Source organism: Carassius gibelio, chromosome A11 (genome assembly GCF_023724105.1).
Source record: "Carassius gibelio isolate Cgi1373 ecotype wild population from Czech Republic chromosome A11, carGib1.2-hapl.c, whole genome shotgun sequence".
In the NCBI taxonomy this organism is placed as follows: domain Eukaryota; kingdom Metazoa; phylum Chordata; class Actinopteri; order Cypriniformes; family Cyprinidae; genus Carassius; species Carassius gibelio.
The window spans coordinates 17,163,831-17,235,919 of NC_068381.1; the positions used below are offsets into that span (position 1 = coordinate 17,163,831).

General features: G+C 36.4%; 5 protein-coding genes across 13 annotated transcripts in view; 1 reads left to right on the forward strand and 4 right to left on the reverse strand.

The window, feature by feature from the left end:
* atp5f1b (ATP synthase F1 subunit beta) overlaps positions 1–298 on the reverse strand; it is a 3,773-nt gene extending 3,475 nt beyond the window's left edge. Inside the window, exon 1 of the mRNA XM_052610168.1 lies at positions 78–298. Coding sequence (XP_052466128.1) covers positions 78–183 — 106 coding nt within the window. The 5' untranslated portion in view covers positions 184–298. The remainder of the gene's footprint in view (positions 1–77) is intronic.
* Positions 299–11,149: 10,851 nt separating this feature from the next.
* Positions 11,150–18,890, reverse strand: mknk1 (MAPK interacting serine/threonine kinase 1). The gene is made up of 13 exons (XM_052610169.1): positions 18,727–18,890; positions 17,297–17,372; positions 17,098–17,205; positions 16,789–16,886; positions 15,914–15,993; positions 15,733–15,806; positions 15,546–15,650; positions 15,396–15,451; positions 13,822–13,917; positions 13,537–13,731; positions 13,290–13,454; positions 12,671–12,714; positions 11,150–12,589 (listed from the first exon to the last, which is right to left on the reverse strand). Exons 1-13 carry the CDS (start codon positions 18,778–18,780, stop codon positions 12,400–12,402), a joined length of 1,341 nt encoding a protein of 446 aa, XP_052466129.1. The 5' UTR covers positions 18,781–18,890; the 3' UTR covers positions 11,150–12,399.
* Positions 18,891–20,250: 1,360 nt separating this feature from the next.
* Positions 20,251–27,625, reverse strand: mob3c (MOB kinase activator 3C). 2 transcript variants are annotated; one of them, XM_052610170.1, is made up of 4 exons: positions 27,225–27,538; positions 25,944–26,429; positions 22,753–22,955; positions 20,251–20,962 (listed from the first exon to the last, which is right to left on the reverse strand). In XM_052610170.1, the coding sequence occupies exons 2-4, from the start codon at positions 26,359–26,361 to the stop codon at positions 20,933–20,935; spliced, it is 651 nt and encodes a 216-aa protein (XP_052466130.1). In that variant the 5' UTR covers positions 26,362–26,429; positions 27,225–27,538; the 3' UTR covers positions 20,251–20,932. The 2 variants fall into 2 exon arrangements, with proteins under 2 accessions (XP_052466130.1, XP_052466131.1); XM_052610171.1 differs by lacking the exon at positions 20,251–20,962 and having other exon boundaries at positions 25,948–26,429; positions 27,225–27,625.
* A 2,087-nt stretch (positions 27,626–29,712) lies between these two features.
* elovl1b (ELOVL fatty acid elongase 1b) lies at positions 29,713–55,513 on the forward strand. 8 transcript variants are annotated; one of them, XM_052610173.1, is made up of 10 exons: positions 29,763–29,846; positions 30,191–30,268; positions 46,280–46,367; positions 51,968–52,069; positions 52,997–53,187; positions 53,391–53,471; positions 53,563–53,619; positions 53,697–53,802; positions 54,013–54,149; positions 54,704–55,513. In XM_052610173.1, exons 4-10 carry the CDS (start codon positions 52,009–52,011, stop codon positions 55,028–55,030), a joined length of 960 nt encoding a protein of 319 aa, XP_052466133.1. In that variant the 5' UTR covers positions 29,763–29,846; positions 30,191–30,268; positions 46,280–46,367; positions 51,968–52,008; the 3' UTR covers positions 55,031–55,513. The 8 variants fall into 8 exon arrangements, with proteins under 8 accessions (XP_052466137.1, XP_052466135.1, XP_052466133.1 ...); XM_052610180.1 differs by having other exon boundaries at positions 29,769–29,846; positions 46,283–46,367; XM_052610175.1 differs by lacking the exon at positions 46,280–46,367 and having other exon boundaries at positions 29,722–29,846.
* A 4,026-nt stretch (positions 55,514–59,539) lies between these two features.
* Positions 59,540–65,838, reverse strand: zfyve9b (zinc finger, FYVE domain containing 9b). The gene is made up of 7 exons (XM_052610615.1): positions 65,709–65,838; positions 65,398–65,613; positions 64,987–65,063; positions 64,615–64,883; positions 61,723–61,883; positions 61,379–61,482; positions 59,540–59,728 (listed from the first exon to the last, which is right to left on the reverse strand). Exons 1-7 carry the CDS (start codon positions 65,836–65,838, stop codon positions 59,540–59,542), a joined length of 1,146 nt encoding a protein of 381 aa, XP_052466575.1.
* Between the last annotated feature and the right edge of the window lie 6,251 nt (positions 65,839–72,089).

Consider the following 72,089-nt stretch of genomic DNA (forward strand, 5'->3'; position numbering starts at 1 on the left):
TGTCTGCATGCTGCCATTAGGCACGCCGCTGCGTTGAACCAAACCGTTTTAAAAACCAACCGATGAATTGCACTTACGAGAAAACAGCGCTGCTGGAGCTCCATTGAGCGCCTTCAGGGGGGTCACCCCGGGCTTGAGAGCTTGTAAAGCCCCGGTGCAGCAGCGTCCCACAGCTCCCAACATCGTTAAAATGGCTGAAGGAGGAATGAGGCAGAGGCTCGGCCGCTGATGGATAGAGCCGCTTGAGTCCGATACTGCGCATGCGTAGCAGACATGGCGACACAGGAACTGAGCGTCTGCGCATGCGTCAGTGTTGAAGGACAATGAACTGAAATAGCAGTAACTGGATTTACAAAAATCAGGTTTAAGTGTTTCAACATTGCACCAAGCTACTGATTAACATATTATTTTTTGATTTGAATTATCACACTAAATTATTTGATCATGCATTAATAAAGCTTAGGAAGACTCAAACGGTAGACTTTCAAACGCATTAAAAATGCACGTTATTTCTTATTTACCTATGTAATGCAGACATTATAAAAAAAAAAATTTGTCATCTGAACCACTTTCACCTGATATGTTTACTTAAATGACCCCTGAGAATTTGAAAATAAATATTTAAATAGGCCTAATTAAGTTGGTTTATGGTCACATGACATAGGTATACATAAATTTTATATATATATATATATATATATATATATATATATATATATATATATATATATATATATATATATATATATATATATAAAATGTAAATAAGTATTTTATTTTGACTGTTATTTTAAAATTATTTAATTTGACATTTTTGTGATTTAATTATTTTTAGCTTTTTATTAAACTCATGAACATCCTGCAGTTTACAAAACCCAGTTTAAGAAACCTTGATGTGGGCAAATATAATATTTAATGCACTTTATGTTGATAATTACAACGAATGGAATATATTTTCTTACTCTTTGTATATTTATATCAATATTTAAATCAATGTGATAAAAGAGTTAGGTCAAAAGTAATCTAAAAGTAATCCAAAAGTAGTCTGATTATATTACCAAAATTTGAAATAATGGATTACATTGTCATGGAATTTGGAATCAAAAACAGCTTACAATTTGTAATCTACCCATCTCTGATTATACTCTGCAGAGGAAAAACTGAATAGTGATCTGGAAGATTTGGGCCAAATGAACTACTTTAGGATACATAGGCTTATAAGATTGCATTTACATAAATACGCCTTATTATCCAGAATGTGTTTGTTTTATATGTAACATATAAAACAAGGGTGGTACAGGTGGCAAGTCTGTAGTTTGTCATCTTTTAGAGAATAATAGCCTAAATATGAAATGCTTTTTAGCAGATTAGAAATAGCCTAACCATTATTTAGTCGAAATCTCACACTTCCCTGTCAGTGCCGAATACTACAGTAGCTTGTGTTTGCCAGCCTTTGACCTCTAGGTGTTGTTAAAAACATTATTCAGTAATCAAGACTGAAATTTTTGGAAATTCATTGGTCAAAGACATGTATGGGTGAATGTTGTTTATGTCTCTGTTAAAAACCACCTAAATAGTTTGTCTTAGTATGCAAATTAGTAGTAAAATGGTGTGATTACTGTAGTGAATGCCAGAAGATCCATTTTGATTTGTTCTAACAAAGAAATTAAAAAACACAGTCCTGTGATTCTAATCTTTTGTTCAGTGTAATACATATTTTTATCTAAACACACTGAAAGTGTGGTTATCTTCTTTTCATATTTAGAGAAAAACAGGGTTACAGAAGTCATGCAAAAATGTCAACAAAAGGCTTTATTAATATCAAAAAGAGAAAATACTTCAAAAGCATAAAAAACACTCCATGAAGTCAAGTCACCTTTATTTATATAGCGCTTTAAACTAAATACATTGTGTCAAAGCAACTGAACAACATTCATTAGGAAAACAGTGTGTCAATAATGCAAAATGACAGTTAAAGGCAGTTCATCGTTGGATTCAGTGAAGCAACAAATTATTCACATTACAATTAATTTTTATGAAATACATTTAGTCGTTAAAATGAATGTTAGTGGAAGCTGAATTAAAGTTTACAGTCTAAACTCATGCAATTATATCCATCTGAGTAATTGGCTGAGTAACATGCTTTATGATACATTTTATGCAATATGAGATTTTGCAGTATAAAACATCTGATTTTCAGAAATCAATGAACTGTGTTGGCAGTTAACATTTCTCTAACAGACAGACAAATGCTGCAGTGAGGAGATAATCTTTCTAGTCTCAACATCATAACTTCCCATCCAATACTTTTTTTCAGTTTTATGAAACTTTTATGTGTATATCTATAATAATTAATTAAACTTAATGTCACAGACCAATATCTAAAGGTGACAACAAAACACCTCCAGCTTCACCATCATCATCAGGAAAGTAATGCAATCACCAATTTCACTGTGTGAACAGGTGTACATTTAGATATGGATACAAAACATCTACTGATATACATTAACAGACAAACATTGAAAGTTATTCACTTATTTTAAAAAAGTTAAACAAAATTAATCTTGAAATTTCAAAGAAAACCTGCTAAAGGCAAAAAAATCCCATCTCTCATCTAAACGGCAGCTGTTCTTTTTAAGTTGGGCTGATCCCCTACCAGGTTAATTCAATAATAACTACCAAACCAAACCATTTTAAAAATCTATGCTACTGATTCTGTAAAAAAAATTGTCTAACCAAATACTGTGTTTAGCTGTGTTTAGTGTTAAAACTGTTCCCATCAAAATAATCAAATTCCTTCCGGTACTACTGACTACCAGTAGTATGCTAATTGTAACTTTCTTTCGCCTTTTTTAATGATCGACAGAAGACTGATCATAACAATGTTACATGTCAAGTATTTGCTTTGGAAGTCTCTTAGTGGAGAATAAATAACTGGATTCAAATATGAATCTGTGACAAAAATGTTTATTTTAGATCCTACAAAATCTAAAATCTCTTATTTTAGCTCCTTTAGCAACTCCTTTGACAGCACCACCAACAGCTCCACCAACAACTCCACCAACAAATCCAAACATTAATGCAGCTTTGAATACATCAACATGTCCCATAGTAATTAAAACCAAAGGCAAAAAAACAATTGCAACAACAATTCCACCAACAACTCCACCTGCAATCCCACCAACAGCTCCACCAACAACTCCACCAGCAATCCCACCAACAGCTTTAGCAGCAGTCCCACCAGCAGCTCCACCAATAACTCCACCAACAATCCCACCAACAGGTCCACCAACAACTCTACCAGCATTCCCATTAACAACTCCACCAGCAATCCCACCAACAGCTTTAGCAGCAGTCCCACCAGCAGCTCCACCAATAACTCCACCAACAATCCCACCAACAGCTCCACCAACAACTCTAACAGCATTCCCATTAACAACTCCACCAACAATCCCACCAACAGCTCCACCAACAACTCTACCAGCATTCCCATTAACAACTTCACCAGCAATCCAACCAATAGCTCCACCAAAAGCTCCACCAGCAATCCCACCAAAAGTTCCACCAAAAATGCCAGCAGCAACCCCAACAACAGCTCCACCAACAATTCCACCAACAACTCCACCACCAGCATGCCCATCATCAACTCCACCAGCAATCCCACTAACACTACCACCAACAACTGCCTCAGCATTCCCACCAACACCACCACCAACAGCTGCTCCAATAATTCCATCAACAGAGTCACTTATACTTTCATTAAAGGCTGCACCAATAGCAGGAGCTCCGCAAACATCTCCAAGACCAACTCCAGTAGCTACACTAACTACAACGACTGACAAGTCGATATTAGGGCTATCCCCTGTTAAAGAAGAATATCCAGAGTTACTTTCTATGCAAATTTTTCTCTTCCACCTTTGTGTCAGCTGTTCTTCCCCTTGTTGAGAATCTTCAAACATCTCATTAGTGTAGTATCTGCCATTCTGCTCTATCATTCTGTCAATCATCAGCAGGAGATGATTGACCTGCTTTCTATCTTCACTGTTTTTATTGTTGAGGACATGATACCTGTCTCCACACTGCTGTACGAGATGTCTTAATGCACAATTCCCCTCAATAAGTTCCTCAATGGATCCTCCTTCTAACTGATCCCCATGAGTGAAGACAATGATGGAGTACTTTAACACATCCTCTCCAAACAGTATTTGCACCATCTGAGGAATCTGCTCCTCACGCTCAGTAAACCTCATGTTAGCAGGAAATGCAATGAGAAAAGCATGAGGCCCAGGTCTGGATAAATAAATGCTTTGTGCTGTCTCTCTAACTAACTGCTCAGGGTTCTTCTTTGTGTCAAAGAAATCAGGTGTATCAACTACAGACACTATCCTGCCTGAAACCGTGGTGCATTTCTTTAAACATTTATTGGTTACTGCAGATTTGAACACCTTCTGTCCCAGAATGGTGTTACCTGCTGCACTCTTTCCTGCACCAGTTGCACCCAGGAGCACCATCCTTGTGGATTCGTTAGCATTTTTGGACATTAATTTGCATCTCTGCTGCGGAGGCTGCTCCAGTTTCCCTGCTCCTTTTTCTATTAAAAAAAATATGTGAAGTGTTAGTAAGAGTTTGTAACCAAAGTGACAATCTTCAGAACATTACCAAAAAGACTCACCTGTTTTCTTAAGACATGTCTTGAGAATTTTTGCAAGCAGCAGCGTAACTTGTCCACTGTGTCCTTTTTTCTTGTTGTTGAACACATGGTATCTCTGGTCATATTTCTGAAGGAGTTTCTTCAGATGGTTGTTTTCATTTATAACTCTTTTATTGTCAAGTTTTCATCCTCCAGTTTATCTCCTCCGGTGAAGAGAATCCAGGTTTTCTGGAGACGCCCTCTTCCCAAGAGCTTCTCAATCTTCTCCACAGTTTTTCTGTCTTCTTCGGTGAACCTGTCAGCTTTGATGACCAGGAGAAACACACAGGGACCTGATTCACATTTCTGAAAGACGCTCTGGTATTTCTGCTGAATCTCATTCTCCTTTAGCTTCATGTCAGAGAATCCTGGTGTGTCATGAATGGTGATCTGTAGACCGGAGACGGTTCCAGATTCTTCCACCACATCTTCTGTGAAGGATTCAGATGTATTCTTTGACTTGAAAGCTTTTCGTCCTAGTATTGTGTTTCCTGTTTCACTTTTCCCATTTCCTAATTTTCCCAGTAGGACCAAGTCCAAACCATTCATCAATTCTTCCATTTTCAAGATGTGGTCGAAGCTAAAAGTGTTGTACAAGAAGAATAAGCACACATTAAAAAACTCACTGATTTGCAAAAAGTTTTAGACCTTAATACTCCTTTAAGTGCTACAAAGGCTCTAGACATGGGAGGAAACATTACATTTCAACGCATTTCATTCCTCTGTGTTTTAGCTAATTTTGTGTCTTTTTAGTTTTTGACCAGTAATCTAATTGCATTAAAAGCACTTTAACTTTGCCAGGTAGGCCTATTTTAATTACCATTCGCACAGCTTACACAGCTGGCCATTAAAATGCACAATCAATGTTTTTGTAAGAACATTAAAAAATCTGATGTGTACCACTTGCATAAACACTGCGTCCGTAGGCAGTATTATTCGTAGGGGCTGCCAACGTTGTTTCACGTCCTGTGTGACCTCGGAACTCGGAGTACATCGATCTAGTTCGAGTTCACGGGTGGGAAGTCACGGGTTTGATTGCCGTTCCAGTGCACTTTCACGGGTTTAAGGTTGGAAAAACACGGGTTTGGGGTTGCCTGGAACGCGGCATCATACTAGGCTGAGGCTACCTTTCCTCCATTTTTCTCCCCAACGTGACGTCATCACCGAGTTGCGTGAAAAAAAAAAACGTTAATACCAAAAACTTAAAAAACTGGTCTTTGTGAACACAAGAAGGTTCAGATGTGTTCTGCAAAGTCCTGTTAAGATGAGGTAAGGAAATCTTTATTATCTTTTGAAAATAAAAAGTAAAGTATAAATAATATTAAAATAAAAAAAGTAAAGTATATCCTTACCAGAGTTTACAAATTGTTAGCTTAAAGGACATGTAACGTGCAGAAGATAAATACCTGTGTGTGTATTTTGTATTGCTTTATCACAGATGCTCAAGTTAGATGCTCATCTGATGTTGTGTTGCTGGTAAGTTATGTGTTAATGTCTGATTTTTAGAGATTTTTCCACATTTTCTTGATATGAATCCCATGCATTATGTGTGTTATATTTATATTTTTAATATTATAATATTCTCAAAGATAACACATAATACATTTTAATTTAATCTTAGAGTTTTTCATTTACCTGTGTAAGCACAGTGCAGTGTTAATGTTCAAACTGTATTTACAGTGTTAAAGTGGCTCACAACAACAAATATCCTTATTTGGAATAAAACTGCCTCATTGTTGAACTGCAGAACTGTAGTTGAATAGTTTGCCCTACTACAACGCTGAAATTTAATGTTGGTCATTATGGTGGTACTTAGAGAGCCAAATATTTTCTGAAGTGGTATACGGTATTAAACGTTTGAGAACCACATTTGACTCCCAAACTCTGGAATAGCCTTCCTGATAATGTTCAGGGTTCAGACACACTCTCTCCGTTTAAATCTAGATTAAAAACGCATCTCTTTCGCCAAGCATTTGAATAATGTATCTCATAACATTATTAAATTATAAAGTATTACAGTTTTTCTCAGTCACTTTGGTGCATTTCTCATATCAGACATGAATTCTCAAAACTACTTGTACAACCTCCACACCATCTAGTCATTTACACACATCATAAAACCAGTTTCTCATTCTTTTGAACAAGTTGTAATAGCTTTTGTACATTAATGCAATTGATTATGCACATTTATCTGCAGTTTCCTGCATTATCAGTTGCTAACGTCTTGTCGCTCAAAATGTATTATATAGTTTTCTGTGCAATAGTCTTACCACTCAAAACATCTAGTCTTTATTTCATCGTATAAGTCATTAAATGCAAATGGTTAATCTAGTTGTCATAAACTGCCAAGCACACTTTATATTTTTATTTTTACAAGTTATTATTAGACTTTTTTAATTTGGCATGAATTGTGCAAGTGAATCTTTACTAATGAAGAGAATGTAGATGATAAACCAATGATAAACCATTTCTCTGAAATAGCTCAAAGGTTCATCTCATGAATCTTCAGTTGGAAAGCTTAAACTCCAAAAGAGGACAACACAAGAAAAAAAATTGACTTATTTTCATCTTTGTGCCGATATTTATTTTTCCTTTTCTATATCACAATGGTATTGTAAAGGTTTTTTATTTTACAGTTTTTCTCACTTGCTTTGGCACATTTTTCGAAACCGTCTCAACATTCTCTAAACTGTGAGAGCAAATGTCACAACTGTTTGCAGGGACTTCAAAACTTTATAGCATGTCTGCAAAATGTAGTTACTCACCCAAAACATTTAATTCATGCTTCAAAACCTAGTTATTGTGTCAATAATTTGGCCAAGGCCACTAAAATCTAAAGTATTTTTGTCATTGTGTGACCCACACTGGTCAAAATGTTTAGTTGTTTTTCCACCACCACAGTCAACCATGAAAATTAAGGAGTTAAAAAAAAATCTCATATTTGTTGAGAAAATTCAATAGCATGTAGAAAAGAAAAAAAAAGAAGTCTATGAACATTTGTATTTTTACAGTGTTTATTTTTGTACTTCATGTGTATATACACAATACAAGTGTATTTACTGTACATGTAAAGTAACTGACAAGAGTAACAAGATTTCACTTTACATTTCATATTTGTGTATTACCACAAATACACAAACAACAAATAACATTCATGGAAAAAAAAAAACTCTTTTGACTCTCCTATTTCCACCTCTTCCTCGATTATTTCTTCCTCTACCACCACCGCGTATTCTTACACTCCTTCCAATCGCTCTTCCACGAGCATGTTGCTGCAGTGCAGGGTTGTGAACGTCCTCCATTCTCATAGCATACATTAGAGAGCATTATAAACAGACTGAAAATAGTGCATCCAGAAAATATTCACAGCACTTTACTTTTTCCACATTTTGTTATGTCACAGTCTTATTCCAAAATTGATTAAATTCATTATTTTCGTTAACATTCTACAAAAAAATACCCCAAGATGACAATGTAAAAGAAAGTAAGTTTATTTGAAATCTTTGGAAATGTATAAATATACCCCTATATAAAAAATAGTTTGGACACAACTTCTCATTCAAAGAGTTTTCTTTATTTTCATGACTATGAAAATTGTAGAGTCACACTGAAGGCATCAAAACTATGAATGAACACATGTGGAATTATATACATAACAAAAAAAGTGTGAAACAACTGAAAATATGTCATATTGTAGGTTCTTCAAAGTAGCCACCTTTTGCTTTGATTACTGCTTTGCACACTCTTGGCATTCTCTTGATGAGCTTCAGGAGGTAGTCACCTGAAATGGTCTTCAACAGTCTTGAAGGAGTTCCCCGAGAGATGCTTAGCACTTGTTGACCCTTTTGCCTTCTGTCTGCGGTCCAGCTCACCCCTAAACCATCTCGAATGGGTTCAGGTCCGGTGACTGTGGAGGCCAGGTCATCTGGAGCAGCACCCCATCACTCTCCTTCTTGGTCAAATAGCCCTTGATGCCTTTAGTGTGACTCTACAATTTTCATAGTCATGAAAATAAAGAAAACTCTTTCAATGAGAAGGTGTGTCCAAACTTTTGGTCTGTACTGTATGTATTCACAGCCTTTGCTCAATACTTTGTTGGAGCACCTTTGGCACTAATAACAGCCTCAAGTCTTTTTGAATATGATGCTACAGTTTCACCCATTTTTCTTTGCAGTTCCATCAAGTCGGCTGGGGATCGTCAGTGCAGTTATTTTCAGATCTCTCCATAGTGTTCAAGTCTGAGCTCTTGGCTGGGCCACTCAAGCACATTCACAGTGTTGTCTCATAGCCACACCTATGTTATCTTGGCTATGTGCTTAGGATCGTTGTCCTATTGGAAGGTAAACCTTCTGCCCAACATTTTGTGTATTTGGTGTAATGATATGCGTTTATGCGGTTTAAGGTTTTTCCACATACTGTACATTGTTTCTCCTCTATGGCCTGCCTTTCTGAAACGCGTTGTTTTTTTTACAAAGCTCATCGGTCTGAAAAGCGAGGTGTGCTGTGATTGGCCAGCTATCTAGCACATTGCGATAGGGCGAACGCCTGAAGCTTTTGATGGAAATGTTACGGCCCTTAACAAACTGTGATGCCTTGTCTGGCCGGAGCGATGAGACAAAAACATAAAACCCATTATAGATGTGATATTAACATGATTTAGTCGTGTTTCCTTTTGGAAGGCAAAAACAAAGTTTGACTTTCTCAACGTAACAGCGTCACACACCATGGCCTTGAGTGAACCACAGCCGGCTTGAGAATATTGTGGCCGGTGGATTCTACGATGGAGCGTACCTTGGTCTTGCAGCATTCACATGTGACGACCCCGGACTAGAACGAGCAGTTTCAGGGGGGCGTGGATGGGTGTTAACTTTTATAAAGAATCTCTCTTTGGATTTGAGACTTTAGTCTTTTCAACTCAATCACATCATATCACCCCTTTAAGGCTATCTCTATGTTTTGCTGTGATCAGCTTTCCTTCTACTCTGAAGAGTCCCTCAGTCCCTGCTGCTGAAGATGAAGTTTGGCCACACCACCCTAAAGGCCAGATAAGTGGAGTGTCGCAGTGATGTTTGTCCTTCTGTAGGTTTCTCACATCTCCACATATGATCGCCGTTCAACTAGTGACCATCAGCTTCTTGGTCACCAGTCTAACCAAAGCCCTTCTCCATCGATTACTCAGTTATGCCAGGAGACCATCAGCCCAATGAAGAGACCTGGTGCCTGTACCATGATCGTAGCTGAACAAATTCAGCATTAAAGGATTAGTTTTGAGTCACAAAGCAAGTCATTAAAGACAGACTTCTTTTCATTTTTTTTTTTTTTAGCATTAGTGAACTTTAACTTGAAGCAAGATAATCTCAAGTGACTTTGAGTCAGACATCTGACCAATCACCTCACATTTGATTGGTCCAACTTCAGTTTGAGATCTCCAAACCAGAACATAACCTGCCCCGGAGCAGGTTAGCCATAGAGTGTAAGTTACAATGGCAATGAATGCCGCTAAAAGCCAAGCCACTTAAATGGTACCTAAACCCAGGATTGGTGCAAACTAACCTGAAACTTACCTGGCCAGCCAAATCTAGCTTCATGGTACAGACCCCTGGGCTGTGTTTCCCAAAACCAACAGAGCAATGATCAACTTAGGCTTACGATGCAAATTTATTCCACTAAGAGTAACCAAAACTAAATGCTTCTGCAAACCTTTGATGCAACAAAAATCTTTCTGTATCCTTCCCCAGATCTGTGCCTTGATACAATCTTGTCTTGGCAGTCTACAGACAATTCCTTGGATGTTATGGCTTGTTTGTTTCAACCTACACAACTAACAGAACTTTTTATTTTCTTACACTCTTAACCGCTCATCGCTCTACCTTGGAGATCCTGGACATGGATATCATTAAATCAAACATTCTTTCATTCAACCCCATCACAATCTCACAACCCTGTTATGATCAAATTAGTAACGGGGTTGAGTGTGATGGGGTTGTGATTTTTTGCTCAAAATGGCCTCTGCTCTAAATGTAGTGAATGACAGGAGAGCACATGGCATGCATGATATTAAGAAATCATGTATATTGTTGAAATAACACAAGTAATATAATTCTGTCTTTATTTGATGTGACGGGGTTGAGTCATTAAGCTTGACAACAACATTAATAAGTTATAGTTATATAACTTAAGCTATAAAAGAAGGTGGGAACTTGCCTATGTGTGCTCACAATGTCGATCAGAAGACTTATATGATGTCACTTCCTGTTAATGATGTCACAAGGATCAGTTAATAATTTTTATGGGGAGATATTGATTTGTGTAACACGGTTAAGGGGTTACTGAAGTACTGAAATAATATGATTTTAATGAATAATCATGAAATTACTTAGTATAATAGTGATATATTCATAAAACTTCTATTGTTATCCACAATATTGTTGTATTAAGGGCAATAAATAAAGACTCTAGTATCAGTGCAAATGACTTTATTTCTCAAAATTGGAAAACCAGTTGACCTCCTCTGACTCGTACCAGTTTTTAGGAGTTAAATGGCCTTTCCATTGACACCATTCCTAAAATTAGCCTTTGTTACTCCTTGAGAGTATCACAGAAGCACTGAATACTGAGAACATAGCATTTATTTGAGGTAGCGCCCTCTAGTGTCATCCCTGGTCCATGAAATGTTTCCCAATACATCCTCATAAAGGGACATACATAATACATGGACAACCACTAAATTCTTACCATTTCACCTCAAATAACATTGAGCAACAAATATCAGGAAAAAAATAATCATGCATGATTTTGAATTTGATAATACAAAAGGCAATCGAGAGTAAACTGGTTATTTTGCACATAAGGAGCTCTGCCCCCTCCCAAAATGGCACATTTTGCACAGAATACATAACCAAAAAATTAAAACATACTCCATCTCGTAACTGAATCGGCTGCAGAACTGGCTCATTTTCCTGACGCTTATAAAAAAATAGTTCACTTTTACAACAAAATAATGTTCAACACTCTAACAAAGATAAAGCAAGACCATAAAAAAATATACATAAAATGAAAAAATAGAATCATCTGAAACCTGAAAAGACAAAAATACGTACTGTGCAACATTTACTAATTATCGGAGCAGAAAATATCTGGTCAAATATATGTAACACCTTTTAAGCACCCTCAGTAAAGCAGCAATACCTCTGGATTGCATTTGCACTCAAGACATACATAACGATACACTTCGTAATGTGTACTGTATGTTACTGTCAGGCAGCATGGCTTTACATTGCTCAAATAAACCAAAACAATAACTAGACTACGGCTAGACGTTATATAAATAAACAATAGAAAAATAAAGCAAGAAGTCCTGTGCTTTACAGGAACTCGAGTGGTTTTTAAAAATGTTAAAAGAATCAATGTTTTGTTAAGAATAAGCATAAATATAAAAACAAGCACAATTTCTGATGCTTAAAACACAAAATACTCACATTACATAGAGTGAAAGACCTGTAAATAAATTAGAAATGTTTGGATGTTTTTGGTTTGTATATATAAGGTTAGTCTGTGCTACAAAGTTGGTATCACTGAGTCTGCGGTGCATATACATGTGTGTTTGCTCAAGAACCCATCCGTTCGCCAGAGAAGTTGTGTGTATGAAGGGTTATGATGCACTATGTTGTGCATGTGTATAACTGAAGCACCTGTGCGGTGGGTAGGCATCAGTTATTGGTGCGTAGTGCTTGAGATTGTGCTCGGCGACGGGCTAATCTAGAGTTAGATGGAGGGGAGAGCCTCATAGAGCAGACCACTGCAACGAAGTCCTCCTGCTCTTCCTCCTTCTGAGACAGCTGCCGATTGAACGCGATGGCATCAGCTGCGAACTGCGTCAGGTCTTTAGTGCTGCAGTTTCTGTACGTTCAACCAGAGATGGTTACAAACATTACAGAAACTGGAAACTATACTTAATCTACTGCATCAAAAATCAAATACCTTTGTAGAACACGAGGAGTAGAAAGAACTCTTTCAGGAGCATTCTGAAAATTTAAATGAGTAAATAAAATGTTAATACAAGTATATTCATTTATATAATGATGTATATGATATACATTTAGTTTATTATTCCATTTGATTTGTACAATGTATACTACCAACCAAACCTTTGGGGTTGGTAAGATTCGAAGGAAGTTTCTCATGCATTTTTTTTTTTTACAAAAAAGACTAAATACAATAAAATGCAATTAATTTAATAATATACTAATTAGCTGCTTAAGAAACAATTATTATCATTAATAAAACAGTTGTGCTACTTTGTATTTTTAGAATTCTTTAACAAATAAAGAATTAATGGCAAACAATTTAATGCATTTTTGTTGAATAAAAGTATTACTTTCTTAATAAATAATAATATTAATAATTACTACCCCAAACTTTTAAACTAATTTCCTTTTCTAAAGTAGAGAGCTTTTACACAACCTCTATTCTGTGTCAAATTGCTGCTTTTTTTGTTATCTAACTGCTCTTATTCAAAGAATTAAAATGCAAGTAAACAAGTAACAACTAAACAGATGGATTCATCAAGTCTTCAAGAAAAACAGAGCTAGCGTCTCACCCCTTGCACCCAGGGATGCTTCAGGACCTGGGCTGCACTCAGCCGTAGTGTGGCATCTCGCACCAGCAGCCGCGAGATCAGATCTTTGGCATCGGCTGAGATCTGAGCCCACACTCCATCCCCAAACTCATATTTCCCCTCTTGAATCCTCTCAAACAGGTTGTTCTGAACAAGAGTGGACAACACTTTTAAGTTGTCTACCTGGATGACGTGATCTCCTACATTTTTTAATTAGCGTGTGCCTTACCTGGCAGGCACGACATGTCTCTCCTCGTTCCCAGCCACAGTTGGTGCCGCAGTGGCCAGTGAAGGGAGGACTCCCGCTGAGCAGGATGTAGAGAATCACTCCAAGGCTCCAGAGGTCACAGCGCTTATCATAGAACGAAGCCTCATCTGTAAAGACCTCCACCACCTCGGGAGCCATGTACTCTGCTGAGCCACACTAGAGGACAAAACACATCCCTCAAAACATGTCGCTCTACACGTTTACAGTTCAAGGTTGCTGAAAACACAAATATGAGGAAGTTGTTACTGGTGTGGTGAGCTCAGGGGTAGTTATTGGGGTACAGGCACTGTTCAGCTTCACTCCACTCCCAAGATCAAAATCACAGATCTTAACAGGAGAAACCTGAATAAAAGCAAAATACTCATTACAATTAAGACTGGCATGATCTTAAACATATAAACTCTACTGGTCAAAAGGTTGGGTTCACTTAAAAATGTATACTTTTATTCAGCAAGGATGCATTAAAAATCAATTATATTAAATTAAATTCTATGAAATCAAATAAATATTTCCTTTGAAAAAACTAAGTTTTTTGACATACTCAAGTTCACAGAGGTCTAGATGGCAGAAAATGAACCGTTTGCTTTCATTATTTTACAAAAGCATGTTTTGTTGTTATTGTTAGTGCACACAAAATTCAAAAGATGTATTACTCTATATGAGGATGTAATGACAGAGTATTTTAAGTTGAATGCAAATGATCGCACCAGTGCCTCCAAGTTAACTGTCATGGAATGAGTGCATTGCTTTAATACGTTTCATTTTTTAGGTTAACGTTAGAGCAAGCGGCCATGTAATGTTGCTTCTACTACTATAGTAGCTTTTATTAGTAATGGTCATATAATTAGAATATAATTAGAATAACACCAAAAAGTTGATTTATTTCCCTAATTCCATTCAAAAAGTGAAACTTGAATATTCATTCATTACACACAGACTGATATATTTCAAATGTTATTTCCACTCAGCAGCAGTCCAGTCCTTTTTGTATTCAGATGCTGCTGACGCTGTCTGTTGTTCAACAGTGGATTGACACAAGGGTTTGACCGCTGAAACCCATGTCTTGAATCCGTCTGTGCGTAGAGGTTCTTGAAGCACTGACTCCAGTTGCAGTCCACTCTTTATTAATCTCCCCCACATTTTTGAATGGCTTTTGTTTCACAATCCTCTCCTGGGTGCGGTTATCCCTATTGCTTGTACACTTTTTTTCTACCACATCTTTTCCTTCCCTTCGCCTCTCTATTAATGTGCTTGGACACAGAGCTCTGTGAACAGCCAGCCTCTTTTGCAATGAGCTTTTGAGTCTTGCCCTCCTTGTCAAGGGTGTCAGTGTTCGTCTTTTGGACAACTGTCAAGTCAGCAGTCTTCCTCATGATTGTGTAGCCTACAGAACTAGACTGAGAGACCGTTTAAAGGCTTTGCAGGTGTTTTGAGTTAATTAGCTGATTAAAGTGTGGCACCAGGTGTCTTCAATATTGAACCTTTTCACAATATTCTAATTTTCTGAGATACTGAATTTGGGATTTTCCTTAGTTGTCAGTTATAAACATCAAAATTAAAAGAAATATGAAATATCAGTCTGTGTGTAATGAATGAATCTAATATACAAGTTCCACTTTTTGAATGGAATTAGTGAAATAAATCAACTTTTTGATTATATCTAATATGATATATGACCAGCACCTGTATACTAATGTTTGATGTAAAATAATGCATATTTTGTCTTTACTGACTAGTCTTTCTGGATTCTCCCAACCCTAATCCTTCTGTAACCAGACAAACTACACAGAATGTTACACAAGTCAAAATGCATGTGTTACCTTATCAGTATATTCACACAGGATATTTTCAGGCTTTAGGTCCCGGTGAGCGATTCCTGTTGGAAATAGTGAGAGAAGTCTATGTAAACAGTAAACACGCTCGCACTGAGTCATGGTCAGTGAGCCACAGAGTAAATGTACAGTACTCACCTTTGTTGTGCAGAAAGTCCAGTGCATGTGCTATATCCCTGACCACATGACTAGCCTCTCTCTCGTCAAAGTATTTTCGACTCTGTATGTGTGTTAAAATGGAACCTGAGAGGAAAAGAGAAAACTATTCAGAAAATAAATACCTGAGAATGCATCTATATTTCATCTCTTTAAAACTGTACAGTACCTCCACGCAACTTTTCAAAAACCAGATAAAAACAGCAGTCCTCTTCAAAAAACTGAATGAGCTCCAGAATGTTCCTGTATAGAAACACACAATGTATGTTATTTATATAAGCAGTTATTTATCAATTAGGTAAATCAGGTAAATATCAAAGTATGATGACCATTGTGGAATAGAATCATACTTATTTCCTTGACACTGGTAAAGCGTCTCCACCTCTCTGAAAACTCTACTGCGACTGTGACCAGCTTTCTTCTCGATTATCTGAGAAATGTAACCACACGGTACACTCAAAGTCATTTATTATGTTTGTTTGACAAAGCAAAACAATGTGCTGTATTAGAAACACTTCAAAATTTTATAACCGATCTCCATTATTTTGGCTTATGGTTTGAATATAATGAAAACAATGAGGGCTGACTAACTCATAAAAGACTACCTGCTGGCAGTTTTATTTTTTTATTTGGAGCATCATTTTATAAAAATATATATATATATATTATATATATATATATATATATATATATATATATATATATATATAATATAAACATTTTCACAAAAAATACTGAGCTGTTTCTCAAATCATCTTCTTTTATGCTCTATAGTTTATGTTAGGCCATTGTAGCATAAACATTTGTGTGTAATACACTTTATGTTGAATCAAATAAAAGACTTGTTTCTAAAGTTATTTTTTGTAATGTCTACTGGATTATGTAATTAATTAGAAACATTTTAATCGACTGACAACACTAGAATATAGCTTGTGATCATACTGCTATTATTTTTTTAAATAAAAAATAAATCCATCTTCCAGTAAAATGTCTAATAAAATTCTTAAATCAAATAACATTTACTTGACAAGCAAAATAGTCATGTTTTCTGTGACATTTATCAAAATTAAGATTTTTTTTGCCATGCATGCAACATTTAATGCCAAGACTTTAATGAAATTGAGACTTTTCGACCTTTTTATGGCTTTAATTTTGTGGAAGGATGAATTAAGGCTTTTAACAACCTCTTTAATTCCCTGCAGAAACCCTGTTACTCACTTCTCACCTTCACAGCATACTCATTGCCGTTCTGTAAACTCACACAGCCCTGGACTTTAGCATAAGCTCCCTGACCCAGCAGCTCGTCCGTCAGCTTGTACAGATCTACAACACACACACACACACACTTGTGAATTGACTCACACCTTACCCAATCAGGAAACGTTGGGAGGATATGCAATCAAACATTTTGTAAGATCTGATGATGCACGATACAGATTATACAGACTGAAAATGCTGGGTAAAGCATTGAACAAGGAGGTGCACATTATGAGGATTAATAAGAGTTTTAGTAGTCTTCTAGATGGTTCAGTACCACTAAATTTCCCAGTGAAACTGTCCGTGGCACGAGTTCTGCGTTTCTTCTTCCGTCGTGTACCCAGGTCTGTGATGGCGATTGGTTGACTGCTCTCCATTCCTAATCCTAAAGCCAAAAATTTTTCAGTACTCTGTGACAATTTAGTCTTTGAAAGGATTGCATGATTTGAAGGATGTGTTTTTAAAGGTTTCGTCACCTGCGGGGCTGTTGGAGGCGTGCGAGATCAGACCAAGGCTCTCCACTGGTCCAGATGCCAGAGCACCACTGGTTATCTGAGAGAAAGAGAGAAACATTTACCATCAAAACAAGAGAATCAGAACTGCTATTTGCTTTGGTTCATGCCATAAAGACTTTTTAAACATCGGTTTACGAATGGGAAAAATACTTCCGGAACCCAAGCTGCTGAAAATAAAAATAAAATCTTACTTGCATTATGTCAAGCATCAAGCATAAAACCAAAAAAGCAATTGCAAAGTATGTTTATTTGAGCATTTCTAGTGAAGTGAGCAAGAGCCAGAAGGTCACTGCCATTCACAAACACTAAGGTGAACCTTTATGTGCCCCCATAAAGGTTTAAAGTTTAAATGATCGTTATATTTCCATCACAAAAAGTTGTGGAAGACTAAATGATCCTGATATTTTGAGTTAGCACTTCACTGTCAATGTCTTGTAAACGTGAACTTTTATTGGAGGAAGAGGAAGTGTACACTTGCAGCGTGCACTTATCAGATGTCTCACTCTGAACAAGCCTTTCATGACTAACGTGTTTCAAAACTTCTCCCCATATCTACCACGAAACGCCTGTGCTAGATCTCGTCACCTGAGCGCGAGTTTCCGCATTGAGAAGCGATATTAATGTCATGACGTGTCTCGTCAAGCTCTTATCATCTGTCTGCTGAGGGGAAAATCCAGCACACTGACCAGGATATATTACTGTTTTACATGGAAGTGGATTAAATGACGTGTCGTAACGGAAAATGGTACCAATATCAATAGTAGTACAAGAGATAACGCCATTAGTTAATAAATAATAACGGTTGTTGGGTAATAGGCGGGAATATTGGGTCAGCATATCAGCTGAAAATATTAACATATTTAAAGCAACAGTAGCTGCAATTTAACACTGACCGAAAGAAACAGATCATCCACGTTGTTATTCTAACATATATATTCCAAACCTAAACATTTTTTTCTCTCTCTGTGATGACAAGATGCACAAGTTAATTGAGTCTGAGGGTGTCCATGTCAGACCCTCTTTAATGCTCCACGATGACCCTGTTTGGCTCAATCAATGACAGAATTATTTTTTTGAGTGAACTGTTCCTTTAAAAAAGAAGAACCTTGATTGAACGTTAAATAAGTTACTAGGAAAAGCAACAAATGTCAGATAACTGTGAAGTGTAGCAATGTCAGCAGAACTGTGATAGTGTTAACCGAAAAGATTGTTTTTGGATAACTTTCGACCCATGTGCATAAACCCAACAATTCACTGGCGCGAATCGAGCGACCAACACAGCCACACGCGTAAACACCAGCAAGCTTAATTTAGTAGAAGCTACTTGAGCTCACGTAAAATAACAATAACGTACATATAATTTATGCATGAAAAAAAAAAAAGACTCAAACCTGGAAATTGCGGCCGAATGAGTCTAGCTGTGCCGCGACAGCCTCCGCCATCATCCCGCGCTGAACAGCAGCAGTGACGAGAAAGAGGAGGACAACACACAAACACAACAGCACCACCCCAAACGCGCAGACTGCCCTCGCTACATTTGCGAATCATACTACGGTTACGAATGGGCTCATGAATATTAAGTAGGCTACGTGACTGGACGAACGAGGGAAATTGTCAGATGACGTAAGCATGACCTAATTAATATTCATATTCTAAGACGTTGCTGCTGCCTTGAATCATTCATGTATTTGTGTTTCGTACTGGAGAAATACCGGTCTCACGGACAGACTGGGGCTACTATAAGGAGGAATACGCTCAAATTAAACTAAGACTCCAACCAAGTTGAACGGAGTGAAACTCGATCTTTTAGTGTGAATGCTGACTACAGTGTCCTTAAAAATAAAAAGGAGTCAACGTTACGCAACCGATAGTATGACGTGTAGTGAGTTTGGTTTCGGTGTTATTATGGTATAGATATCATAATGAATATTTTATTAATATTTAATTTTGGGTCATTATTCTTTTTCGAATTTTGAATTCATGCTTATTTTTGTATTATTTATATATTTAAAAGTAATAGTAATTTTTATTGGGTTGCCATTTTAGTAGCTTTTTTAATTATTATTTTTATTTCCGTTTTAGTTATTTTGAGAAGTGTTGCTTTGGTAACTAGCTAAAATAAAACTTGATAATTTACACTAAATTAAAATGAGAAGTTTTGCTTTGGTAACTAGCTAAAATAAAACTTTTTTCTATATTTAATTTTAGTTCAGTTAAAGTATATATATTTTTTCAATTAAGGATTTTTTTATGGTTTTCATTTTAGTTTCAGTTTTAGTAATCCTGGAGTTTAATCTGAAATTTTCTGCCATTAAAGTTTTCCATGTGGAATTTGTTTCCTATTTACTGTGTTAATTTAGTAATTAGGTTAGTAAATGGGTTATTTTCTAAGTATGGTATTATTTTAATGTTGCCATCATCCTGAGAAACCTGGAAGTGTAGAGTGAGTGGAAACCTAAGAACCATGTGATTTTTATTTTTCATTGAAACAAAAGTTAAATGTGTCCAGAAAAGTCATCATAGTTTTAGTGACAATTATTTAAATTAAAATTTGTAACAAAAATGAAAAATCCCCCCAGGCTGACAGAGCAATTTGCTTTATACATTTACATCAAAATGAGTCCAGGGAGTATAGCTTAAAATTTAAAAAGATTATAATAAGTAGTCATGATTTACAAAATTATAATAGCCTATTTGAAAAAATATTGTTAGCTGATGTTAACTGGCAAGCTTACTGGCTACAAAAAAAAAAAAAAATTGTCATTCTGAAAATATACTTATATTCTTCTTAAATAACATGTACTCCCTATCTACAGGCCTTACTATTCTCATATCATACATATCTGTGATGTTCCACAAAATAACAAGCTTTTAAAAACTTTTTTTCTTGCTAAAAATTAATTGCTCATTCTGAATTCTGTTTTCTTTCAGGTTTATTACCAGTGTAAGTTTCTACATCACTGTTGTCAACGTAGTCCATAGCAACAACAAAAATGTATCTCGACTTAAAAAAAAAGAGTCTTTCTATACATTTACATTGTTTGTATTTCAAACTTGCATGCAAAAAATACATAGGCAGAAACAGCACATTGTCAGAACAAAATGTCTGAAGTACTATTCATCATCATTCACTAGTTAATAGCTATGGAAAAAAATCTTACTGTACATGCCGTTTAAATAAAATAAAGTAAAAATAAAGCTTCTCTGCACTGGCACAGACACAGCAAAGCTAGAACGTGACCTCTGTAACTTAGCAGAAGTTTTGGACATATAATTTCAAGACATTTCCCTCAGGATCACCTTTTTTTAGTATCTTTGAAGTCACATGGTCAAATGCCCAAAATTAATGCAATACTAAGCAATCAATGCATCATTTCATATCAGTGCTGCAGAATATGAGCTACTGTGCATAATTTAAACATATACTGTCTCAAGAACGTGTTGAACTACTGGACCAACAGTTTTTCATTCATACTGAAGCAAGGATGGGTTGCATTTTAGCTCATTTGTGAGTCTCTGATCTCGCCCGATCTTAGATCAGACCTCAAATACATTGTCTTTTTGGTCATTTGGATTCCCATCTGTTCCCCACATCTTTCAGTGGCAGATCCTCTCTGTCATTTCTTTCTGCGAAGACAGAAAAGTCCAAGTTATTATGACAAAAACACCACATTTGCACTGTGCTGTCAGCATAGTTTTTCATAAAGCCTACAAGTTAGCTAAAGAGCAGAAAATTCTGCTAATTGCCACTATCATGATTTATTATTTTGTGTCTAATACCAGTTATTATTATAGCACATTGGCAACATACACACTGCAGTTAAATTTGGTTGTCTATTCACCTTTTAGTGCATAATCATGTTCTGTGCACACACAGTTCAGACCAAACTGAACATCTAGTTGTTAATGAGTTTCTAAAAACATATCACAGTAATCTTTTTTGTATGTGTGGTGCAAGAAATTACAGGGTATATTTTGACTCATTGGTCTTGACAGATCTTGTTTAAAAAAATAAAAAAATAAAAGCCATAAAGAAAATTCCATAATAAACTCAAACCCAAACACAATACCTTGGAAATAAGCCACATGGTTAAACAGAGTGACCTGAACCTACCTACTTTATTAACTCCATATATTGGATCGCTTTATGAGCCGAACCCAAACGCTTGATAAACACAAATTGTACCTTTAAGGGTTGCCATGTCCACTTATTATAAGATATTTGCAGTAAAATGTCCAGAAACCACTAGGCTAGTGTTATAAATTTTGTCCAGCTGATTACTAACAATATCTCTAATGTTTTCAACTACTTGTAAATCATGAAAAAATTTCCATTCTAAACAGTGACACGGGGCAGTGCAGTCGCCTGTCAATGACGCTAGTTTGTGACCACTTTTACTGATGTAGAAACCACATGACAACAGTGTTGTGGACAAATGCAGAAGTAGCTTCGCGACAAACTTCAACTAGAAAGAGATGCCAATCTCGCTTGTTTTACTCGACAGGTGAGTTGTTGTGATTCAGAAAAACGTATGCTATTATAACGATCAACAAGATTAGTATTATGGGGCATACACGCTAAACACGGGGCATCACGTCACTTGCGTTAAACCCATGATTTATCTTTCCGTCTGATTGATGGCCGTAAGCACTTGGGTAGAAGACAACAAATCCCATCATTCCATGCTCCTTCTTAGCGTCATCAAACCACGCGATTGTTATTGTTTTTATGGTGTGCCCTCTCGTGGCAGGTTCTACAACCTGTACCTTTAAAGAGCACATAAACATAAACAAAACACAATGGATCTGTTGTGGTTTAGTTACAATCACAGAAAATGATGATTCTTTGGTTGCAATAATATTACTTGAATGTTGTTATGTATACAATCGTCATGTTTGGTTTATGTGTGGAAGGTTTGCAGAGCTCGCTCTTGAAGGGTTGCCATATCCACTTAATATAAGCAACGTTTATAAATGTCTTAGTGCCTGTTTCTTGGGCTTGGCTCATAAAGCGATCCATTGTTTGGAGTTAATAAAGTAGGCAGGTGCAGATATTTTGGTGTGTTGCTTTTTTTCAAGATAATGCCTCTTGCCTTTATATAGCAATATCTGGCAACACTGAGTCAAGATATATACTACCTCCTCCTAGAATTTCTGTAAATGTAGACATCACTACCTGAATTTTTTGGGAGTTAATTCAGTTGTAGAACGCTGTTGTCACTGCTGTAAATTACTGATGTGTTTGTATTGAACAAAATTAAGCACTAAACGATGTCACTGAGAAACTATTTATTTTTTATTATTATATATATATTTTTTATTTTAATTTTAGTTAGTGCCTTAAGTTAAACTGACAACCGAGTTTAGCTGCTGACAGTGTGTATGTGGCTTCAGTAATGAAAGCACAGTGTTCTCACCAGCGGCTTCAGCTCCGAATGGTCGATGAGACTGAACTCAGAGATGAAGTAGAAGTAGTGTTTGTAGCAGGTGTTGATGTGAGCCTCAGCTCCCATACTACAGATCATGTCGAAGTGATGGATGTACACGTGCACAAACACCCGAAACAAGCGGCTCAGTATCTTTTTGCACACCTGCTGAAAGTTCTTAGGAAAAGGGACTCCTAAAAACAGAAGAATACAACACTTATATCACATTGCATTCAAGATGTTATAACATTTTCTTGAGAAAAATCTGAAAAATCTAATGATATTTATGATATTAAGGAGAAAAAGCCTACTGAGTTTTTGAGGGTTTTCGGCCAGTAGTTCAGCCTGTGGAATTATGAATTGTTGGCAGTGCTTATAAGTATAGCTTCTGTAACTCTATCCAGAATTTTTTTTTTCAGACAGAAGTACGTCTGGTGGTCCTGGCCCCACAAATTTACAGCAATTTCTGAGAAACTTAATGGGACGCTCCACCGCAAAATAAAACATTTTATCACTTACCCCCATGTCGTTCCAAACCTGTAAAAGCTAGGTTTGTCTTCGGAACACAATTCAAGATATTTTGGATGAAAATCGGGAGGCTTGTGACTGTCCCATAGACTGCCAAGTAAGTTACACTGTCAAAGTCCAGAAAAGTATGAAAGATGTTGTCAGAATAGTCCATCTGCCATCAGTGGTTCAATCTTAACATTATGAAGCAACGAGAATACTGTTTGATAGCAAAGAAAACAAAAATAATGCCTTTAGTGAACAAATTCCTTTGTCAGCAGTCAATGGGACAGTCTCAAGCATCCCGGTTTTCATCCAAAATATCTTAAATTGTGTTTCGAAGATGACCAAAGCTTTTGTGGGTTTGGAACAACATGGGGGTAAGTGATTAATGACAAAATGTTCATTTTGGGATGGAGTAACCCTTTAACTGGATCATTTCTCAAGCCAGTTATCCTTTAATATTTTTACAACTAACCATTTTTGTCTTATTTCTATTCATAACTCTGCCCATTTATTAATATGCCAATTTACTGAAACAGCTTAAAGGTCAATAACAAATAGGTGTGTCCACAACAAAGAAAAGAAAAAAAGAAAGAAAAAAAAAACCTGTAAAAACTTAAACACAAATATACTGTCTGAATTAGGGGTGCAACGGGTTGTATATGATCTGGATGTGATTCGTGGATTAGCTGTACATTTTAGAGTGGACTTTTATTGTGGCCAGCCTAAGACATACCTGTGTAATAATCATGCTGTCTAATCAGCATCTTGATATGCCACACCTGTAAAGTGGATGGATTATCTCAGCAAAGGAGAAGTGCTCACTAACACAGATTTAGACAGATTTGTGAACAATATTTGAAAATAAATAGGAAAAAGTCTTAGATCTTTGAGTTCAGCTCATGAAAATTGGGCCAAAAACAAAAGTGTTGCGTTTATAATTTAATTGTTTAGTTTATATATATATATATATATATATATATATATATATATATATATATATATATATATATATATATATATATATATATATATATATATATATATATATATATAAAGGTGCATCTAAAAAATGAAAATATCATGGAAAAGGTATTTATTTTTTTGTAATTTAATAAAAAAAAGTGAACTTTCTCATATTCTAAATTCATTGCACACAAACTGAAATATTTCAAGAGTTTTTTTATTTTAATTCTGATGGTTACGACTTACAGCTTAGGGGAAAAAAAATCAGTATCTCAAAAAATTTACATTTTCAATTTTGATCTTGATTAGTTTGATAAATTTTGAGTATAAATACTGGATACCTCTTGGGCAAGTTTAGAACATGCAACCACAGTTATGGGTTAGACTACTGACTTAACAGTTGACCAGAAGACGATCATTGACACCCTCCACAAGGAGGATAAACCACAAAAGGTAATTGTTGAAAGAGCTGGCTGTTCACAGAGTGCTGTATCAAAATATGTTAATAGAAAGTTGACTGGAAGGAAAAAGTGTGGTAGGAAAAGGTGCACAAGCAACAGGGATGACCACTGCCTTGGGAAGATTGTCAGGAAAAGATGATTCAAGAACTTGGGAGAGCTTCACAAGAAGTGGACTGAAGCCGGAGTCAGTGCATCAAGAATCACCACACTCAAGACGTCTTCAGGAGAAGGGCTATATCTGTCAGATTCCTAGAACCAAGCCACTCCTGAACCAGAAAAAACATTAGAAGCATTTCACCTGGGGTAAGGAGAACAAGACCTGGACTGTTACACAGTGGTCCACAGTCTTCTTTTCAGATGAGATTTAGTATTTCATTTGGAAATCAAGGTCTGGAGTCTGGAGGAAGACGGCAAAGGCACAGCATCCAAGCTGCTTGAAGTCCAGTCTGAAGTTTCTGAAGTCTGAGATGATTTAGGAGCCGTGACATCTGCTGGTGTTGGTCCATTATGTTTTATCAAGTCCAAAGTCAATGAAGCCATCTACCAGGAGATTATGGAGCACTTTATGCTTCCATCTGCTGACAAGCTTTATAGAGATGCTGATTTCATTTTGCAGCAGGACTTTAGCACCTGCCCACAGTGCCAAAACCACTTCCAAGTGGTTTGCTGACCATTATATTACTGTGATGATTGGCCAGCCAACTCACCTGACCTGAACCTCACAGAGGATCTATGCGGTATTGTGAAGAGGAAGATAAGTAACATCTGACAAACAATACAGAGGAGCTGAAGGCACTATCAAAGCAATGGGCTTCAATAACACCTCAGCAGTGCCACAGGATGATCGCCTCCATGCCACGCCACACTGAAGCCCCAACCAAGTATTGAGTGCATAAACTTGATTTGGAGATCTTGAACATTTCTGTTTTGTAAATCTTTCTTTGACTGATCTTTTTTTTTGAGATACTGATTTTTTATTTTATTTTCTTAAGTTGCAAGTTGTAACAAATCCTAATTAAAACAAAAAATCTTGAAATATTTCAGTTTGTGTGCAATGAATCTAAAACATACGTTTTTTTTTTTTTAAATTAAATTACTAAAATAAAGAAAATTTCCATGATACACTGTATACATACACATATTCAATTTTAAATTAATAAAATATAAAATTTTATTCAGTGAAAAGGACATAGTATCTGGTATTTAACTATGTAAAAAATGTAACACAGATTTGACGTTGCGCACCTACTCGTGTAGGAAAGATGTGCTCATTGTTGATGAGGGACTCGATCCAGTTCATCAGGAGGTTCATGTACATAAGAGCAGGCAGTTTGGTGGGCCTCTTATACTGATCCCCATCCTGCCACCTGTATTCATAACGTGGCCCTCCAGACATGATGGGACAGCTCTTCTCAGTGCAGAACTCGCTCATGGTCCCGTAGATGAGGTTGATTCGATTGAAGAAATCCACCACGTGCACAGCTATCCAGTCATTAATGTTCTCCCCGTCTGGCAGCTGCACCACCTTCCTCAGGTCCAGGCCTGATTTCAGAGACGCCTGGGCTCTTTTGTACAGCTCAAAGCGCTGGGTTCCAGGTTCAAATCGCTTCCGAGGCCGGAATGTTTTGTCTTTGCTGAAGACCTGACCCAAGCACTGAGCCATTGCTGAACGGAGCAGGGTGACCGAGTCGTCAGAGCCAGTCAGGATGTGGATGGTAGATTTTTTTCACTCTTATGAAGAAAAAAAACAACCTTATTGGCCCCAAACTTTTGAATAGTAGTTTAAACAGACCACCACAAACATTTCATTCCTTCCTCTCTATGCATTTCATTTCCCTTTGTGTTGTTTTATTCACAGGGTTATGAGTGTCATATTCATAACTTCTCGTGTTTGTTGGAAGTGGCTGAAATAATATACTAATTTCTTGATTTCAAAGCGTCTGTTCAGCCGTACAATCAAACCTCGCCTCTCTGTTTTCATTTAACGTTCTGCCAGTGTATCTGTGTTTTAGCCAATCCTTTCTTTTGTCTCTTTCACAAGTCTTGTTTTTCTTTCCCTTTCTGTTTCTCTTTCCTTCCCTAAATGTAAAAAAGTAAAAGAGAGATATTTTCCATGTCTGTTTCTGACACTTGTTGCTGTAACTGATAATGTATTTTCCCACCATGAAATGCACTATAAAAGCCTATTTTTCCATAATTGTTTTTATATGAAAAACAGAAGATCTTTTACAGATTTTCGGTTTCTATAAAATGACATATCATAGCAAACTGTTAGTATCCAGTAACTTTGTAGACTTTATAATAAATGTAAAAGTCTCAGTTTCGCGGCTGGTTTTAACTCGATTCATTCGGTATGTGTGGAAGAAAAGGGCAGAAGAGTTACCTATTTGTCCACCTCTACGACAGACGTGACTGAACACGCTTTTTCACATTACTGCTTTAACACAGAGCATGAAAACAAAAGTGGCATCTTATCAATGAAAGCATATGTAAGAAAAGTAAAACTGTGGACTTTAAGCTCCTTACCTTAAGCACCAGTCTTTAGTCCTGCTGTAGACACTTGGAATGTTGTGGGAAACCTGGAAAGATTTCCTCGTTCTCCTGTTCTCTCCAAGAGGGAACAGAGCAAATCCAAACTGTCTCGAGAGGATCCTTCCCGGCACTCATCAGCCTCTCTCTACCCTCCAAAACGCAGATAGGAATATGACATAACAGACCAAAAAAACTAGCTGAAAAGTTATTTGGCTTCCCTTCCTGTGTATGATGTCATATCCTGATTTGGTCTGCTAGGCCCCCTGGCTGTGTGTGTGTGTGTGTGTGTGTGTGTGTGCTCAGGGGCTGTGTGTGTAGTTTTCATTGGTGGTGGGAGGAGCAGCAGTGAGTCTGTGAAGTCCAGTCCCACATCGAGCCACATCCTTTGCTTCAAAACAAGAGGACCGTATCCCAGCCTGTCCATTACTACAAACTCATTAAAATCATCATCATCAAATGTATTATAAAATAGCATGTGATATGTTCTTAAATATTTACAAATTATTTAAATAAGAATAGGGGCAAGCTGAAGAAGCTAGGGGCAGCTGTAGCCTAATGGTTAGAGACTTGGACTAGTTGCCCGAAGGATGCCGGTGCACCGATGCCGGGTTAAATGCAGATCACCAATTCTGAGTATGGGCTACCATACATAGCAAATGTCACGACTTTCACTTTTGTTTTTTCATAAGTGTGAAGTCATGAAATTACAATTTGTAACCACTAGATGGAAATATATAGTTCCCTAAATATGAAAGTGGCACAATAAATGGCATTAGGTTTAAAATCTTTAAAAGTATAAAGTGAAAGGCAATAGCAAATACATTGTGAAACATTATAAAGGCTTTTAAGACCCTTGTAGTACCTTTATTTCTTCATGAAGATACTGCACTGTACTTTTTTTTTTAAGTTAAATGAATAAATTGTATATTAATTAATAAAGATTATGTGTTGTACAAGAAGATTCTATTTAAGTTATTCTACTTCAGAATTTCATGTTAAGTTACTATTAAGTACTATTATTACTATTAAGTTACTAGGCAATTCTTTGTAATTGTAATTTTTGTTTTGTAAATAATTTGTGAAGTATACTGCTTCTACACCAATGTATTTATTTATTTTTCAGTGTGGAGATATACTTGATGGGATGTGGTTAATATAAATGTACATAAATATTTGTGTGTGTTTGTGTTAAGAGTTTTCTTTTTATTTCTTTTTTTTTTTTTTAGGATTGTTTTGGGGGGAAAACATTATGTTAAGTACAATTGACTAAGCCATATAAATTACTTGTCTAATAAGTTGCTGTTCTAAATCCATTAGAAATCAGGTCGTAATATACAAATTATATTTCTAGAATGTTCTGAATTCCATTAGCAATGGAATTCTTTATGATCTTAATGTTACAGATGAAAAACTTGATCTTGTTCAAGAATTCTGTTCCAGTGTTTTTCTGTAATATTTGCTGTTTTTGCAACACAGATTGAAAGTGTTTTGAACAATTACAAACATTATTTAATTTTATTATAATTATTATTATTGTAAATGCAAATGAAAAAGAAGGAAATAAGAGAGTTGAATTAAACAGGGTGCTGATTGATGTCTGTTTACTGAAGTGAGGTGTTAACAACATTCATCAAGAACAAGAATTCTCCAGAATGTGCCTCAATGCCTCAAGGAATGAATAAATGGACAGAACAGACACATACACAGACAAATATGCAAGCAGACTGAAAGACTATACAGACAGATAGATGGATGGATAGATGGACAGACGGACAGACAGACTGACATACAGACGGATGGACATATATATAGAATGATAGATATTAGAATGAAAGAAAAATAGAACTATAGATAGATAGATAGATAGATAGATAGATAGAAAGAGCATATATTACATAAATGTTAACATAAAATTATATAAAATATACATTATAAAAGATAGATTGATAGATATTAAGGCAAAAAATAACTGTATACACAAAAATAAATAAAATATAGCTACATAAATATATATAAAAACTAAAATAAATAAGAAAAATTATAATAATAAAATATAGGCTATATAAAATATATAAATACAAATACAAAATCGAAATATATATATATATATATATATATATATATATATATATATATATAACAAGTAAAAATTATTATTAGTAAAATGATTAATAATATAATATATTAACGTTAAAAATAAATGTATACACAAATACAAATATATAAAACAGGCTACAATAGGCCTAGCCTATAAAAATAAACAAAACTGTCAGATAAAAATGTAGATTCAGAAAATGTCATGAAAAAATTATAAACGACAGAATTAAAGAGAATAAAACGTGGTTTACCTGGCGGACTCGTCACTACATGGTTGTGTCTCAAAACCTAGTGCTGCCTTCCTAGACTGAAAGAGCGCCCCTCACACACACCATGCCCAGAAATGCAGTCTAAGTAGGCATGTAAGTAGGCTTGGAGACACAGCCAGTGCCTACGCTCTGGGTTGAGCCTTCAAAACACCTGAGGGGCAAACGCGAAAGTGCAGTTGTTTTTCGGGAGCAGGGCAGGACGAGTGAACATCATTCCCACCTGAACGAGCCCTGCTTCAGCCTTCCACAGGTGAGTCGGGCATAGAGGAGGAGGAAAATGTTAGCGGATAGTTCAAACATTTTTTTATTTTTCACATATTTGTATGTGTTTTGGGGAATATATATATATTTGTATTCTTTTTTTTGTGTTGCCGTGTTAGATAAACAGTGCAGTAGTTAATTCGCTTTGTTTCGTGTGATGACTTTCAATTCGCGCGACATCTTTAAAGAAGGACCTTTCTGTTCACACGTGGTTTTGCGCAGAAAAGTGACATTTTGAAGAAGTGCAGAAGCTTCTGTTTCCTCCGCCTCTGAGAAGCTGCTATTTGTTCAGTCTCAGCTCCCTGTCGCATTGTTTTCCTGTCTTTTGTTCAGGTGTGTCGTAAGAAGTCGCGATCTGAAGCAGCTAGAGGCGTTTTAACGATCTCCTGATAGCACTCGAACCCTTTACAGGTGAGTCCTAAAGGATTTTGACCTCTTTCACGGTTCACTTCTGCAAAAGGACATCCGTGTTGCCAAATCACTTGCTGCGTAACTGCGTAGAGTCAGACATTATGCAATGTAAAATACCAGTAGTGCAAAAAACTAATATTAACATATAAAACGGAATGCAAAGTTTAAAATAAAAATGAAGTAAAATAAAATAAAACTACAGTAACAATTACATGTAACCAAGATGAATAAGTTACAGAAGTAAAAAAAGATAAACATAAATGAAGAATACAACTAAAAGTAATTTTGGAGACAGGAAAACTCATACGTTTATTAAATACAAATTGTTTTAGTTTAGTTTCATTTTGATGTGAATTCCTACTAGATGTCTGTTAGATTATAATTTTTTTCTGAGCAAAAAAATGATACATTTTTACTATGATTTACAGAAGAAACCCTTTAAAATGGCATTCAGTGAAAAAGTAGTTTATATACAAAACAATCTTTATATATAACAAGAATCATAAGATGACATTAAAATACTTTCACCCATTTCCACCCATATTTTGGCCTTTTAAGTTATTCGAAACATTAAAGCAGACACTTTAATTGCATTTTAATATGCTTTCTGTGTATATAAAATAACTTTTGTAAATATAGTTTGATGTGGACGTCAAGATGGGACGTCTCATCTTTGACCCATAGACACGGGTGATCTCCCTTTCAGAAATGTTTGACCTCAGCCAAAGGTAAATGCAGGTGACCGGTCCCTCATGGTAATGTTAAAATAAAAGCTTGGGAAGCTTGTTTATAGTAAAAACTGAAGTGTTTACTTTACGGAAAAGTGCTGCTGTGTCTAGTAACACACAGTATATTTAATTTAGCTTAAGTTCACCATTGAATTGCTTGATGAGTGACCTGTTACTCTCTGTGAGGACTGGCGTGTTCTCCAGTCGAGTCACAGATAATGTTTGTCCCGAACATGAGAGAAGAGCTTCATCTCAGCTGTTAGGGTGTTGAGCGACTGTTTCACTTGCTAAGTGTTTTGCAAGTTTCCTCTTTACAGTTCTGTTAGTTTCCGCCGAAGGGATGAATGACACCTTGCCAAGTTTTCGAGTTTAGGAAACGCCCATTAACCTTTTGCATTCTCTTTGTGGGCTGGTATGCACTTTGTTATTATAAGAAGAAAAGTTTTCCCATAAACGCTTACATTAGTCAAGTTTCACTTTATGTATGTATTGTTACATGCATTATTCGTTCTATTTTAATGTGTATGTGTAAGTTAATGAACTTAAGTCCTCTTTACCAGCAAAGCTGTTTTGATAAGAGTCACTGGAAGATACATTTTCAAAGTCTGCTATCTGTTTTGTAAATGCATGTTTATAGATCTTATTGTGAGCAGAAAACATGTGCATGTGTTTAATAAAAAAAATAATTTAGGCTGCTTTTCGATAATATATTACACTCGGAGGTACGTCACTATGCAGAAGTAGCTACTTCCGTTTGAGTGCAACTTTAACGTAAGAGTCCCATTTCTTTCTTTTTTTTGTGGTTTTCCACAGAAGTGAGAAATGGGGAAGCTCTGGTATGCAGTGACTGTGCAAAAAAATAATTTACATTATATATATATATATATATATATATATATATATATATATTGAAAAATGTGTAACCTAATAGCTGCTGATCTGCATTGACTATATAATATAGTTTATATAAATAAAAAAAAAAACATTTAGGAAGTCAGTGGGGACCAGAAACTGTTTAGTGGTTCAAAATATTTTTTTGTGTTAAGCACAAACTCGAGTAAATGATGACAAAATGTCCATTTTTGGTAAATTCTTGGGTGAACTATTCCATTAAATTTGATGATGCAAAATAAGAAATATTTAAGATTCTGAACATTTTTTTAGATAAGTTGAGCAAAATTGTGACATTGACCATGTCAATGTCCATTACTTTGCTCAAAAGGTCAGATTATCTTCCACTGAAACCCTTGATGCTTTTTGAATCATTCAGAAATCATGCTGTAGAACATGATGGTCAGCTTTTATTCTTCATGCAGTAGTGCAATGAACCAAATGAAATGAAAAATATGTTAAATATAAACATTTTCTCTTGTGGTCTCAGAATTTTGGAACTACTGTATCTGTATTTTAACTATGCAATTAATTCCTAATCAGAATATTGTCATTGTGATGTTTTAACTAATGGAAAAAATTTGCTAACCAGATATAAGGATAATATCAATCACTGTAACATTTTGTGGTGAAGAAATACACTGGGAATGTTTGGTGCATGTGTCATTGTATCAATGTTTCGGTGCATGAGGTGTAAGCACTGACACCACACTTCTGCACTCCAAACACACTTCTCGGCCCAGCTGAATCAAACAATTACAAGGTAGTTTCATTCCTTTCATTCCTTAAACGAAGCATTCACCTATGACAGACTCGTTCCTCACTCATTCCTCTCATAATACAGCATTGAGTAAGACGCATCAGAGCTCTTTGCCAATTTGACAGCTCGCACACTTTCTTTTTCAAGTCTCTTCGTCTAGTCTGGTATCTAGTTTCTGTCAGGGAGAGCACCTACTAAAATGTTTCAGTCCATCCTTTTAAAATAAGCAACCTTAAAGGTATAGTTCACCCAAAAATGAAAATTAAGTCATCACTTACTACACCCTTGTTGTTCTAATGCTGTATTGCCTTCTTTCTTTTTTTGACGACAGTAAGAGATTATCAAGCTTGTCGATATACTGTCAGTGTATATAGCACTCGACATCAAGCTTTTAAAAAAGACGCAAAGTATGAGTATTCAAGTGTTTCTACAGAGAACTTGTATTATGTGTTGCAAGGGGCCACTTTTTTTATAAGCTTGATGATGATTATATGGACAACACGCAGGACATTTAAGAAATCTCTTTTTTGTGATCCAGAAAAGAAAGAATGGCATGCAGCATTACAACAACATGAAGATGAGTAAATGATGACTTAATTTGGGTATAGGATAGGTCACCCAAAAAAAAAAAAAAAAAAAAAGAAAAGAAAAATCTGGTCCCCATTGGTGTCCATAGTGTTTTCTTCAATGCTACTGAAGTCAGTGAAGTGATTGAATTACTCATTTTGATAATCTGGATTTTGTTCAAAGTAAAATGGTCATTTATACATAAAAAATCTGGTCTCTATTGACTTCCATAGTTCCATACTATGGAAGTCAATGGTGATCAGAAAGGTTTCCTACATTTTCAAAACGACATCTTTTGTTTTCAACAAAAGAAAAAACCAGGTTTGTAAAAACTTGAGGGTGAGTAAATGATGACAGGATTTAAATTTTTGGGTGAAATATCGCTTTAATTCTCTGGATTTCTGTTTTGTTTGACATAAAATGTTCATTTATGATTTTCGCCCAGTTTCCAGAGAAATGTATTTCAAAATCTGTGTAGCCTTTTATTTGTGGAACTCAAATACACTATGAAGTTTGACGGTCACTGGTTTCTATTCGTTTACATTTGCACCAAAACTTCTTTTTGAATAATTTGTCATTTTAAAACCAGGCTTGGGTGATTAAATGGTCGCAGTTTAAATTTTTGGATCAAATATCCCTGCAAGTTTCTGTTACCAAGGAGTTCTTGCACTGGCTGTTGAATTGAGCACCAGTCTTGACAGATTAGTTTTGCGTTTTTGAGGTTTTGGAAGCCTGACAAGGGGCTATGTGTCTGACTGGTTGGGCTTTGGGTTATTTTGGTGCAGCAATGAATTATATGTGTGAAATGTTTTCTTTCATGTATCACAGAAATGGAGAAATACCTGTTTGCACTCTGGCTCTGTATGTTCATATACCACTGACAGGTTGATTTAACTCGTTTAATGCAACAATGCCTGCAAAAGGTTGAAATGTTATCAGACCCTTCACAGTCAAGATTAAACAAAACATTTGTATCTTGTCATTTTCATTTTTAAAGGTTGCTATTGTTTCATGGTGCTTTGTTATTAGATGAGCCATTTGTTGTAAAGTCCTCCGTGAGATGCAACAGGGAGTTTGTGAAACATGAGAGCATTTTTTCCCCATACTTGAGTCTCTGAAAAAACAATGCTTAAGTCAGTTCTATAATGACAACTCTCTGAAGATTTTAGCATCGTAAAGGGTATGACGATGTTAATGTATCTGGTCTTGGCAGAATAGATCTGCTATGCTTCTGCTGCTGTTGGTTATTGCTGTTGTTGTAGATTATTACAGCTGCAAAGCAACTATAGGAGCTTTCTATTGCCAATACATACGCCTATATGGTGCTGTAAATATTTGAGACATACTTCTACTGCACAAGTAAAATATGACTTGATAACCCCACAAAAAGTTTCTGTCTCTGGGGCTCATCTCAGGACAGTTGAAGGGCCACTGCTGCACTTGCTCATTTGCTCGTGTTTTTAAGCCTTGCCAATTTAAACATTCAACATAGTTTAAAACATTCATGAAGTTTGTGTACTCCTGCACCTAAATTAACAAATACAAATGCAATTTAAACATGCAAACAAAAAAATATGTGAAAGAGCCCAATTCAGCACCTGTGTTCTGTGTGCACAGGGCCCATGCAGAAGAGACACCTCTCAAAACGTTTGAACACCAAATTTGCCTCCTCTTGTGACAAATGCATATAAAATGATGTCAGTATACCCATCTTGGAAAGTATCATCAAAAAAACTGTCAGGACTATAATACGATAAGAACTTGCTCAAGGACTGAGGTGCTAAACTATTCAAGGCTTTATGAGTAATTACCGGGATTTTAATATATACAATGTTTAATAGGGAGCCATTGGAGTGTTGAAAGAACCAGGCTAATATTGTGCATTTAGGACCAGCTGGAGTTTGTTTATCAAGCATGCATTACAATCACTCAAAGCATTACAATAATCTAACCTGGAGGTCATGAATGCATGAATTAGCATTTCTGCATTTGACATTGAGAGTATAGGTCACAATTTAGATGAATCTAGACAAATGCTTAAAACGTAGCATCTCCCAAAGGTAACATGTAAAACGTGAAAAGTAAAGGTCCTAGTACTGAGCCTTGAGGTACTCCATACTGCACTTGTGATCAATATGATATCTCTTTATTCAAAGCTACGAACTGATGGTGGTCAGATAAGTAATGCATGCTAATGCACTTCCATTAATGCCAACAAAGTTTTCTAGTCCGTTCAAAAGAATGATGTGGTCAATAGTGTCAAACGCAACACCAAAATCTAGTAGCAGTAATAGAGAGATACAACCATGATCAGATGATAAAAGCAGGCCATTTGTAACTCTAATAAGTGCAGTTTCAGTACTATGATACGGTCCAAATCCTGACTAGAAATCCTCACAGATAGGATTTTTCTCTCAGTGACCTAACCTTAACTTTATGAAGCTACAAGAATACTTTTTGAATGCAAAGAAAATGTGCATTCACGAGCTGGGTGTTCTTAAGTAGACCCCAGATGCGCTGTGCATTATTTGCAAGTAGAGGAATGCACACGCATGGATTGTGGTACTAAACATGGTATTATGGTCTTAAACATGTGGCAAAGACTTGCAAAGAAGAGAAGAAATTTATGAATAAAGTCATTCTTTTTGTTTTCATTGAACATAAAAAGTACTCTTGTAGCTTCATAAAATTACAGTTGAACCACTGATGTCATGCAGACTATTTTAACTATGTTCTTACTGACACAATCTGACTGAAAAAAAAAAAAGTACACACTGCTAAGATTCAGGGGTCACAATTGCATTTAAATACTGTAGTGAATCGCCTTAATTATTAATTCATGTGTATGGAACAGAACTCTCAAAACTGCAATGATTGGCACGATGGTAACATTATTCTGGTGTCTCATATATTTGGTGTCCAAAAAACAAAACAAAAAAACTATTATAACGTACTTATAGAGCCCTTATGTTTGGTGAATATATATTATTTTTATATATATATTTTTTTTTTACTATTCCACCATCAGCAGAGCTGTCTTGTTTTATGTTTGAAAAGCCATTTCCCAGAGCGTGCTCTTGAAGGGTTGCCATGTCCACTTCTTATAAGTGACACGAATGTCGCTAAATTCAAAATGAACCCTGTGATTTCTTGAACTGCACATACAGAAAAGACAGAACTCTGATATGCTCTTAAATGCATAATTAACAACTAGCTGCTCACTTCGGTTCTTTAAACGCTGCATAAAATTTATGTAAATGCAGTTGTCATTATCTGAATTTTTCATGAGTCTGTTTAGTTGCAGAATGCGCTTGTCACACCCTTAAATGCCTGCTGTTTCTTCAAGCACTCCTCCGAACTGAACACTGCCCTGTGGAACATCACACGCTGACACAGTTTATTACAATTCTCAGCACATTCCCATATTTATTAACCATAAGCAGCGTCAATGCAGTATTGTGAACACACTCACAACAGGCCCAGAAGAGAAGACAATGCTGAATAAAGTCGTAATTTTTGCTATTTTACATGATTTTTGGATGAACCAACCCTTTAAACAGTTGAGTTTACCGTTTTCGAATCCATTCAGCTGATCTCTTGGTCTGCCGGTAGCACTTTAAGCTTAGCTTAGCATAGATAATTGAATCAATTAGCATCTTGCTCAAAAATGACAAAATCGTTTTTTGATATTTATCCTATTTAAAACTTAACTCTTCTGTAGTTACATCTTGTACTAAGACCGATGGAAAAGGAAGTTGTGATTTTTCTAGTCCGATATGGCTGAGACCTACTGTATACTCTCAATCTGGAGTAATAATCAAGGAACTTTGCTGCCATAGCACTGGCGCCTGAAAATAGTCCCTCTAGTTTGTGTAGTTGCTGGGGACTATTTTCAGGTGCTGCGTAATATTACTGCACCTGCTGCACCCATAGTACGGCAGCAAAGTTTCTTGATTATTACGCCGGAATGATCGTATAGTTCATAGAAAATCGAAACTTTTCAATTTCTGTGGGTTTTAGTACACAATGCAGCTACAGAAGAGTGAAGTTTTAAATAGGAAAAATATTGAAACTCTTTGGTCATGGCGCCATGATTTCCGCAGTGAATTAATTAATGGCAGATGGTGTGGCGTTTTGTTTACTACATACAGTACTTACTAAAGAGCCGATGACGCCTACTGTGTCTTCAGCCTATGTCATCTCAGTATGGTGATATGAATACAAGAATATCATCTCCAGTTGCTCTGAGATTCACTTCATTAGCAGTTTACCATTTCATTTGACAAAACTACCAACACATCACATACACAGCAGCTGCAAGTTCCTCACAGCAACCTATCAAAATAAAAGTTAATCTTCAATTTCAAATGTTAAACCACTGGAAAATTGCAGGGACCTCTTAAAATTATCTTTTGCTGACATCAGTTTATAAGAGCTTCCCATTACAAGTTTGTTGGCGTATGTTGTTTAATAAATCAGAGCCTTTGTGATTTATTAATTACATTAAGCCATTTTGTGATTTCTGTCCTACTTCTATCCCCACCTAACTAAATCTCACTATTGTCTTTTAGTTATTGAAAACCTCCTTATTTACTTACTATAGAAATAATGTAGTGTAGTCTAATATGAAGTGAAAAATAATGCCAGGACAACATTCGGATCCTAACGGAAAGCAACTGCACTGCCAGGTTGCTCCCCAGGTGAACACAACCACACCTTCACCTCAGCAGATCTCTTAACAGCTACACACACAACATTTGTAATGGGATCCTCCTAGATTTCCACCGGTGTGGTGAGTGGAAAGCTGGGAGTGTTTGTGTTTCGAAAGTCTGTGTAGAAAAAAAGGGGGCCTAGTTGAGCTACGAAAATAATTTCCTGATTTAAACTTGTCATTTACAGGCAGTAATGCTACAAACGCAAAAGCTATAGAAACTTGAGTAATGCCTTTTCTGTCAAGCCTTTCAAGTTTATGGTGTTGACTGGCTGGAACGAGAGTAATTTCCTTGTCTTTGAACGAGAGCTGTACGGTCTTGTTCCTCTCGCAGATTAAACGTCTGATTGTAATTTTATGGATTGTTTTGTTCAAAAGAATGAAACCAATGAACTTCTTATCTAGGAGTCATATAGCTAAATTTCATTTTTACTCTGCCGTTCAAATATTTTATTATCTAATATTTTTGAAAGGAGTCCCTTATGCTCATTAAGACTTCATTTATTTGATAAAACATACTAGAAAAACAATTATTGTAAAGTTTATTTTTAAAATAAACATATGTAATTTTATCCTGTGACGTCAAAGCTGGGTTTTCAGCAACATTACTGCAGATTTTAGAGCCACATGATCCTTCAGAAATCATTCTAATATGCTGATTTGTTGCTCAAAATCATCAAAATGGTACCTTTTTAGGGCAGAATATATTCCTTTATCATAACTAACTGCAGTAGTATGATGTGGTGTCAGGATCCATTGTGTCTCTGCGTGCATCTGTGGATGCTTCTGTGTTTGTGTCAGTTACAGTTGATAAAAAAACTAGGGTAATATGAAATCGGGGCATACCCAAAAAAAGAGACTGAATGAAATGCTTTAACCTGATCCTTCCTCTTGCGGCCTAGTTCTGTTTCAGAGCTGCTTGCATGCACACGCTCTCAGCGGTGCCAGTGAGTTCAGTGTTTTTCGGCTGAAGAATCACCTTTTACCACTTCTGAGAATGTAGATTCATTTGACTCCGTGAAACGTCACTTTCATGCGGGGGTGGTCAGATTCCAAGTGCCGTGTAAACATCTCGTGTCTTCTCCTTTGACTGTTTTCTGGTTCTGACAAGATGCTTGGAGAACGTTCACATTTTTCACATTTTACTGTGATGGCGATTTCCGTGCATTTCCAGTAGAGCTTATTCGGCCAGCAGGAGGTGCTTAGATTTAATGAGACTTTCTCTCTGACACACTATGGTAGAATATCATACTGACATACTGCTCCTACTGTTTTTGCTGTATGTATTGTGTGTGTGTGTGTGTGTGTATATACAGTACCCTATGCATGGTATGTTTTTATGAAATACAAGGATAACCAATATTTTGCTAAATGTGAGGTAACCAACAGATCTGCTGTGTAATACACTTTTCATCAAAATTAGAGAACTTTCTATAAATTCTAGTTTTTTTCTGAAATCTGAATCTTCCTCACTCAAAATTTGAAGTAATATTAGCTATGTGTTACAGTGGAGGGTTGTGTCAGAAACTAGTAGGAAGTGCTTTGAATGTCTTCAGCACATCTCTAGTTTCTCACACTGCGCTGCTGTGATCTTGATCCACTCTTCCATAGTTGGGTGACTAGGGGGTTTCTTTGCTATAACTTTATCCAGAGATCTTCTGTTGGGTTTAGACCAGGACTCTGGGATGGCTAATTTATTATTTAAATTTTTTCAGCTTTTACAGGAACCGCTTTACCTGTTTTCCAATGTGACGGGGACGTGGAGCTTTTTCACATTTCTGGGTTTCTCAGAAGCAGACGTCATCATATTTGGGCAAACTTCTATAGCGGTGAATGGGAGACTACCACAAATATATATATTTTTGCATCCTGATTTTCTCAAATAGCAAAAGAAAAACTCCATAAAAAATAAATAATAATAAAATTGAGACCGATAATGGCAGTCAGTAGAGAGAACAATGTCAATATTATCATCACTCCCAAAATGTTTACCATCTGACCCAAATAAATTAAACTCGCTCTCATCACTAAAGTGAACTTTAGAAATACAAGCCTTTTGATTCTTTCTGCTGATGAGAGGCTTCGCCACTGCAGAGTGCACCTTCCAGTTTGATTTCTCTTAAACGTGCAGAGACCGATCCATACCCTAGTTATCACTGAACTGGTGAGCATTTCCATTTGGATTGACAGCTTCTCAAGTCACTTACAGCAGCCCAACATCTCACAATCTTAGTGGAAATTGGAAGTTAAATAGTTGTCATATAATGAAGGAAATTAGCACCAGGTGCCAGATTAAAATGATAGTTCACCCAGAAATGACAATTTGGTATTTATCTGCTTACCCCCAGGGCATAAAAGATGTAGGTGACTTTGTTTCTTCAGTAGAACACCAAATGAGATTTTTAACTCAAACTGTTGCAGACTTTCAGTCTTATAATAGAGATGAACGGGAATCACGGCTTAAACATTCAATAAAACTAAAAGATACAGAAACAAAACCAAATTAAACCCTGCGACTCGTGATGATACATTGATGAGTAAAGACACAAAACGATTGTCTGTGCGAGAAACTGAACTGTATTTTATATAGTTTTTTTTTTTTTTACCTCTGATGCACTGCAATGCCTGAACTGTATGAGCACCTTCTCAGATTGACCAATCTCAATTAGGAGTGTCAATGGTCCATTTGAGAGCGAGGTGGCAGTAATGCACTTATAAGTCTGCGTTCCACTGTAAAGCAAGAAGAAGACCCCCTCACGCACAGGCTGTGTTTTGAGGTGGCGCTCATTCGGTTCAGACAGTCAGTCATTGCAATGAATCAGAAGTAAAAAAAAAACTTTATAAATACAGTTCAGTTTCTTGCACAGACCAATCGTTTTGTGCCTTTACACATCAATGTATCGTCACGAGCCGCAGGGTTTAATTTGGTTTTGTTTGTGGAAGGATTTTTTTTTAAATGTATGTTCTAGCCGTGTTTCCCCTTTCACCTCCATTATAAGACTGATAGATTGCAATGGTTTCAGTCAAAATCTTGGTTTGTGTTCTACTGAAGAAACAAAGTCACCTACATCTTATATGCCCTGGGGGTAAGCAGATGAACATCAAATCTTCATAACTTATATATATATATATATATGTGTGTGTATGTATGTGTGTGAAACCAGTGAAACCACTACAAAACCAGTCTTAATTCACTGGGGTATATTTTATCAATAACCCAAAAAAAACATTTGTATGGGTCAAAATTTTCGATTTTTCTTTTATGCCAAAAATCATTAGGATATTAAGTAAAGATCATGTTCCATGAAGATATTTGGTAAATTTCCTACCGTAAATATATCAAAACTTAATTTTTGATTAGTAATATGAAATGCTAAGAATTAATTTGGACAAATTTAAAGGTGATTTTCTCAGTATTGTGAAATGTGTGTTTTTTTTTTTTTTGTTTTTTTTTTGCACCCTCAGATTCCAGATTTTCAGAAACTTGTATCTCGGTCAAATATACAAACAAACCATACATCATTGGAAAGCTTATTTATTCAGCTTTCAGATAATGTTTAGGATTTTGACACTTAAGACTGGTTTTGTGGTCCAGGGTAACACACACACACACACACACACTACTCATCCTTAAGGAGGATAATAGACCGGTCTAACAGGATTGAACAGTCTGAGACACTGATCTCCTGTTTACTATGGGTCTCTAATTATTTGTATTGTACCGGTGAACTTGTCTCAAAGTCTGAGAGCCCATCTCAGGGATCTCACCTTTCACCGACTACACATCCAGCGTCCCTCTAGTCCTGCTTAGCAGTTTTGTCCATTTAAGCTGCAGTCACCGGGGAAAATAAACACTCATGTGAGGAATCTTTGTGCATCTGCTAATGTGTATAATGATATTGATTTCCTAATAGACCGTCTGTAGACCGTACACTGTGGTTTGTTTTAATCTGTTAATGATTACTCTCCAGCCCAACACCCGTGGAACAAGACCAAACCTGAATATGTCTTCACAAATCATCGTAGGTTTTCATATTTGGTGTGGTCTTGTTTTAAGCTTTCAGCATCGACTAACAAGTTTGTTTCACCACTTTGGTCTAATTAAATGAGTTCTGTACTGCTCTTTCTTAAGGCTCTTGTTCACATTGTTAGTCATCACATCAGATCAGTGTGTTCACTTTCTGGTGTGTAGCTGCATTGGTTGTCGTAGTATTGGGTGTCCGTAAGACTGAAGGTTGTATATTATGCTATTTTGAGAGGCCCTTACCACCATTACTGTGTTGTGTAATGTATGGAAATCTGAATGTGTGATTGTATGTATTATAAATTTAGGAAAATTGCTGTTATCATCTGAATCTTACCCACTATGGTTTATGATGTCAATTATGCATGACTTAATAAATCATGGTGAAAAACAAACATGAATGTTTCTGTGTATTTGCTGTTCACAATGCATAAAATATATCAGGTCTGAATCTGAATAGCCTTAGTGCCATTGACGATGATGAAGACCTGACTGCTCAAAATTCTGTGTAGAGAAAATATATATTTTTAGAGAGTTAATTTCAGTGTACTGACAATTGTTTCTTTTCTGTTTATGATTTTTGACTTTTTTTTGTACCTGAACCCAATTTTAGGTCATTTGGATGTGCATATCTTTTTGCACTGTTGACAATTAAACATTTAACAAGATAAGATACAATTATACAGTATATACTATTTTTTTTGTTTGTCCATAAATAAATAAATAAATGCATACACACACAGACACACACACATACGTTTACTTAAAAATCTAAATGAGGATATTACATAGACTTCTATGTGACATCTACATTTTTATAAAACCGATAGTTATACACTTTTTAACCTAATCCCACCCCTCACAGAAAACTTTCAGCATTTTTACAATTTCAAAAAACTTTATTTTTACACCAGTTTTACAAATGAAGATGCCCCAAATTTGTCCCCAAAATGGTTAAGTAGGTACAGACACACACAGCCGTTCAAAAGTTTGGGATCAGTCATATTTTTTTTTATGTGTTTAATACTCTGTCTCTTCTACTCATCAGTTGCATTTATTTGATCAGAAATACAGAAGAAGAAAAAAAATAAGATTAAAGCATGATGTGTGCATGCTGATCAATGGCACGAAGGCGATTTAGTTTTGTGTGAAGAGCAAATACATAGAAACATTTCTGCATTTAAAATAAAAATGTATGAAGTAATTCATCTTAAACATCCAGTGTGCAGATTATGTGCTTTAAATGCATCATCCCAACAGAATTTGATGAAATCTGTATCTGATGTTGCATATTCAAGATTAAGCCCGAGATATATTTAAAATCAACTTTGGTTTTGAACACACCCTATATTATATATGAATGTTAGCTTGATAATTTGCTTATATTCAAATGTATTATGCAACCTGTTTATGAATCTTTGTATGAACTAAAGAAAGAATGCAGTCATTTTATAATGGTACATACAGTGGGTTTAGAAAAGAATCACCCCTCTTTAAAATTATCACATTTTGTTGTTTTGCAGCCTGAAATGAAGACTGATACAGTTTTTGTTTTATCCAGCTGTATTTACTCCTAGTAACATCCAAGTGAAAGATATAACATCAACATGTCAGAATAAAATAAAAAAAACAGAATCTCAGATTTGGAAAAGGATCACCCCCTCCTAACAATGACTTGTAAACTCAATCAGATGTAGCTGACTGTCGTCTCAATGGCACACAAACCTGTAGGAATGTAGGAATGCTGTTATGTGGATGCTGAGCTGTATTGGATTGCTGCCAGACATATTGTTTGGTGTTGAGGCCAACAAATTCAATTTTAGTCTCATTGGTCTCATCTTCAAGGTGAGTTTTGGCAAAGCTGCATAATGCCTTTCTTGAGGAGTGTTTTTTATTTTTTTCAACCCTCCCATACAAGCCACATTTGTGGAGAATTTGTGATATTGCTGTAAAGTACACAATGACTGCTCTTTGTCACAAATTCCTGCAGCTGCTTCAGAGTTACTGTAGGCCTCTCTGTCATCTTTCTGCTCAGTTTAAGTTTGGCTCTTCAATCTGATCAAAATGAGCACAGCTGATCACAGTTGAAAGTCAAATGGCTTTGTGTGCCATTTGAGAAGTTTATTCGCTACACCTGATTGAGTCAAGAGACTTTTTCCTGAAGTGTTGGTGTTATATCTTTTACTTGGATGTTATTAGTTGCACTGAGAAAATACTGAGTAAAGGGGGATGATTCTGTTTGACCCACTGTGGTAGTCACATTTTTATGCAGATTTTTGACTGGATGTAGTTCACATTATTTGCATCTTAGCTTTTAGATTTAGCTTATGCAAAGCAAACACAGGGTGTTTTTAATAATGGTCTGCGTATGGTTACTGAGGGCCGGGCTCTTGTTGGTCTAGGGAGGTTTTTGTAATTATGAGGGTTATAGATGCTGGCTTTGTGTTTCTCTGCTCTTCTTCTGGTTCGACGGGGTGGTGTAAAACAATAGCCCCCTTCATCATTACCGAATTGCGCTGATTTCTCGCCTCTGCTTGTGAATAATATTATTGGCGTGGGCTTGGGGGGGAAAGCAGTGGTCCAGGCCACTTACACGCCACTTTTCATTGTTAAAGTAAATGCACTATACTATATATTCGAGATGATGTTGTTGGTGATTATTGTGATTTATTTTGATTTTCCAGGTCATGTCACTAGTTTTGTGGTCTTATGCAAATCTCATGGAAAACGAATAATTCAATGTGAACTACCTTAATAACATCTGTAGTAAAATCAGTGTTACAATTGTAATGTTTGATTTATTTGTTTGACTCAATCCAAGTATTTGTTTGCATCATCACTCTGAAAAGTTCACGGTCTCGGTGTTGTATGTTTCATGATTTAAAATGTATTAACTAGGTTTTTTTTGTTTTGTTACAAAGTATTATTTTAGTCGATATGAATTAAAATTAAAATCACTGTTTATTTTGTGAAAAAAACATGCAATGAATATGTTCTGCTATTTGTTTAAAACACTCTTAGAATTTTCAAAGAACATACTAATACTGATTAGAGATTTATTTTTATACTAAATATTTTCATGTGTGAAAAGCAGTTTGTTCATGTACACTACCATTCAAAATTGACAGTGAACACATCCATAATGTTGTCAAAGAATTCTGCACATCTCAAAAGCAATGCATCTGACACAACATTATACCCGAAACATCATATTTACTACAGTTAGTAGTGATAAAGATAAGTATTCTGCTCTAAAAACACAAAACACCGTAACCTTTTACAGTTTTTTATTTTAATTTTACTTTTGGTGTTCTTAAAAATATAGTAATGTATACAGTATGTATTTTGTGTAATGACAAAATATAGTTTAATGCTTTTTGTGGGGAAAAAAAAACTAATTTTTAGCTACAAGTCGGCATTGAAAAGCCTATTCCTAAGTTTGGGGTCGGTAGATTTATAATTAATTTTTATACAGCTTGGATGCGTTATGTTGATCAAAAGCTATGCTAAAAAATGTTACATTGTTAAAAAAAATCTATTTAAAATAAATGCTGTTCTTTTGAACATTATATTCATTAAAGAATCCTGAAGGGAAAAATAAAAGTATCACGTTTCCAAATAAAAATTAAGCAGCACAACTCTTTTGAACAAAATAAGAAAGGTTTCTTGTTCATCAGATCATTAATGATTTCTGGACGAACATGGGACACTTAAGCCTGGAGGAATAGCTGCTGAAAATGCAACTTTGCATCACAAGAATACGTGACCAGTTTTCTATTTTAATATAATTTAAACTGCATTTCAGATTAATATTGTATTTTCTTTATTTTGAAGTCAAATTAATAGTCATGACAAAAGACCTATGAGTTAGAGGACCTATTTCAAAATACAAGTTATAAAATAAATCTATAAATATTTTTATGTATATCTTCATTCCTAATCCGCCCCAGTTCTTGGAACACTAACCTTAACTGCAGGTTAAAAGTTCTACCTCATTAGCCGTTAAGTCAAACATACACAGGGTCTCTCTCTCTCTCTCTGTCTCTCTCGCCCTGTCTCTCTCTCTCTCCATCTCTCTCTCTCTCTCTCTCTCTCTCTCTCTCTCTCTCTCAGTCTCAGAGCCAGTTATTCATCCACAGAGTGAGTCAGGGTGGGAGGGACCGAGAGGCCAGCCGTACCAGTCACACCATCATTTCTCTAACACACACACTTATCCTCTGTCTTTCCTTCCACTTCTCCTTCTCTCTTCCTGCCCCCTCTCTCTCTCTCTCTATCTCTATCTGCCTCTCCCTCTCTCCACTACCGCTGCCCTGTCTTCTTTCTCTGTCAGCAGTGAGAGAGGCAGACACTGAAAGAGAAGATAAGAGTCGGGCTGCTGGCACTGATCAGGACTCTCAGAGGAAGCAGGAGGTTATAAGGTGAGCCGCTGGTTTAGATTAGACTTTTTTTCCGTTGCTACTTTTCCTACGCAGACTGTAGTCGGTCAGTGCTTTCAGTTACAATAAAGTGGAGCCACCGCAATCGGTTTTTACGGCATGATACTGCGCTTCCTTTTGGTTATTATTAACTCTAAACATGTTCCTTTTTTTCGGCGCATGATTCACTCACAGGATGCCTGTCGCTGCAGCCTGTGTGTGACCCCACCCTTACCGTTCACTCTACGAGAGAGCTTCACTTCTTAAAACTTTCTCTAATAACTGTGAATGGAAGGGTTAGTCTGAAGTGAACAGTGATTTGTGCCGTGTCTCTTTTATCTAGGAAAGGTAGGAGCGATTATAGAGTTATTAGTGATGTTTCAGATGTCTTTTTTCCTGCCTGTGGCTTTTGACCTGATGTTTTCTGGTCACATGACAGACGGTCTGAGAGCTGGGTGGTTCCCCCGTCTCTGCTGGCAACCGTGTCATTTTACGCCCGCCCGCTAATACTCACAGAGCAGATTTAAAGGGCCGGATATGGGTTGATGTTTTCCTTATGTTGAGAGATGGAGAGAGTGGGGGAAAAGTGTGATGGAGGGTCTACACCGCTCTGATCCTAAATGCTAACATACAGTGATTTTTTGTTTTTGTATTTGAAGAGCTTTTATGAGGAGGTTGTTACCATAAATGATCATTGTGTCTGTCTCTCTTTCCTGTCTTATCTTTAGAAAGCAGTTCTGATGTTGAGGTTTAGCTTTCACTCAATGACTAGTTAATTGTAATCTTATTTTGTTTATTCAGGTTCAGTACAGAATGACGGTGAGGTTGAGAGTTTGTCTAGACTTTGATCGGCACTGGTCATTTCTCATTTAAAGTTAAGTCCTTTCTGGTGAAGCCCTTTAATAACGTGTCTGTGTTATATTTCACCCAAAAATCGAAATAATGAAATGCGCCTTTTTATCATTATTTGCTTTAAATTCTCTTTACTGTAATGTAAAAATCCCATTACCATTACAATTATGCTGAAAATGTGTCTGTCTTTAACACAATATTTGAATAAGACTAGATAAAATAGTTATAGTATAGTAGTTTTACTGTAGCGTAAAAAACAAACAAAAAAAACACACTGTAATAAGAATTAACGGATAGAATAATCACTGATAGTAATGTGAGTTACAGAAAAATTAGAAACTCATTCAAATAAAATTTACATTTAAATTACATTTATGCATTTAGCAGACGCTTTTATCCAAAGCGACTTAGTGCATTCAGGCTATAAATTTTTACATGTCATGTGTTCCCGGGGAATTGAACCCCCAACCTTGCTCTTGATAAAGCAGTGCTCTACCAATTGAGCTACAGGAATGGAAATGCTAATAAACAAAAAAACTAAAAAGATAAGAATAGTTAATTTTCATAAAGGAAATGTATTAATATAAAAAAACAAACAAACATTATTCATTTTTTTTTTTATCACTTATCATTAAAAAAATGTATGTATATATGTATGTATATGTGTGTGTATATATTTTTTGTTATTTCTTTTAGTTTTTAGGCATTATAAAAACAATTAGATCCATTTTTCTAAGAATCACTTTGTCATGTTTACTGGGTATTGCTGTAGATATTATTACTCCAGTAATACCAAAGTCCTTTTAAGACAAGTCATTTCACTCAGCGGCCATCTCTGAAACACCTCTTGGGCATCCAAGTGCAGCTCCTATCTCTTTGAATGGCGAAACCTCAAAGTCTCTAAAATATTTTTTCCAGCCTTCGATTAATTTTCATATTTGAAATTGCCAGTTAAATCTGACAACAGTCTCATAAATGTAGTTTCTTTTGCTTAAATAGTGTTAAAGAAAGCTTTATATTTCTAAGTGCACATCTCCGAATGCTGATTGTTTCTATAGAAGCCGGGACTTTTAGTGGCAGCTACAGTGACTCAGTTACTTTACTGATTAGCGATTGGCTCTTTAATTCAGAAGGCGGGCTTCCTTTTAAAGAGCGGCCATATTGAGTGTTGCATTTTACCCCATTCAAAACTATTTGAGTTAGAGATCTTGGGTATTCTATAGTCTTTGCTTTTATTGAAAAATTGGTATTAGAGCTGGTTGTTTCTCCTTATTCACTCCTTTTGTAGAATTGTGTCCAAACACAGACCTCTTAAACTCACCGCCTGTTTCTTGTGTAAACGAGAGATTACCTAACATTGTGATCACTCATAGCATTGTCTTTCTGAAGTATGCACCCCTCCCAAGAAAATGTTTGCGTCAAGTTTCATCAGGATCGTCAATCCATAAGCAAATCCAAAAACAATCCACCAGGACATAAACCCCAATTAGACCCAGCCCAGGCAAGGCTCTTTTGTGTGTCTAGATGTGGCTTACATGAGTTTCCACTGTTCGAGTATTAAGTCGCAAAGGCATGCGCTCCATCAGCCATGCCAAAACCTCACAATACATCCAAACAGCCATTGACAATCCTGAGACGTCTTAAAGATGCCTCTCATATCTCACACAATTAGATTTCCCCCTCACTGGCAACAGAGATCAGACAATGCTTGTGTTCAGTTTTTTTCCCCCCTGTACTCTGAGGATTAATGGTTCAAGCAGGGCTGCCATACAAACTCTTTTTCTCATTTAATTTCTGATGGATTTCTAAATGTCCGGGTTTGACCTTGTTTTCCTACTGGCATGCTCTCTACAGTCATACTTTACTGTATACATATTTGCATTGCTTTGACTGTTCCCTATATATCCTGCATTCGTGCACGCCATGATTGGTCAATTGTGTATAATGTCTGCACACTATTGGTCAGACTACTTTTTAGTCATTACCTTCAGCAAATATGAAAACCAATAAGAAAACAACCCCAAAAGTTAGCAGAACTTAATGATACATCATTTATAACATGACTCCCATCCAATAAATCAGATTTGATATGAAACGGTCTCAACTTGTCAGTTTTATGACGAAAGAATAAACACCATTTTGGCACCCTTTAAAATGGTGCGACAGATCGCTGTAGCGCCTCAGTTCAAGCAGCATGCGAACGATCATCTCTTCCCATTTACTACTAGTTACAGCACAAAATAAACACGAATGAACATCAGAAGGTATGTTGAAAGAAACCGGAAGAAAGCCCTAGTCGCTTCATGTGTTTTGCACATGGATGATGTTACCACATTCTGAGTACAAAACCCGTTTTGGACCATATTCTGTTCCTCCTGGTGCATCTGATCTTTAACTGATCTTCCTCAGAACAAGATTGCAGAAGTTCATTTGATGGACTGAATGTTCGACATCTATCACGCCTGGCTGAATGAAGGCTTGTTCCAGTGACAAATGCACATACTGAGATAAGAAACTCATTGAAATAGCTGATTTCAGATACTTATGAAAACTTTTTTTGTGTGAACTTTACATTAAAGTCTAAAAGGAAGGAATATTACGATAAAGTCGGTCAGTTCACAATTTGTGTGTACGTACACTCAGTCTGCGTTTCCTTTCGCCAAGCTCGGTGCTGCACTAATCTTATCTCAGCTCTTCCAACATCCACTCGCAGGTCAATATGATCCAGTAGTTGAAATTCTTTGCTTTGTGAGTAAAATCAAAGGAATTTCATCATATTTTTACAGTCAATCTGACTCCTAGTGATAGCGACCAGAAAGTGGTTTAACCTGAAGGTCACAGCACATATTCTGTGAACGTCTTTGTGTGTGACGAAACATTGTCCATGATTCCAATCAGCATCTGTACAAACCCTGTATCACTACCATCTCAAAAGACATCTGTGTGCCTCCGTCTAGGGATCTACAGAGAATATGTGAGAGAACCTGTCTGGGTATGGCAGTGTTGTTGGGTGCTATTTAAGAGAAGTTTCCACCGCTGCTTTTGAGCAGATGTTGTGCGGCAGCGAGACAGAGCTGTTTGTCCTTGGAAGGTAAAGGATTCATTGGCCTTTTATTTATTGTCCGCTTTTATTGTCTTAACTTTTAGATTGAAGTCATTATTTGGACCAATTTGGAGAGACGGTTAGTCTGTGTGTGTGTGTGTGTGTGTGTGTGTGTGTGTGTGTGTGTGTGTGTGTATGTTATCAGAAGGACAATGGCGTCAGTTGCTCATATTTCCAAGCTGATATGGGCACATCACTGTATCTCTAGGCTGTAAATGAGTAATTTACTGTTAATCTTATCTAAATATACGGTTATACAAATTATATTGTGTTCTACATAACTACTGAATGTATCGGTGTATTAAATTTGACCCTAGAGATGCTTTTAGCCTTAGCTTTGAGTGTTTGTCTTTTGAGGTTCTAGTTTTCTATTGTTTTCATATGTAGTTTATAAAAAAAACAAAAAAAAAAAACAACTATATCATATGATAACAAACATTTATATATATTTATATATGTGTGTAAATATTTCTTATATATAGTATACACACATGTAAATATTTCTTATATATAGTATACACACATGTAAATATTTCTTATATATAGTATACACACATGTAAATACTTTATACATTATATATAAATATTTCTTAAATGTACATGTGTATGAACGAGTACACGCATGTAAACACAAACTTTTATTTTAGATTAATCATGATTAATCGATCACTCACACACACACACACACACACGTATATATAATGATGCTATACGTTTTATATGAAATATTTATATAAATATGTAATTGATATAAAATTTAACTATTTTATTTTATTTAAGTGCACGGATATATTTCCCCAGTCTACGGAAAAAAAACTACCTTGGCATGAGAATTAGTTTAGAATTGGCGTTGTGATTTTTACATCTTTCACTGCATTTGTTAATCTTTAACATTTGGTTGGTGAATAATCTGTGAATGTAGAGAGCTTGCTGTAGTGCTTTCTGTGCTCCTTGTACAGTCCTTCCCTCACAGCGCACTTTACTAACGCTTTGTTTTATTGAAAAGAAAGACTTCAAACTGAAGTGCGCGACACACCTGAACCCCTCCTGTGTTTACCCAGATTTCAGTCGGGACACAGATCAGCGATAAGAGCGGACTGTAGGCAGCTGTATAAATCCAGAAGTGTGTTAATGGTGTCAAAGCTCAGGCACTGAAATATTCACTGGAGGTGACCGAGCGTTTCATGAAGGGTAATGTGAGGCAAGCATTACCTCGCTCCTGTGACCACACCTCCAACATCAGACCATATTAAACAACAGGAAAAAAAAACACATGGAAGAGGGAAAGAGGCCTGTGGAAAATGACTATAAACAGAAAAATCTAATAATCTAAAGTAGTAGTAGAGTGCATGGGTTCATTGTTAAGAAAGCATCTAGCTAGAGGATGTTTAAATGGACACGGGATGGATATCACATGTGTCCAGCGTGAGGTCCAAGGTCTTTAATTTTCACTGGCTCAGCTGTTGAGGTCACCTGATACAGTAAATTCATGCCATCCCTCACAAACACTAACTGCGTTGAACTCTGTTAGCTGCTGGTAGAAAAGCCAGCGTGGAGATCAAGTACTGACTGAGGAATCAGACGATCTGCATTCAGACATGTTTTACTTCACTCTGAACTGACAACATCTCTGTTTCTGCCCTCGCAGGTGCTTTTGTGTCGTCAAACGTGAAGCTGACGTCAGTGAAAATGCTGGAGACGGTGAAAGACAGAGTGCTGGAGGTCTACGAAAACCTCTTGGCAGGAAGAGGTAAAAATACCATTACATGAAATGATCCTGTAATGAGTACTGAAATAAATGTGGTATGTGCAGTGTACTTTTTTTCAAATGGCTGATGGATTTGTTTTAGCCAGTTTACAATAGAGACAAGCTTGACACATAATTGCAAATATCACTGTTTTAATTTCAAAATGGGCCATTTTATTTGTAAAAAAAAAAAAAATTAAGACTATATATATATATATATATATATATATATATATATATATATATATATATATATATATATAAAAACCGATTGTATTATGGAAGTAATATTTGCTACATTTTTATAATTAAATATTGTTAGCATTATCGTTGTTGTTGTTGTTGTTGTTGTTGTTATTATTAATACAAGTGACAATGTGACCGGAGACAACTGAAGTAAAAAGAGTTTTTATTATTTATACATTTTTTTTATATATATATAAAATAGAAGCTACATAAAATCTATGGTGAGGTTTTTCCCTGTTTTTTTAAGATAAAATCAACTGTGAAACTGCATTAGTATTATTTTATTCCCGATGAGTTTCCATCCTTGGTATACACAATACCGTTTGATAACAATTTGATAAGTGTAGCTAAAAACTAGCTCACTATAAAAATGTCTACATGTTCAGAATCGTTTCTCTGCCATAATATTAGCTGTAGCAGAAGCAACAAAGTTATTAAAGTCTTACGAGTTGTGGTTTGACACATTGCAGAACGCAATGCAACTCGCTGCTGTAGCTAAAGCTGCTAGTGTTTTTAACTGATGCAAGGAAGCTAACATTTGCAGCTGCTAAATATAACCTCAAAAAGTACATTTCTCCATCACTAATCCATAACGTCATCATATATGGCTAAAATGTATTCTATTGTTTGTGAAACCTCTGTATATGTGAAAGAGCTGTGTTTTGTGTTTCTCTCTCTTTCTAGACCCTCGGTTGAAGGATTACCTTCTAATGGAGAGTCCAGTCAATATGTCTGCTATTCTACTTGCTTATCTTTTCTTCGTACTGTACGCTGGCCCTAAGTTCATGGCCAACCGCAAACCCTTCCAGCTGAAAGAAGCCATGATCATCTACAACCTGTCCTTGGTTGTCCTGTCTGTATATATCGTATATGAGGTGAGCATCAGGAGATGTTGCTTCTGTTCGGTGGTGTGATCTGGCCAATGTGTTTGAACTTGAATGCATGTGTTTGTTTGCTTGTGTTGAATTTTTTTTATATATATATATATATATTTTTTTTTTTTTTTCATTCTGGTTTTGAGTTGTTCCTCAAAACCAGTTCCTGAAGATAATATGCTAATCATCTTTTCTTGACGTAGTTCTTGATGTCGGGGTGGGCGACGGGATACACGTGGAGATGTGACCCATGTGATTATTCAAACAGCCCTCAAGGACTCCGAGTAGGATTTGCTTTCCATTTCCTCTAAAACACTTAAATATGACTGCACAAGTAATCAAATTTAAGTCCAATTCTGTGTCTCTTTTTCCCAGATGACAAGAGTCGCCTGGTTATTCCTGTTTTCAAAGTTCATCGAGCTTATGGACACGGTAAGATTCGACTGAACGGCTGATTTGAAGGTTTGATTGGTTGGTGAAATGTTGAACGCTGCTGTGGTCCTGTTCAGGTCTTCTTTGTGCTGCGAAAGAAACACGGTCAGATCACCTTCCTGCACATCTTCCACCACTCCTTCATGCCCTGGACGTGGTGGTGGGGTGTAAGCTACGCACCTGGTGAGTCGATCCCAGACGCTCAGCTGCTACTTCCTTATTTCCATGATCAGCAGGTGTGCTTTCAGTGACATGAACCGGTTTATGGACTAATTGCTGTTAGATTAATCTGTATAGAGTAAGCTAATCTATATAGACATATACTTTATAACTATCTTGATATAGTTTATCACCATATCTGTGTTTGAAGACTCGCTGTAATGTCTCTTGCAGGTGGAATGGGCTCCTTCCATGCCATGATCAACTCTTGTGTCCATGTGATCATGTACTTCTACTACGGCCTTTCGGCTGCAGGACCTCGCTTCCAGAAGTTCCTGTGGTGGAAGAAATATATGACTGCAATTCAGCTGGTATGGTCTTTTGATTTGTAGAGCTGTATAAATCTCACCTATGAAAATGTTAATGTATATATTTGTATGCGACCCTGGACCACAAAACCAGTTTTAAGTGAGAATTTTTTGAAATTGAGATTTATACAGCATATGAAAGCTGAATAAATCAGCTTTCCATTGACGTATGGTTTATTAGGATCGGACAATATTTGGCAGAGAACTATTTGAAAATCTCAAATCTGATGGTGCAAAAAAATATAAATAGTGAGAAAATCACCTTTGAATTTGTTCAAATGAATTCTTAGCAATGCATATTACTAATCAAAAATGAAGTTCTGATATATTTACGGTAGGAAATTTACAAAATATCTTCATGGAACATGATCTTTACATAATATTCTAATGATTTGTGGCATAAAAAAAAGATAATTTTGGTCCATACAATGTTTTTTTGGCTGTTGCTACAAATATACCCTAGCGACTGGTCCATATTATATTATATATATATTAATTACATTTAGTAATGATTGAAGAGCTGTGTATTCCAGACACTTTCTTACTCTTCTCTACAGATTCAGTTTGTGTTGGTGTCTCTTCACGCAACTCAGTGGTACTTCATGGAGAGCTGCGACTACCAGGTGCCTCTGTTCGTCCACCTCATCTGGGTGTACGGGACCTTCTTCTTCGTGCTGTTCTCTAACTTCTGGTACCAGGCGTATGTGAAGGGCAAGAGGTTACCAAAGAACACCCAACAGCTCGCCCAGAACGGATCCACCACAGTCGCCAATGGCTCCTCTGTGATTTCAAATGGCCACGGCGTGCACGACAATGGCCTGAGCAAGGGGAAGAAACACCATGAGAATGGAAGCGCTCTCAACGGCAAGATGAAGAAAGCCTGAGAGCTCCGGAAGAGAAGACCCAAAACGGATGACCAGGAGAACCTGCATTAAGCACTATGGAGGCCAAAGAATGTTTTGGGACTTTTCGTTTTCATCTTGTTTTTGTTGTTGTTGTTTTTTTATATGTACGTTTAATAAGTACATGGGGATATGAATGCATTTGACCCCGTTTGTATATTTCTTTTTTGTCATAAATTAATCTAAAGAATTATTGAGCACAATGTATGAAGAGAAGAGGAAGAGTGCTGATTGGATCCATCCTCCGCTGATGTTGCTTATGACGTTCATCTCAACAATATGAATTCATAAACGGACACACACACACACACACCTGTGTGTTTCATACTTTCCCCAACAGCAGACTGTGTACAGTCAGCATCACTAAACTTGAAATACACCTGTAAATAGTTGGACCTTATAAACTAACTAAAAATAAAAATTACTTGAAATAAATACAAAAAATAAATTCAATTTTAAAATACAGTTATGTTTATTTCACATAAGTCATGCGATTTGATGGCACATTGTAGCTCCTTACTGAATAAAAATCAGTGCAGGTCATTTGAACTACAATTCCAGCTGACATTTCAATGCAAATGCTTGACATATTAAAATATATTTTTTTAAATCTAAAATAATGCAAGAGTACAGCTGGGCTTCCATTGGATGCAGTGCGCATGCTGCACTTCTCCTTCATAATCTGCATTTGTCGTCTGGAGTATGTGCAGCATGATGAATGTAAACAAAAAGTCCTTTCAGTTCCTGAAATGCAAGCATCCTACGCCGAAGTGTGTGTGTGAGGGAGAAAAGAAGACCAGAAGAAAGTTCAATGAGGTTGCAGAGGAACAAATGAGTTGGCTCACAGTGCACGAGTTTGCGCGTATAATTTGTGCTCCTATTTATCCAAGCGTCGCCTTTGTTTGACTGAATTCCTAGTGCTTTTTTTTCCAGGCAGGTGTGTGTAAATGTAGGGCAGAGGTCAGGGCGCTCCTCTCGGGAAGCTGGAAGAATAGGGCGTTGCATGGGATTTGTAGAGTGACTCAGGAGGACGTCATCCTCTCGCCTCTGTCAGGAAGTACAACAGAGATCTTCATGGCTACAATGAGTTCTACATGTGGAAGATTAGAAGAAACTGAGTCTCCAAAGTCGTGCTAACAAATCTCCTTCACTCACTTTGGTCCTCATTTAGTTAGTAGTAGTAGCCCTTTATTGTCACTAGTCACAAGTACCAGCGAAATTAGCCATCAACCTGTCCATACATACATACAGTATTGTTCAAAATAATAGCAGTACAATGTGACTAACCAGAATAATCAAGGTTTTTAGTATATTTTTTTTATTGCTACGTGGCAAACAAGTTACCAGTAGGTTCAGTAGATTGTCAGAAAACAAACAAGACCCAGCATTCATGATATGCACGCTCTTAAGGCTGTGCAATTGGGCAATTAGTTGAAAGGGGTGTGTTCAAAAAAATAGCAGTGTCTACCTTTGACTGTACAAACTCAAAACTATTTTGTACAAACATTTTTTTTTTTCTGGGATTTAGCAATCCTGTGAATCACTAAACTAATATTTAGTTGTATGACCACAGTTTTTTAAAACTGCTTGACATCTGTGTGGCATGGAGTCAACCAACTTGTGGCACCTCTCAGCTGTTATTCCACTCCATGATTCTTTAACAACATTCCACAATTCATTCACATTTCTTGGTTTTGCTTCAGAAACAGCATTTTTGATATCACCCCACAAGTTCTCAATTGGATTAAGGTCTGGAGATTGGGCTGGCCACTCCATAACATTAATTTTGTTGGTTTGGAACCAAGACTTTGCCCGTTTACTAGTGTGTTTTGGGTCATTGTCTTGTTGAAACAACCATTTCAAGGGCATGTCCTCTTCAGCATAGGGCAACATGACCTCTTCAAGTATTTTAACATATGCAAACTGATCCATGATCCCTGGTATGCGATAAATAGGCCCCAACACCATAGTAGGAGAAACATGCCCATATCATGATGCTTGCACCTCCATGCTTCACTGTCTTCACTGTGTACTGTGGCTTGAATTCAGAGTTTGGGGGTCGTCTCACAAACTGCCTGTGGCCCTTGGACCCAAAAAGAACAATTTTACTCTCATCAGTCCTCAAAATGTTCCTCCATTTCTCTTTAGGCCAGTTGATGTGTTCTTTGGCAAATTGTAACCTCTTCTGCACATGCCTTTTTTTTAACAGAGGGACTTTGCGGGGGATTCTTGAAAATAGATTAGCTTCACACAGACGTCTTCTAACTGTCACAGTACTTACAGGTAACTCCAGACTGTCTTTGATCATCCTGGAGGTGATCATTGGCTGAGCCTTTGCCATTCTGGTTATTCTTCTATCCATTTTGATGGTTGTCTTCCGTTTTCTTCCACGTCTCTCTGGTTTTGCTCTCCATTTTAAGGCATTGGAGATCATTTTAGCTGAACAGCCTATCATTTTTTGCACCTCTTTATAGGTTTTCCCCTCTCTAATCAACTTTTTAATCAAAGTACGCTGTTCTTCTGAACAATGTCTTGAACGACCCATTTTCCTCAGCTTTCAAATGCATGTTCAACAAGTGTTGGCTTCATCCTTAAATAGGGGCCACCTGATTCACACCTGTTTCTTCACAAAATTGATGACCTCAGTGATTGAATGCCACACTGCTATTTTTTTGAACACACCCCTTTCAACTAATTCAACTAATTGCCCAATTGCACAGCCTTAAGAGCGTGCATATCATGAATGCTGGGTCTCATTTGTTTTCTGACAATCTACTGAACCTACTGGTAACTTGTTTGCCACGTAGCAATAAAAAAATATACGAAAAACCTTGATTATTCTGGTTAGTCACATTGTACTGCTATTATTTTGAACAATACTGTACATGCATACAATATGACAGTGGGGTAGACAGGACAGGAAGACAGGGTATTTGAGGAAGAAATAAGTACAGCATAACATTAGGTAAGTGAGGAGAAAAAAACCAACACCCAGACTATGCTCCTTATGGGAGCACAGTATGAGAACAGGAAAAACACCTCAGCACAAAAAAAGCACATAATCAATACACCATAGACACACGACTTTGCAACTGGGTACAGAACTTGGGGTGGTTGAGGTAATCCAGCGCAGGCAAACAGCCGTCCGGTCCCAGCAGCTTGAAAGCGCTAGTCACAGACCCGCCTGCCAGACTGGAGGAACAAAGTGGTGAAGGCGGGGGATGGGGGTTGGGAGGGTGAATGCATATCTGTATGTGTAAGAGTTTGTGTATTTGTAGGCCTGGAGAGTTGAGACTCTCTCTAGATGCCTCAGTCCGCAGATTTTACAGCGTCACAGCAAGTTGCCATGGAGACGTCCTTGGTCAGGTCCTAGACAGAGTCAACAATCAGCAGGTGTCTGTGGGAGAGGGTGAAGGAATGCAAGAGAAGTCAAGCTGCCCTGCTCGCCTGGTAAAGAAAGCCAAAAGAAGATAAGATACCAGTTGTTTGGTCTAGTAGCCGCATTTCTTTTCACAGTCACTATGATTTTTCATTGTCCATTGGTCTCCAAATTCTCCAATTTCTTTTCCAAAATCCGTGAGCTTCTTCATGATGTTATCCATATTGCGGTTAATAGTCTCAGTCTCAATGCTGACCGCTCTGCCCACTACTTCAATCATGACGGACAGCCTTGTGAGGCTTTTGACGGCTGTTCCCGTCGTCTTAATTTTCCGATAACCCAGGGCAAAGCCTAATCCAAACAGCAGAAGACCTGTTATCATGGTTCCGAATAAGTAGATGTCTTCAACGTCCTCCACGGAAAGAGTCGCCAGACACACGATCCGCCAATTCGTGGGCAAAGCATAAGCTCTGGTGAGAATATTCTAGGAGGTTAAGTTAATATAATATAGAATTAAGAAGGTTAAGTGAAGGTTAAGTTAAGTTAATATAGAGTTTATTTCAAACCCATATCCTATCCATGGCAGGCTCTGTTTTTACCATGCTTTCACTGCTAGAGGCTTTGGTTGAACAACTGGATGCCAGTTTCTGCCTCGGAGTAAGAAATAAAAAAACATAATTCAGAGGAAAATGTTTAAGAAAAAAAAAATCAAATTGCGATATGTATTTACAATTACAAGCAACTGTGAGATATTTTTTAACTCTGAGGTGGAAATAAAATTGCAATTATGTAATTATAAGATATGAAGTTTGAGTGAAATAGTTCACAAACTCCCATTTATGAGATATAAAGTTGCAATTACGAGATATACCATAAATACATTTTTTGTAACTCTGAGGCAGAAATGGGCTTCTAGAAGTGTCATTATTCAATAGTTAAATAGAGCTGTTACTGGTGTTGATTGATCAGCAAAAATCAGATATTGACCGGCCTCTAGTGCTGACTGAGAAATGTTTTTAAAGTGATTTGATGTTGTGACCCCAGACACTATCACAGTGAGCTGTAGGGAATAGACTAAACTACTGAAATAAACCGACTACTTCATTCAACTCTCAAATGATACTGAACTCAAAGGTTCTGCTCGTGAGGTTTCTGGGAGAATTGGCACATGAGACAGTGGGTGGTCGGTCAAGCTCCTGGTATTGAGAGTTACTCTGCACCACGGACGTTAATGATTGGTTAAGACAGTCCTGGTACGGTGCTGGAAGGAGCTGACCATTACTGCCTGCCAAAAACTCCATCTGAAAGATTAAAGAAATCACGATAAGAAACCCCAGAGATTGAATCAAAATACAGCACTAATAGTAAAGCAGCACACTGGTGTCATTGGAGGGGTCATGCACATCACACTCACATGCTACACTCCTGACCGGCCATTACACAATACTGATCTATAATAATTACAGCAACTGAAAGTCTACATGTTAAATCTGAGAGCAAATCTGAGACTGGGAATACAGTTCTGGGTACATGGGGAAAAGAGTAATAAAAATTTAAATGATAGACAACATAAAAATTTTGTCATCATTTAATCACCTCATGTTGTCCCAAACCTGTATTAATTTTCCCATTAACTTTGATCGAAGGAAAAAAAAAAAAAAATACTGTTTAAGTCCCTGAGGACCAGCAACGGTTAGGTTTCCCAAATAACTTTTACTTTCAACAGTAGAAAGAATCTCATTTAGGTTTCTGAGTTTTCATTTTTGCAATATTGTCAGCAGATAGGATTTGAATGAAGATAGAAAACCTGCACTTAACATTTTCTCAGGCATTTAGTTTTCATAGTTCGATATGGTGATGTATTAGTAAAGGATTGTCTAGCTATATATTGATTATCAGAGAATTGCTGTATCGTGATATTCTCTGTATCGTGAGCCATGTATCATCTATCATATCGTATCATGAGGTAACCTGTGATTCCCACCCCAAAAATAAGTGAATGTATATGACTATTCATAAATTTGTACCAATATATTTATTTCATTTTAAAATATTATTTGGGAATAATTAGATTGGCACATCATATAATTAATTTAATTACAATGTTAATTGCTCCAATAAAACCCATAAAAATGTGAAAAATATTTTGTGTGTAAAATATTATCTGGAAAATATTTCTTAATTTTTATCATTTAAATGACATATAAACCAAGTATTAGAAACATGACACGATATTGTTACATTAGATTACAATAACCTAACACAAATTATTTTTAGTCATATGTATAAAATACAAGATGCTTGCTCAGACGCTTATGGCTGCTGTGGTTATTAAGACCTTCTGGATGCTGGTCTTTAAGCAAATAAAACAGCTGTGAAGAAAGCTCAAACATGAATTACTGGTTGATGAAAGTGGTTTTTTAAAGTATTCTTCAGGAAACGAAATTCAATCACATTTAGATAAAAACAATAAGATGCAAGAATAAAGCTAATTATCAAGATATACTCTTTCCATATTTTCACCTCTATACCTCTCTGATTTGACTCTTAAAATAAGCTGCAAGGCAGTGTTAGGGGATCAGAGGAAAGGTTGTGAGAACATTTGAAGAAATACATATACAAACAATATTATACATAATATTTTGTTCATGTTTTTTACATTATCTTTTATGTTCATATTAAATATTTTTACATATTTTAGTTTTTGTTTTGTTTTTGTTTTTACAAATTAATAATTTTTCTTATTTTTCATAGTTTTTATTGATATATAATATCTAAAACTATATAGCTGCTTAATATTTCAGGATGGGCCCATAATATTTGGGGGTTTGTGTGAAAATTCCTTGAAAAGTTGTTCCAAACCTTTATGAATAACTTTATTCTGTTTGAACACAAAGACAGTCTGTTGAAGTGGGATTCCTGAAACATTTGATGTTCTGCTTTGACGAAACACAGAACAGATCGAAGCAGTAACCTTCCACAATGCTGGACTTGGCAAAGTACCCTGATGAAGACTTGAGCGCTCCACTGAACACAAAAAACCCCGAGCCCGTGACTGAAAGATGAACAGAAACACAGATTCAGATTCAGTGAGAGATTCCAGTCAAGAATGAATAAAACAAATGACTGAACACTTTCCCAGACAGCTCCCTCAAGTGAGCGTCTAACGAAAGACGCAAATTAATCTGGCCTTTTAAGTTATCAGTTTCTATTTTATTTGTCACACTAAATCATGTAATAATACACAACAGATGTGTGTGTCTATAAGCTGACATGAGTGTTTGCTCTCTCTCACCTCTTCGTGGCTGGCTGTGAATGCTGCTGGCCTGGGTCAGGTACTGTGCATCTGCCCTCTGCACCCAAATCAGTACTAGAGCCAGCACTCTCTCATTAGACTTATTCAGAGCCTTCAGCAGCTGAAACACCAGCAGAGACAGAGACAAGACCCTCATTATCCTGAGAAATGGAGGAATTACGCTTTATCTCAGGTCTGATTATCTATTGAACTTCATTTTGATCATAATCCTTCGGACACAAGTCACAAACAACAAAAAAATATCTTACCATCTACTCTGGAAATGATACCATGTTGCTCCGGATGCATTTTCTATTATGAAAAATTCACTGTTTTATTTGAGATGATTTAGTCACTGCCATGTACACTATTTTGCAGAGCTTTTCATGGGTTGCCATGTTCACTTATTATAAGCAACACTTTTTACAACTCTGAAAAAAAATTGTTGTTAGGGGGCGCTATAACACATCTCCTGAATGAGTTTAGAATGTGTCGATCAAAAACACATGCGATGAAGTCGCAGACATGAGCAATCTCGTATGTATGCATATGATAAACAATGCGATCATCAACAATAAACAGCATATAAATGAAAACTGCCTAGTGAGAGGTCGATCCCGGAAGTGCATCTTTGCTTGGAATGTCCTACGGAATATAAAAAAACTCACTCAGAAACACGTGGCAAATAAAAACAATGCGATCTAAAATCAAACATGTTTGATCTCCTCTGACTGTAGTCTGTGACCATCATACACTATATATAATTTTCTATGAAATCTGTCAACACACATCTGCAGACTGGCTCTTACTTTTAGCAGCTAGCATCAACAGGTCCAGATTGTAAATCTGGGCGAAAGTCTTACGTCTGTTTCACACATACTTCGTCTGCAGTGCGTATGCAGTCCATGTCCGTTATGTACTGTACGTGGAGCAGAAGCAGCACGGACTGTGCTTTCACACAGGACGTGTTTGCAGTCCGCTATTGTTCCGCTACGGTTTAGTTCACAAACACAACATTTGTTCATTATTTTGATTTCAAATCATGTACAAAAAAATATCTTCATTGTGACTATTTTATCCCAGAACAGTAACAATCTTACATAATCACAGACATTAGTTAAAACTCAATAAATACAAAGTATTACTCATGCACCTGACTTCTAGGTTTGTATAGTAAGCTGCTCAAGCAAGCGGCAAAACATTTAAACACAACAATTAGCTTAGCCTACTTTTCTTGTTAGGATATCACAAATATTTAAAATTAAAATACCACTGACAGAAACAGTCGACTCTTGTGCCTTTTGCATTTAAAGAGCCACACAGATGGGAAATCAAAAATTACCTGTATTACAGTGTATGATGTAGCTGTCCATCAGTGTAAAAAATGTGCAAAGTAATTAAACCAAAAAAGTACACGATTTATAAAGTTATTGGCTTCTAAAGTAAGGAGTCGACTGAATCGCTGAAACGAGTCGTTATAGATTTCAAATCTTTTGCCCATCTCTATGTACGTCACTAGGAACACTTTGCATAATAATCTCCGCCCACCGTCTTGGGAGAAACTGAACTCTGACCTGCCCCACCCCCCCTCACAGACGCTCTGGTTGGTGTGAGAGCATCATGTCGAGGAGACAGTGTGTTTTTAATTGTAAAGGCAAGTTTGTTTTATTTTCACTGCCAAAGAATGAAGATCAGAAGAACCAATGGCTAAAATTCATTTTTACCACAATACCAGAGCAGTACAATAAATCCTTGTTGCGTCCACAACATTTCCCTGATGACTTCTTTTCTAATCTCGGTGAGTACAAGGCGGGATTTTCAAAGCGTTTGGCCATAAAAGAGGGTTCATTACCAACTTTATTTAGACCAACAAGCATCTCCGAATCACAACACGAAGTATGATTATGAAGTTATGTGTTTGTTTTCTCCCGAGCGTCTTATCAGTATGTGTGCTGTCTGCGCTGATCTTCATTTACAAAAACGTCATTGTAACTCCGTGAATACTCAACGAAGAGACATGAGAGAGATATCTATAGAAAGCTTGACATGTCTACTTTAAAACTAAACAGGTGCTGCCGAACAGATATTCTATGATAAAGTAATCCATATGAAAACAATGCGATGTCTGTTTTTCACGTCTCCCTTCATTATATCTGATGTGACCACGCCCCCGCGCTGAACGCTATTCAGATTCAAACTGAAGCGCGCGGCTTGAATACGCACACACAGAAGAAAAAGCAGCGAGACTGTTCAAGTTTTTTATTTTCCTGTTTGCTTCGCGGTGAGAGGAATAAGACATAATTCACCCCAAACAGATGCTAACGCATCGTTTACCGTGAAGGTATGTGCGGAACAACCAATCAAACCTGACTATGTCAGTTGACCAATCAGAACACAGTATGCTACCGAAAGGTGGGGTTTAAGGAAACTGAATCTTTTGAACAGCTTCGCGCGAACCGTTTGGGGATCTCTGAGAATTGAGGTAATTTTAAAATGATATTTTGACAAAATGACAATGTTTTTTAACCTTGGATGGATTTAAACCTAATGTACAGGACTTATAAACAGTGATAGAGGAAGCTTAGAATTCTCATCTTACTGGCTCTTTAAATCTTTATCACAAGCAATCCCACGGGTCTTAGTGAACTTTGTTTTTCTGCCTCCATAAAAGTGCATATATTATGTTGCCTCGTTTATCTAAAGGTACTCTTTTTCTTGTTTTAAACCTAGCCAAAAACCCATGTGTTGCATGTGAAAAATAGTAGGCGTTGATTAGTATACATTTATTGTGAAATTACTGCATTTTCGTGTCAATTCATGTCCTTTTTTCTCGCGACAATGCGCACAGTAAAAATAGATTCGGTACGTAAACGATCACTGCTGCAGACGCACCGCTCCTCGAACGCAGTGACGGACCGCAAGCGTGTGCAGTATGAACGCTGGAAACCGTTAGCATGGGTGCGTAAAAAAAATATGCAACGCAAACGCACTGCAGACGGAGTATGTGTGAAACAGGTGTTATAGTGTATTTTAGCCTTTAGTGTGGTGCCATGTACCTCTGGATGATGTGTTTTAGGGATTCTTATACAGGTGCTTCTAGCCTCTAGATCAACCACGAGCCCCGGCACCCTCGGCAGTGTGTAACGGTAAAAACGGAAATCCTTTGAGAGTCATAACAGAATGGAAATCAATAAAAAAACATCAAATGAACGAAACAGGAAGCAGTAAAACGAAAGAGTTGGTCAAATAGGTCACAAATCTCACCACTGAGAGTCTCATAATGATGATGGGTCCGAAGAGAGGCTCTCTGAAGTGCACACCGAACAAGGGACAGGGATAGACTACAGGACAGCAGAAAACACAATAAAATAAATGCATACAGAGATTATGGATGATATAAAAAAAAAAAAAAATCTATAGTTTTTTTTTACATGACTGGAGTAATGGTTGCTGGAAATTCAGCTTTACCATCACAGGAATAAATTAGAATTTAAAATATATAAAAACACAAAACAGTTATTATAAATTGTAATAATATTTCAAAATATTACAGTTTTTTCTGTATTTCTGATGAAATAAATACAGCCTTGGTGAGACTTCTCTCAAAAATATAAAATCTTACAGCTCCAAAATTTTGAATGTTATATTAATCTTACATTTAACTGGTTTTCTTACATCTGTACTCCGCTCCTAAATGCAGCATGAGTCTCAGGGGAAAGGCTCTGGCCCATGGAGCATGAGGAGCCCGAACAGGAGGGGAGGCCCAGGTAACGGCAGGCCCTCCACAGACTGGAAACGACGGACGCACGTAAAGAAAGCCAGCATGCTCGTTATTACCCAGAAAGCCTTGGGATACCAAAGAGTAACTTGGGTGATTCAGAAGCTTTCCTGCTGCTTGGACAAAATAGCAAGATCGAGACTCATCTAGCTATGGCAGATCAGTGGTCTCAGTTTTATGGTTGAGTAACATCCTGTGCAAGGTTCACCTGTTTGGGCATCCCAGTAGATCTGAATGACATGATTGAAAATATCCGTCGGGAATCTCTTCTCCTCAGGAAAACACTGCAGTAAAATGACCACCTCTGGCTGTCCAACAGCGTGCATGCCCTTCGACATAACACAAACATCAAGTCATCACGCGGACACACCAGCTTATTGTTATCTGAAGTTAGGGCTGGTTGATGTGGCCACAAAAAGAGAACAAATTTCCCATATCATGCAAAAATCATATTTATCATGATATTAGTTTCCCATTAATAGGGAAATAATTACCTTACAAAATGTTTATTTGACACGGAGTATGAATGTAAATGTAACTGGTTTGTTCACAGTTAAACTCCACAGAATTGTAATTTAGTTTATTTTAATAAAAATTAAAAAATTCTCATTTATTAAAATTTTTCTGGATTCTGTGCTTTATAGTTTAATACAAATGTATCATAAATTATGCATTATAAAATCCACTTTAAAAACTAGCAATTAAATCAATTTATTTGTAGACTGTAGCTAAAACATATAGACTAATTATATATTTATAACTATTTTATTTTTTGTCAAATAAGACGCTGCACAACAGAAAAGTGTAAATTAAATCACAGATGAAGAATATCTTGCACAATATTCCTTAAAATTACTATATTATGATTGTTATTATTTTAAGAAGTACATTTTAGTATAAAATAGTCATACATTTCTGCCATAATTTCTTCAAGTTAAACCGAACGGTTATTGCAGACACATCCTGAGAACAGTTGCACACACATAAGAACTGACCACACTGGCTACAGAACAGCTGTTGAGTAACATTTGCAACATACAGCTGACAGTCTTCACCACAGCCAGCAGGTTTGCATTGAGCACAAACACCAGAGGCTCAGCAACACCTCTCTCGACTCTGTTCTCTTCTCCTCCAAAGTGTAGTCTGCAGAAGTAATGACAAGAACCAGCCTCTCAAATATCAAAACCACTCATGAAATGCTTTAGAAATATTAACAACATCTCATAGTGTCTGTTTCAGTGATGATTTACTCAAATATAAAGTTTTTTTCATTGTTTCCTCTCATATTGTTCCCATCATTAAAAGGACTAGTTTTATGGTGTTTTTTTTTTTGTGGCATGGCAGCTTGTAATCACTGTATGCGTTCATTATATGGAAAATCTTTTTGTTGCACAGAAGAAAGTAATGAATGTTTGGGGAAATGATGGGGTGAATTATTCTTAATTATTCAAAGCTAGTGTTCTTATTAGGACACATTCTTACCTCCTTTGACCCCTGTAGATGTCAGATTAGGGGGAAGGTCCTTTGGTGGAGCCGGTTTTGTAGAGTTGCCACTAAGACCACTGACTTCATCTCCTCTAAGGTCAGACACTTCCTACAGCGTAAAAAAATAAAAAAATAAATACATAAATAAAAACACTGGAAGTCATCGTCCTAATAAAAAAATAATTAAAAAGTAATATTTATCTAAAGATTACTTCACAAAGAATAAAGTGTTACAGTATTACAAGAGGGTAAAAGTCTTTTTTTACATAGATTAAAAAAGACTTTAAAATAAAACATATGGTCGTTATAAGACTGTAAAAATGTTTCTTCACATAGATGAATGGGATATTTTAAATAAAAATAATAACATAAAGCAAAATAAAGTAAATTAAATTCTGGGCCATCAAATCGACACACACACATACATATATTTAAGAAATATTATTTACATTTAAGAAATAAATGTAAATAAGAAATATTTACATTTATGTATGTATGTATATATATATATATATATATATATATAATAAATTTAAATGAAATAACAGAGAAGCAGAGAAGTCATAGCACCTGGGCGAGCTCCGCCCTCTCTGTGTGGGACACGCTCCTGTAAACGGGAGATCTGTTTGCACTCTCAGACTGAGGAAGGAGATTATCTGCAAACCAGACCTTCTTCTGGTCCTTGAGAAGCGTCCCTGATGAAATGACTTCACTGTAACTGTGTAGCTAATGTGTGAAAGCACATAGGCAGGGGAATCCATCCGCCCCTCTTTCCCACCGAGATGAGTCAGTCTGAATCTCAGGTCACAGCACACCACACAAAACACCTGCGAAACAAATCGAACAATCAAGTTTTGAAGGAGAATAACATCCTAAAGGGATTAAAAATTAACTATTTATTTACCCTCAAATTGTTCCAAACATTGGACAAACTCATATATTTAATTTAAAATCATCATCTCAACTTAACTAGCAGACTGCACACGTAGCTAAACAAAGAATTAATCATGTCTGTTTCTTATCATTTTGTCTTGGTTGCATTAGTTTTTACTTATTCAATGATCAATGTTTGTGTAAATAGATGTTTAACATTTTAATTATATTCTGCAGAAATACATGAAAGGACTTGAAAAAGGATTATTCATTTGGCTGAATGAGATTCATATATATATATATATATATATTTAATATTTTATTTAAAAAACATTTTCTTTTTTTTATAGTGTTTATTACAAACTCTCGTGCAGACAACAGCATAAGAAAACCGGGCAAGGCATCAACAATTTTTTTCAGGTTAGAATTTTTTTCAAGGTTCAAGGAGGATAATAACATACGAAATTCATTTTTAAAACAGTTTACATTTGGTAATTGTTTTTTCCATTTACTTATGTGAATGTGGTATTTACCCATAACGATGATAAAGTTAATCAAAAGTGAAAGATCCCTCGTCGGTTTAGAATTATAAATAAGAATATATCTTCTATTGTAAATTGTTCAAGTTCGCTAATTTTATTTTTTAACCATCTTTGGACATCCTGCCAAAACTTCCTACTAACTGAGCAAAGGAAGAATAAATGCTCAGTTCGTTCTGGGTTTTCATGACAAAAGTCGCAAGGGTCAACTTCAAAACCAAATCTACCCCTCAGTGTCTCTGCAGATGGATAGTAGTTATTAAGAATTTTAAATTGCATTTCTTTTACTTTGGGTGCAATTGGCCCTAAATTTCCAATGTTTTTCTGCAGTCGTTCACTGTAAAAAGTCTAATGAGCTATTTACTTAAAAAAAAATATGGTAACAATATTACACATAATATTTTTGAGTAGTTTTTCAGGCTTGATTTTTTTAATGGAATCTACCTGAATAAATCATGTGAAATCTCCTAAATTAATTAATCTATGACATAATAAATGTAATATAATTAGGGAAATGTGCTCATTTATTTTAAGTTTATTCTCAAAAGTCTGTGATTTTAAAAGGGGTCTGTTTGTATTTTGTTATTTTATACATTTACAAGACTGTATACAGCCAATTAGCTGAAGTAGGAAAATACTTGAGAAATACTGGAAAGTACTGCACTAGCACTAGCAAAGGTACTGCTCATTAAACAAGGTTTAATACCTTAGAAGAGTAGTATCCATAACCACAAGCTCTACTCTTCTGCCCAGTGGTAACGATTCCACTGTGCAATGGAAACTTCAATATAAGAGAAACTCTTACAAATGTCATATGTAACTGAACATTAAACATAAATAGATGCTTCCCTTCACTCAAAAACATAAAGTAGCATTTAATTTCAAAATTTACTCTCCATATCCAGCCATATGCAAAGCAAGCTGGGAACTAACAATCACCTCTAAAATAAAACTGCAAAATTGAGCTAATTCACTTAAAATAAATAGGCAGCCTTCTTTCCTATTTTTTTAGGTTTTTTTGGGAACAAAAATACTCCTTCAAACGTACAAGTTAATTTTTTTTAAATTAAAAACTTTGCCCATGTTTAGCATAGGAATCCAACTCTTTAACAGTGTAAAAAACTCAGTATGCATGAAATAGCATTTCACCCCCCCTTTAATGTCAAAATTTAGGACTAATTATTGTAACTGAAAATCATATTTAGGTCAAAATTGTCAGTTGTTTGGGAACTAAATCCACTGTAAAGAGTGATCTATTTAAGCCCACTGAAATGCTCGAGTGCAGATGCAGACACATCAGTCAGCATCTCTGTGTTTTAGGTTAAAGGGGGGGGGGGGGGTGAAATGCTATTTCATGCATACTGAGTTTTTTTTACACTGTTAAAGAGTTGGATTCCCATGCTAAACATGGACAAAGTTTCAAAAATTAAGTTGTACGTTTGAAGGAGTATTTTTGTTCCCTAAATACTCCTTCTGGTTTGTCACAAGTTTCGGAAGGTTTTTTTCGAGTATGTCTCTGTGTGTCGCGAAAAGTCACAAAAGAAGTGTGTTTTTGGTTGCCAGGGCAAGACAACCCTGCACAGATTACCAAAAAAAAAAAAAAAACAGCATTAAGGGACCAGTGGATGGAGTTTATTTTTACAGAGCATCAACGGAGTTGTGCAAGTGTTTGTTCCCTGCATTTCGAAGATGCTTGTTTTACAAACAAGGCCCAGTTTGACGACGGATTTGCGTATCGTTTATTTCTTAGGGATGATGCAATCCCAACGAAAAAGGGTCACGATCGTGTGTTGGAACCACAGGCGGTGAGTAAAACTGCTTCAAATATCTCTGCCTCCTTGTTAGTGCGTCCCCCTACCCTCCCGGAGACCCGGGTTCGAGCCCCGATCGGAGCGAGTCGTTGCTGCTGCTGCTCTCGTTCAGTGTCAGCCTCGGGATCTGATTCTGGATCATAAATAAACGGCTGAATCTGACTGTTAGCCATGGTTTGTTTTGGATGATGGTTTTTCCCTCACGGTAATGTCACAGCCAGTGTTGCCAGATTGGACTAAAGATTTCCAGCCCAACTACAGTTTAAAACCCGCCCATTTAAAAAAATACCAGCCCAAAATACATACTGTTATTAAAACTGTTATAGAATAAAACACACAATTTTTTTTTTCTTATTAAACAACCAGACTAACAAATCGCACATCGGAGAGCACGAGGCTCTCCCCAACTATATCCAGTGCATCTTTATCTTATAGCATCTTTTTTTAAATATATATATATATATATATATATATATATATATATAAAAATGATAATTTTAATAAAACACAAGGTCTACATCGGAAACCTCAGAAGGGGACAACATTTTTTATTGTTCTTGTGCTACAGTTCTTTTCTAATAGGTCAATTCTCATATCATTTCATTATACTTTTCTTTTTGTTTTAGTAGGCTACTTACAAATTTGTGCTTAATTAGCAACATTCTTCAAAATATCTTATTTTCTGTCCAGAAGAAGACAGAATCTCATACAGGTTTGGAACAACTGTAGGATGAGTAAATGATGACAGAATTTGCATTTTGGGGTGAACTATCCCTTTAAACTTAAATTTCCACATGCATCTCTCACCTTACACATGCTCTGCAGTGATGGCGTCTTTTGGTGAAGGAGAATTTGGTTCCACATTTCATGCATGCTGGCGCCTGAGAATCAGGGACCGTAGTGCCCAGGGAACAGCAGCGCTGCATAGGCAAAGCACCAAGTGAACCCTTTCCTCCTGCCAGACACTAGTGATACTTCCATCTCACCACTCTTCTTGTAGTCTAGCGTGGGGTCCTAGGGCCCTGTGCTACCCGTTATGTGGGTGTCCACCACAGGAGACGATGGAGGTCCCAGCACAGCCTCCAGCTGCTCCTGCTCATTCTCTTCAGTGATAAGAACAGGCCTCAGCTTACGCTCATCCAGAAGCGACTCACTGGAATACATACATAAGCCCCCCTGGAGCTTTGTTTTACCCTCAAACCATCACACAGAGGCCCGCACAAAGTCCTGCAAAAGATGACTCAGATATAAATTATCAGATATGTAAATTCCCAGCAGCCTAGTGGATTTATCAGGGCTGTTTGGCTTTATTTTAAACCTATAAAGCCTACAATTTCAATCAACCACATCCTTCTATCGTCTGATTGATACGTTTTAGCATGTAAAATGCCAGTCTAAAAACATCCCACTTTAGATTGTGGTTCATGTGTCTATACTGATCTTTATAGGGTAAACATTAAAAATACATTTTATATTCTTAGTAGTATTTCTTAAAATGAACATACTTGACTGAAGCAACTTTGGTTTACTTGTTTTCCAGATTTGTTTTTTTTTTTTTTAGAAAAATCATGTTAAAATGCGAGTCCAAATATGATCCATGAGGATTTTAAGGAATACATATTTGTTCATCTTTCAATTATCATTGTATTGCATTGCTTATATGCTTAGAAACAACATAACAGTGATCATAAAACTAAGCATTTAAATATCATCTTACTAGGAAACTATAGAGGGACAACAATTTTATCTTCCTTTGCAGCCATGTAAATATCAGTAAATTTCAGCATTTTATATTCTTTGGAGATGTAACCTACCTAACCTAATGGTAACCTTAAAGGTTTCCCACACTCTCAAGCGCACACAGACACAGGTCCTGCATCA

Excerpts from the sequence above, each read along its gene's own strand:
- elovl1b (XM_052610177.1), top strand. The coding sequence starts at position 52,009 with ATGCTGGAGACGGTGAAAGACAGAGTGCTGGAGGTCTACGAAAACCTC. Across the intron at positions 53,188-53,390 it reads CTGTATATATCGTATATGAG|TTCTTGATGTCGGGGTGGGC; the intron begins GTGAGCATCAGG and ends TTCTTGACGTAG. Across the intron at positions 53,803-54,012 it reads GGGTGTAAGCTACGCACCTG|GTGGAATGGGCTCCTTCCAT; the intron begins GTGAGTCGATCC and ends TGTCTCTTGCAG.
- mknk1 (XM_052610169.1), bottom strand. The coding sequence starts at position 18,780 with ATGATGGCGGAGGCTGTCGCGGCACAGCTAGACTCATTCGGCCGCAAT. Across the intron at positions 16,887-17,097 it reads TTTCACTGGGAAATTTAGTG|ATCTGTACAAGCTGACGGAC; the intron begins GTACTGAACCAT and ends TGTGTGTTGTAG. Across the intron at positions 15,994-16,788 it reads GCAATGAGTATGCTGTGAAG|ATAATCGAGAAGAAAGCTGG; the intron begins GTGAGAAGTGAG and ends TACATTTCTCAG.
- mob3c (XM_052610170.1), bottom strand. The coding sequence starts at position 26,361 with ATGGCTCAGTGCTTGGGTCAGGTCTTCAGCAAAGACAAAACATTCCGG. Across the intron at positions 22,956-25,943 it reads CATCTTTCCTACACGAGTAG|GAGTCCCTTTTCCTAAGAAC; the intron begins GTGCGCAACGTC and ends TTCTGTTTTTAG. Across the intron at positions 20,963-22,752 it reads ATTCGGAGCTGAAGCCGCTG|AAAGAAATGACAGAGAGGAT; the intron begins GTGAGAACACTG and ends CTGTCTTCGCAG.
- zfyve9b (XM_052610615.1), bottom strand. The coding sequence starts at position 65,838 with ATGTCGAAGGGCATGCACGCTGTTGGACAGCCAGAGGTGGTCATTTTA. Across the intron at positions 64,884-64,986 it reads TCATTATGAGACTCTCAGTG|GATTTCCGTTTTTACCGTTA; the intron begins GTGAGATTTGTG and ends TGACTCTCAAAG. Across the intron at positions 59,729-61,378 it reads ACTGCTTCGATCTGTTCTGT|ATGGAGTTTTTGGCAGGCAG; the intron begins GTTTCGTCAAAG and ends TTAATCTTTCAG.